Below are 72089 nucleotides of genomic sequence, written 5' to 3'. Positions count from 1 at the left end.
CTATATTAAAAACAAACATATACTATTTATAGTATTCATTAGAGCAAACAATAGAAAATGGTTTCAATCATTTTGCAACAGAAGTGCTGACCTATTGCATCCTCTACAACCACTGTGATTATTATTATCTGACCCTGCTGGTCATCTATGAACATTTGAACATCTTGGCCTTGTTCTGTTATAATCTCCACCCGGCACAGCCAGAAGAGGACAGGCCATCCCTCAGTGCCCGGTTCCTTTCTAGGTTTCTTCCCAGGTTCTGGCCTTTCTAGGGAGTTGTTCCTAGCCATTGTGCTTCTACACCTGCATTGCTTGCTGTTTGGGGTTTTAGGCTGGGTTTCTGTACAGCACTTTGTGACATCAGCTGATGTAAAAAGGGCTTTATAAATACATTTGATAGAAATTTGATTGAAAAGAAAATTAGAGTTTCTTATTGGACGAGTCAATGTAGTCCCTTCCCATTTTAGTCTTATTTCTTCCATTTGGTGCCTGATGAACACGGTCCAGGTCGGATATACAGTAAACTCTAAGCTGGAAGCTCTCTGTGGGACAGAGGCCTGTCTCCTCTCCAATTAAGTCAACACCACACACAACATCCCTAGCTTTTCTTGGCCAGGGCCGAATGTTTACCAGCTTCCCGAAATACCAACACACTCTGTTCGCCTAAACACAGGAGACTACTCAGAGCCAATCACACAGAGGGAGGGAGAGAGAGAAAGGAGAGAGAAAGAGAGAGATAGAGAGAAGGAGAGAGAAATATAGTGAGGCAGAGAGAAAGAGATGGGAGGCAGAGAGAAAGAGATGGGAGGCAGAGAGAAAGGGAGAGAAAGGGAGAGAGAGAGGCGCCCACTAACGGGTGGCAAGTAGGAACAAGGATTGTGTGGTGCAACACAAGTAACCAGGCAGCCAGAGAGACATCAGTAAATCAACATTAAAGAGAGAGCCGGAGGTAATGTCTGCAATAACAGAGAGAGAGAGCGAGAAAGCATGATAATAATGTTGATAATGTTGGTGATAAAAAAATGTAGAATGTTTGTCTGTAGAGCATCATCCCTCACTGTCACACCCAGACCTTAGAGATCCTTTTTGTTCTCTATGTTTGGTTAGGTCAGGGTGTGACTCGGGTGGGAAAGTCTATGTTTTCTATTTCTTTGTTTTTGGCCCTGTGTGGTTCCCAATCAGAGGCAGCTGTCAATCGTTGTCTCTGATTGGGGATCACATATAAGTTGTAATTTTCCTTTTGGGTTTTGTGGAATCTTGTTTTCTGTTTAGTGTTTCTGCCTGACAGAACTGTGCGTGTTCGTTTTCTTGTTTGTTATTTTTGAGTGTTTTTGAAAAAAGTATCATGAACACTTTCCACGCTGAGCTTTGGTCCACTCTTCCTTATACCAACGAGAGCCGTTCCACTCAAATCTGGTCTCTGTGTAATTCAGATTAATTTGAAGAGTCAAGGAGAGAGAAAGCAGCACTGACATTTTCTAGTTAGTATTAGATTAGGACGTAAACTCACAAGAATAGGCTAGTCCACACCAGCCCAACACAGGCTAGTCCACACCAGCCCAACACAGACTAGCCCACACCAGCCCAACACAGGCTAGCCCACACCAGCCCAACACAGGGTAGCCCACACCAGCCCAACACAGGCTAGCCCACACCAGCCCAACACAGGCTAGCCCACACCAGCCGAACACAGGGTAGCCCACACCAGCCCAACACAGGGTAGCCCACACCAGCCCAACACAGGGTATCCCATACCAGTCCAACACAGGGTAGCCCACACCAGCCCAACACAGGGTATCCCATACCAGTCCAACACAGGGTATCCCATACCAGCCCAACACAGGGTAGCCCACACCAGCCCAACACAGGGTAGCCCACACCAGCCCAACACAGGGTAGCCCACACCAGCCCAACACAGGTTATCCCATACCAGCCCAACACAGGGTATCCCATACCAGTCCAACACAGGATATCCCATACCAGCCCAACACAGGCTAGCCCACACCAGCCCAACACAGGGTAGCCCACACCAGCCCAACACAGGGTATCCCATACCAGCCCAACACAGGCTAGCCCATACCAGTCCAACACAGGGTAGCCCTCACCAGCCCAACACAGGGTATCCCATACCAGCCCAACACAGGGTATCCCATACCAGCCCAACACAGGGTATCCCATACCAGCCCAACACAGGCTAGCCCATACCAGCCCAACACAGGGTATCCCATACCAGTCCAACACAGGATATCCCATACCAGCCCAACACAGGCTAGCCCACACCAGCCCAACACAGGGTAGCCCACACCAGCCCAACACAGGGTATCCCATACCAGCCCAACACAGGCTAGCCCATACCAGTCCAAAACAGGGTAGCCCTCACCAGCCCAACACAGGGTATCCCATACCAACCCAACACAGGGTATCCCATACCAGCCCAACACAGGGTATCCTATACCAGCCCAACACAGGCTAGCCCATACCAGCCCAACACAGGGTATCCCATACCAGCCCAACACAGGGTATCCCATACCAGCCCAACACAGGGTATCCCATACCAGTCCAACACAGGGTATCCCATACCAGCCCAACACAGGGTATTCCATACCAGCCCAACACAGGGTATCCCATACCAGCCCAACACAGGGTAGCCCACACCAGCCCAACACAGGGTAGCCCACACCAGCCCAACACAGGGTAGCCCACACCAGCCCAACACAGGTTATCCCATACCAGCCCAACACAGGGTATCCCATACCAGTCCAACACAGGATATCCCATACCAGCCCAACACAGGCTAGCCCACACCAGCCCAACACAGGGTAGCCCACACCAGCCCAACACAGGGTATCCCATACCAGCCCAACACAGGCTAGCCCATACCAGTCCAACACAGGGTAGCCCTCACCAGCCCAACACAGGGTATCCCATACCAGCCCAACACAGGGTATCCCATACCAGCCCAACACAGGGTATCCCATACCAGCCCAACACAGGCTAGCCCATACCAGCCCAACACAGGGTATCCCATACCAGTCCAACACAGGATATCCCATACCAGCCCAACACAGGCTAGCCCACACCAGCCCAACACAGGGTAGCCCACACCAGCCCAACACAGGGTATCCCATACCAGCCCAACACAGGCTAGCCCATACCAGTCCAAAACAGGGTAGCCCTCACCAGCCCAACACAGGGTATCCCATACCAACCCAACACAGGGTATCCCATACCAGCCCAACACAGGGTATCCTATACCAGCCCAACACAGGCTAGCCCATACCAGCCCAACACAGGGTATCCCATACCAGCCCAACACAGGGTATCCCATACCAGCCCAACACAGGGTATCCCATACCAGTCCAACACAGGGTATCCCATACCAGCCCAACACAGGGTATTCCATACCAGCCCAACACAGGGTAGCCCACACCAGCCCAACACAGGGTAGCCCACACCAGCCCAACACAGGCTAGCCCACACCAGCCCAACACAGGTTAGCCCACACCAGCCCAACACAGGGTAGCCCACACCAGCCCAACACAGGGTAGCCCACACCAGCCCAACACAGGGTATCCCATACCAGCCCAACACAGGGTATCCCACACCAGCCCAACACAGGCTAGCCCACACCAGCCCAACACAGGGTAGCCCACACCAGCCCATCACAGGCTAGCCTGCACCAGCCCAACACAGGGTAGCCCACACCAGCCCAACACAGGGTATCCCACACCAGCCCAACACAGGGTATCCCACACCAGTCCAACACAGGGTATCCCACACCAGCCCAACACAGACTAGCCCACACCAGCCCAACACAGGGTATCCCACACCAGCCCAACACAGGGTAGCCCACACCAGCCCAACACAGGGTATCCCAAACCAGCCCAACACAGGGTAGCCCACACCAGCCCAACACAGGGTAGCCCACATCAAGTCCAACACAGGGTATCCCACACCAGCCCAACACAGGGTAGCCCACACCAGTCCAACACAGGCTAGCCCACACCAGTCCAACACAGGCTAGCCCACACCAGTCCAACACAGGGTAGTCCACACCAGCCCAACACAGGGTAGCCCACACCAGTCCAACACAGGCTAGCCCACACCAGTCCAACACAGGGTAGTCCACACCAGCCCAACACAGGGTATCCCACACCAGCCCAACACAGGCCAATTAAGCCATTTATCTTGGAATCATCTTTTTTTCCAGATAGAACCTTATAGTTCCGAGTTCACAAGGTATTTTTGTGAAACCATTACTGAGAGTGTCGTTTCAGTTTAACTGTTCTGTAGTGTGACGTCAACAGAAAACAACATTGTACACTGCCACTGATGAAGTGTGTAAAAAGACTTAGATAAGTGCATGTGACATACTGTATGTCTGGTGAAAATATGTATATGATAGTAGCAACTTTGTCTTTCTGATACAATATAATGTGCAGCTGACCCAAAAGGGTGGGCTGATTTCAGGTGAAGTGAGGGCTGCCCTTGGGACTACGTGCCTTGGGGCCAATGTAGAGCCAATGCGCAAATGTGCATCGGCCCAATGTAGGCACCCTACATGGGTCCAATGTTTTAACCCACATCGTGCCAATTTGGACATGTTTGCTGGGTAGCTTGGTCCCAGATTGTTTTGAGCAGTTGTGACTGGTTCCAGATCTGTTTGTGCTGTATTGCCTGGTCCCAGTAGTGCCTGGTCCCAGATCTGTTTCTGCTGTATTGCCTGGTCCCAGTAGTGCCTGGTCCCAGATCTGTTTGTGCTGTATTGCCTGGTCCCAGTAGTGCCTGGTCCCAGATCTGTTTCTGCTGTATCGCCTGGTCCCAGATCTGTTTCTGCTGTATTGCCTGGTCCTGAATATGTTTGTGCCGTCTTTGTCACCAACCCTACAGTTGGCCAGACAACAAAAAGACAGATCTGGGACCAGCCTACCAAGAGTTATATGCACTTATGCTGTCAGTTGTAGCTTCCATCATACCACCTCTGATGAATTGTATGGATGTAAACAAGATTCCTAAATCCTAAAACTTGTCCTGTCATTAATCTGGTTGCTTTGCAGCAGGTTGGCCTGCAGGTCTGTAATACTTAATGAAGATTTGGCAGTTAAAGCTGTTTACATTTTCTAGTCTGTTTCTTCCAGGGTTCTCCCCTCATCCCATTGTGTGTGTGTGTGTGTGTGTGTGTGTGTGTGTGTGTGTGTGTGTGTGTGTGCGCGTGCGTGTTTGCGCCTGTGTCTGCCTGTCTGTCTGTCTGTCTGTCTGTCTGTCTGTCTGTCTGTCACATCCATATCCACCGTGTCACTATGCAAAATGAAAGCTGAATCTCTTTCTGGTCTCTGTCCTCTGTCTCGCTCGTGAAAAACAATATTATCTGAAGTTCGAGGACTTGAAAAGAGGATAGAGGACAAATCAAGGGCACTATGAACAATAACAGCATTCATATGCTGGCAGAAGAATGACATCGCCTGTGAGGGTGTGTGTGAGTTTCTGCATGCCTGTTTGTGTGTGTGTGTGTGTGTGTGTGTGTGTTTGTGTGTGTGTGTGTGGGGGGGGGGGGGTGTACTGTAAATCTGTGTTTTAGCTTATTCTCTACATATTAGTACCTCCAATAGTGCTGAGTCTAAGCAGAGGAGAGGAACAGTAAGGACATGAGTCATATGTGGACAGCACAGTAGAGTTTATTCTCAGATCTCTCAATAACAGACACCTGTTACTGACCCCAGTGGATTTGGAAGTGGTCAGGTCAGACCGATGGTCACACGGTGCACGCACAACCACACACACACATACGCAAACACACAGGCGAGAGCAAACACAGGTGCTACGGGCACCGAGGGTCAGGTTTTTGTTTGAGACCCACAACACACACACACACACACACACACACACACACACACACACACACACACACACACACACACACACACACACACACACACACACACACACACACACACACACACACCATCTATTTACTTACACCATTCACCTTCCCTCTCTATTGTGGAAGCCACTTTCCCCCTCAAGAACTCTTAAGTGTTAATGAAACTGCTATTTATTCTCACATTAACACGTTCTGGTTGACCACTGAGGCGCAGTCAGTCTGTCTGTTTTCCTGGACTTAGCTTCTGAATCAGACCAATAGCCTGACGGGAAAAATCCCCCTGAAATTCAGCATTATCCGATTCTTAAATATAGCCAGAAACACCCTGAGGCTCATGGGTAATGAGTAATGTGGTCATGTGGTAATAAGGGGAAACAAGCAGGTACACAAACGGGCCGTATAGAGTGGCCGCTGTGTCGGGACTGACCTGGGGGTTTGGTTACACCCGGACGGGGATGGTTGAGTCAGGCTAGCCCCGGTCCTCAGCTCCCTGTCCCTGCAGTCAAGGCTGTCTGGGGCTGTGGATCTTAAAGAGGTTGTTGTTCAGAGGGAGCAGTGGCTGGGTGTTCCTGGGTGTCACCACTGACTGGACCAGGGTCATGGAAAGGTCAGCTGGGCCTGAGGGAAGCAAGATGACCAGCAGAGAGACACTGAGTAATCGCCAGGGTCATGTTCATTAGGGCACACCGTAGCAAAACGTTTTGCAAAGGAAAGCGAAAATGACCATTCAGGTAGTTCCCTGTTTTAGTCAATTTCTTCCATTGAGTGACTAATGAACACAACCCTGGACTGGATGGAGAAGATGAGGGCTCTGTTTAAATGGCTAGTGGAACCTTGTCTGTTATTCGGACAGGTTCCAACCATTCATCATACACCTTGACATGTCTGTATACCTCCTTTTGTCTCTTTTATTGACTCCCTCTCCTCCTCTCTCTTTCTCCCTCCCTCTGTCTTTCTTTTTGTCCATCATCACCCCCTGTGCTCCTCCTCTCCCTTCTTCTTCTCCTCTCCCTTCTTCTTCCTGCTCACTCACAATCAACTGCAGTGTGAGTTCTGAAAAAGGACAGACAATAGAGATAGTTAGAGGACTCATTTAGGAAACAACCCATTTTGGCATGGACATGGCTACTGAGGGCTTTCACCATTTTAAAGTTGTCAACATGGTGGGGATTCTGTGGCTTGGGAGTGCTCAGCCAATGACAGAGCATTGTCTTTTTCTTCAGAATTTTTTTAAACCTTTGTTTAACTCGGCAAGTCAGTTAAGGACAAATTCTTATTTTCAATGATGGCCTAGGAACAGTGGGTTAACTTGTTCAGGGGCAGAACGACAGATTTTTATCTTGTCAGCTTAGGGATTTGATCTTGCAACCTTTTGGTTACTAGTCCAACGCTCTAACCACTTGGCTACCTAGTCCACCTGTAGTGTTGGTAAACGGCTTTAAGATATATCACCGCCATCTAGTGGCCACAATAAATAAACATCATACAAGATTCCAGCACTGCAGGTAAATCACCAATATTAGCTTTACACTTTTTTCTTACACAAAAGATGAAAATGGACGACTTCAATATAGAATGGGAAAGACAGATTATGGGAAAGACAGATTATGGGAAAGACAGATTATGGGAAAGACAGATTATGGGAAAGACAGATTATGGGAAAGACAGATTATGGGAAAGACAGATTTACAGATTCATCCCTCGTACTCACCCTTCATTTCCTCCCATTGCTTCTCATTCTCTCCATGTCCAGAACTCTCCAATGCTAATACATTATCTCTGTCTGCTTGAGTCTGCCTGTAATGAGTTTACATAAAGTTTAAATAGAATATTGAGTTATTTCCTCTTAGATGATCCAAACATGTTACGCCCAGGTACTCTATTTCTACTGGACAAAATAGCTAGGTGGAGAAACATAATGGTTGCCTATAAATGCATACTGTAAATAGGAAACTGTCGGGTCATACGGAGACAAGACTCTGGCCATTTCCTGTCTGTCTGCACCCTCCTACCTGGCTACCTGCTGTTAAGACCAATCATTTGCCCCGCCGAATCCAAATTGGTCGTGTTGGTGTTATTTTTGGGCCTGCCTGCTTTATGTCAATACGGGGGCAGCGAGAGTGGGGGAAACTGTAAGCAGCATTGGACAGTTGCTGGGCAAAAATACACATAAAGCCAGATTTACATGCCTGGGTGTGTGTGTGCCCACACAGCTGGTCTCCCCATGCCCTTTGTATTCCATAGCACTGTGCTGGGGGGTCCTCTCCTCCCTCTGTTTGTCCTCTCCCTCCTCCATCCCTCTCTCTCTCAGCAACTCCCTGGACAGGGTTAATGGGTCACTTTGTGAAACCGGGCCTGAGTTCAGATTGTAGTGCGGCAGCATGTGGAATGATGGGGAGAGTATGTGTTTGATGGTGTGTGTGTGTGTGTGTGTGTGTGTGTGTGTGTGTGTGTGTGTGTGTGTGTGTGTGTGTGTGTGTGTGTGTGCGTGCGTGCGTGCGTGCGTGTGTGTATGTGTGTGTGTGTGACTGATATCTAAGGGAAGTGTTTGTGGGTGGGGGTGGACAAGAGAAGGGTTGTTTGAAATATCCCTATCAGTCACTGGAGACACAGAAAAGTTAAAGGCTCAAACGTAGAACTATGCTGCCCTCTACCGTCACACCTTGGACACACAGCTCAAGCTGCAGTGTTGACAACATCACAACAGTGATGCACTTGTAACTGAGGCTAAAGGCCCCTAGTGTCTATTCTCACTCAAACCTGTGGTGAGTCCTTTTTTAAATCTCTTTGATGCTGTTTTAAAAACTCAGTAGAAAACTCAGAACTGGTAACACTTGTAATGCAGCAAACCTTTTACTGTACATTCATTTAGTCTCCAGACGTCTTTCACCACACAACCATTGATCTAAAATATACATTAGTAGGAAATACCAACACAACATAATGATACTGTATCTTCTCAATTTGGTTGTTTTAATAACCAGTTAATCGAATAGCAAAACTGCCATTTGAATGCAATATGCTATAGAGGCAGGTAGCCTAGTGGTCAGAGTGTTGGATTAGTAACCGAAAGGATTCTAGATTGAATCCCTAAACTGACAAGGTAAAAATCTTTCGTTCTGCCCCTGAACAAGGCAGTTAACCTGCTGTCATTGAAAATAAGAAGGAGTTCTTAACTGACTTGCCTAATTAAATGAAGGTATAAATTGTTTTCACATTAGGCAATACACTTGCACTACCCATCAAAATTGACTGGAAATCTAATTTCCACAGGCATAATAAATATATTGTCCAGATGTAATTACGACATATAGTTGGTGTACTTTAATCAAATTTTAAAAAATGAATGAATAAAAGAAACAATGTTAATCAGGCACTAGTTGGCATCACGCCCATCTTGTGCATTTTGCCATTGCAGTAAATGTCCTCATTGTTCATGTACCTTTTGGCTGCGTGAATCCAATCCTGGCATAGGTCTGGATTAATGACATGCTATCCTTATCCATGGGTTGAAGGAGGATAGCACAGTTATGGGGATGGCAATCATACACCTTCCACCTGTATTGTAATCATGTGATGCATTTTACAGTATTGTAGTGTACAGTTGAAGTCGGAACTGTACATACACTTAGGTTGGAGTCATTAAAACTCATTTTTCAACCACTCCACAAATGTCTTGCTAACAAACTATACTATTTTTCCAACAATTATTTACAGACAGATTATTTCACCTATAATTCACTGTTTCACAATTCCAGTGGGTCAAATGTTTACATAGACTAAATTAACTGTGCCTTTAAACAGCTTGGAAAATTCCAGAAATTGATGGCATGGCTTTAGAAGCTTCTGTCAGGCTAATTGACATCATTTGAGTCAATTGGAGGTGTACCTGTGGATGTTTTTCAAGGCCTACCTTCAAACTCAGTGCCTCTTTGCTTGACATCATGGGAAAATCTAAAGAAATCAGCCAAGATTATATTAAAACCTTCCCCAACCAGAAACAGTAGATTGAGCATCATTCTGGCAAAACTGAAAGCGCAAACCACTGCTTTTAACCAGGGCAAGGCGACCGGAAACATGAACAAATGCAAACAGTGTAGTTATTCCCTCAGCAAGGCAATCAAACAAGCAAAGCATCAGTATAGAGACAAAATAGAATCGCAATTCAACGGCTCAGACACAAGAGGTATGTGGCAGGGTCTACAGTCAAACACGGATTACAAAAAGAAAATCAGCCCCGTCGCGGACACCGACGTCTTGCTCCCAGATAAACTAAACAACTTCATTGCTCGCTTTGAGGACAATACAGTGCCACTGACACAGCCTGCTACCAAAACCTGTGGGCTCTTCTTCACCGCAGCCAACGTGAGTAAAACATGTAAATGTGTTAACCCTCGCAAGGCTGCCGGCCCAGACGGCATCCCCAGCCGCGCCCTCAGAACATGCGCAGACCAGCTGGCTGATATGTATACGGACAATCCCTATCCCAGTCTGCTGTTCCCACATGCTTCAAGATGGCCACCATTGTTCCTGTTCCCAAGAAAGCTAAGGTAACTGAGCTAAACGACTATCGCCCTGAGGCACTCACTTCCGTCATCATGAAGTGCTTTGAGAGACTAGTCAAGGATCCTATCACCTCCACCCTACCTGACACCCTAGACCCACTCCAATTTGCTTACTGCCCCAATAGGGCCACAGACGACGCAATTGCAATCACACTGCACACTGCCCTAACCCATCTGGACAAGAGTAAAACCTATGTAAGAATTCTGTTCATCGATTACAGCTCAGCATTTAACACCATAGTACCCTCCAACCTCGGCATTAAGCTCGAAACCCTGGGTCTTGACCCCACAATGTGCAACTGGGTCTTGACCCCGCCCTGTGCAACTGGGTCCTGGACTTTCTGACGGGCCACCAGATTACGGTTTGCAACTGCACATGGGGACAAAGATCGTACTATTTGGAGAAATGTCCTCTGGTCTGATGAAACAAAAATAGAACTGTTTGGCCATAATGACCATTGTTATGTTTGAAGGAAAAAGGGGAGGCTTGCAAGCCAAAGAACACCATCCCAACCGTGAAGCACGGGGGTGGCAGCATCATTTTGAGGGGGTGTTTTGCTGCAGGAGGGACTGGTGCACTTCACAAAATAAATGGCATCATGAGGAATGAAAATTATGTGGATATATTGAAGCAACATCTCAAGACATCAGTCAGGAAGTTAAAGCTTGGGTCTTCCAAATGAACAATGACCCCAAGCATACTTCCAAAGTTGTGGAAAAATGGTTTAAGGACAACAAAGTCAAGGTATTGGAGTGGCCATCACAAAGCCCTGACCTCGATCCTATAGAACATTTGTGGGCAGAACTGAAAAAGTGTGTGCGAGCAAGGAGGCCTACAAACCTGACTCAGTTACACCAGCTCTGCCAGGAGGAATGTGCCAAAATTCACCCAACTTATCAAATCAAATCAAATCAAATTTTATTTGTCACATACACATGGTTAGCAGATGTTAATGCGAGTGTAGCGAAATGCTTGTGCTTCTAGTTCCGACAATGCAGTAATAACCAACAAGTAATCTAACTTACAATTCCAAAACTACTGTCTTATACACACAAGTGTAAGGGGATAAAGAATATGTACATAAAGATATATGAATGAGTGATGGTACAGAGTGGCATAGGCAAGATACAGTAGATGGTATTGAGTACAGTATATACATATGAGATGAGTATGTAAACAAAGTGGCATAGTTAAAGTGGCTAGTGATACATGTATTACATAAAGATGCAGTAGAAGATATAGAGTACAGTATATACGTATACTACTATTATTCTGACATTTCACTTTAATAATTCTGACATTTCACTTAAAATAAAGTGGTGATCCTAACTGACCTAAAACAGGGAGTTTTCTCTAGGATTAAATGTCAGGAATTGTGAAAACTGAGTTTAAATGTATTTGGCTAAGGTGTATGTAAACTTACGACTTCAACTGTATATACAGTGCCTTGCGAAAGTATTCGGCCTCCTTGAACTTTGCGACCTTTTGCCACATTTCAGGCTTCAAACATAAAGATATAAAACTGAATTTTTTTGTGAAGAATCAACAACAAGTGGGACACAATCATGAAGTGGAATGACATTTATTGGATATTTCAAACTTTTTTAACAAATCAAAAACTGAAAAATTGGGCGTGCAAAATTATTCAGCCCCTTTACTTTCAGTGCAGCAAACTCTCTCCAGAAGTTCCGTGAGGATCTCTGAATGATCCAATGTTGACCTAAATGACTAATGATGATAAATACAATCCACCTGTGTGTAATCAAGCCTCCGTATAAATGCACCTGCACTGTGATAGTCTCAGAGGTCCGTTAAAAGCGCAGAGAGCATCATGAAGAACAAGGAACACACCAGGCAGGTCCGAGATACTGTTGTGAAGAAGTTTAAAGCCCGATTTGGATACAAAAAGATTTCCCAAGCTTTAAACATCCCAAGGAGCACTGTGCAAGCGATAATATTGAAATGGAAGGAGTATCAGACCACTGCAAATCTACCAAGACCTGTCACCAGACTGTCCATGGTGAAATTATTTAAACAAACTCAAGGGGAAGCAAATTTAGATCATGTCATTTTCTGAATATGCTCGCATGTAACCTTTGTGGAGAGAGCAGATTGAAATGTGAAACTACACTGACCCATTGAGAAACCAATATCCCCAAAACTTCCACCAATGCTCTTGAATGGGGAATCATTCAAAAACACCTGTGTTTCTGTATAAAGCCTTCAAAAGGGTTTAAGTCTGTGAAAAGTCAAGTATTTAAATAGACAACTGTGCTTAGGTGTGGTCTCAGAATGAGGAGGTCGATTCATTTTCTATCCACTGTGGTTCCACTTTTATGAAACACATACATGTTTTTAATATTCTCTACGCCCAGTTAATAACGACGTTTAATACTAAAACCACCTCAGTGACTGGACCTTAGATTCTTTAGATAAATTCACACTTTTTATGAACAAATAAACCCAACCAAATAATGTTGAATGCAGTTGTGACAGAGAACTAGCCTAAACTGGTGCTCCCCACACAGTAGGTGCTCCATTATTCCAACATGATTGTAAAAACAGTGTTTTGGTCTACTGTATTTAGCTATGACAGAGTTTAAAGGTGAGGAGGACTGATTAGTACATACATTAGGAGTGACTCTTTACTTGAAACCACTTGTTCCTTTGTTATTATATTTCTTACAGTAGGTACTGTATGTTTGCAACTGTTGTTAAGGGAAATGTTGTCCATGCTCAACATTTCACAAGACTGGAAATAAACACTTTATTGAAAATGTTGATCCCAAAGGTTCTCTTCTTCTTGTTAAGTTATGAAAGTGTGTTATTATATTGTGTTTGTAAAAACTCTGTTCACTTCTACATCCTCATAACTTCATGTCCAGTTTCATGTTTATCTTCTCTTGTATTTCAACATTTGTCTGTGGACTTTATCCTTCTGAATGTTAATACACAACTAACTGCATACTTAAATTTGAGAAAGTGGCCTCCAAAGTTTCTGCACTAATTTCCACATCTGCCCGTCAGAACTTCTTATTACCCGTGTATTTAGAATAGATACACTATTTACAGATACAGTATGATAACTATTTTAATATACTATCTCTAATGGTGCCGGTGTGGTATAATTGTTTTGTATCGTGTCCTTTTTCCCCTACCGAAGTAGAAAACTGCTAAATAACTTCCAGTTTTGGCAACACATTATTATTATGTTTAAAAACACTCAATAAAAGATGCAAGAAAGGTATTTTCTTAAATGATCAGAAAAATACAATTTTGCCCTAAAACCATTTACTGGAAACATGACATTTTTTACATGATCATTTTACAGCCAAGAAATGATGTAGCTGAATAAAGCCAAAGTTATTGTATGACAGGATGTTGTATTAGTTTAAATGAGTTTAAGCACTATTGTTCAATCACAGTAATATACTGAGCAAGGTCATTCTATTTTATAGAGGGGAAATTAGGGTTAACTACCACACTGAGGTGTTTTTTTGTAGCTAGAATAGGAAAACCAGTCAGAACAAGTTAAAGAATAGCCACACCCATCCTGCTGTACTCCTTTACCCAACGCCACATACATTGTTCAGTATGTTTGTTTGCTGTAGAGAGGTGTGTCAGTAGCACAGAATACATTTGTAGAATTTTGCCTTTATGTGGTAAGTATCAGCATATGTTTGTTTAAACTTTCCACACATTTCATGGTAAACTCTCAGTTGATCAGTGTGGGCTCATTTAAAGGAAATACAGAGATTTGCAACTTTATGTGATGTGAGTATAAACCTTTTCTTTAATTTCAAATAAGTGGCAGCATGAATTAGGTTAGCTTGAAATAGTAGCAGAATGACTGAGTGATGTTTTACAGACATTACAAATCTGTTCTGCAATAGAAGCAAACTTTTTTAATGGCCAAATCACCTAAAGTCAAACCAAATATCGAGTTTATTTCAGTGGAGTTCAGTTGATTTGGCCATGAAATATTTGGCCCCAACCCACATCCAGAGTGCAGCGGAAATTTTCCTGGGATTTGCTCATTTCTACCGTCGCTTAATTTGGGGCTACAGCACCCTGGCTTCTCCCCTCTCTGCACTCACTTCTCCCAAGGTGCCATTCACATGGTCCCCAGCTGTTAACAGGGCGTTTTTGGACCTTAAGCATCGGTTTACTACAGCCCCTATCCTCCTCCATCCGGACCCGTCCCTTCAGTTTGTGGTTGAGGTCGACACTTCTGACGTTGGATTGGGGGCTTGAAGGGGCGGAACATGCATTTTTGGTGTGAACCAACCATAAGAATTTACAATATCTCCACACAGCCAAGCGCCTTAACTCTAGGCAGACCCGTTGGGCTCTGTTATTCACCAGATTCAACATTCCCATCTCCTACTGCCCAGGGTCCAAGAATGGGAAGCCTGATGCTCTCTCTCAGCATTCGTCCCTGCATGCATGGTATGTGCTCAGAATAAGACTCCGTGGCAAGCTGGCCTCATTCAACCACTCCCTGTTCCTCATTGCCCCTGGTCCCATATCTCCTTGGACTTTGTCACTGGGCTTCCTCCATCTGATGGCAACACCATCATCCTTACAATGGATAGGTTCTCTAAAGCCGCCCATTTCATCCCCCTCCTCAAGTTACCTTCAGCCATGGAGAAGGCCCAGCTCATGGTCAGCACGTTTTTCGAATCCATAGACACCCTATCGACACAGTCTCCGATCGTGGTCCTCAATTCACATCCTGATTCTGGAAGGCGTTCTGCACCCTCATTGGGTTGTCGGCCAGTCTGTCCTCCGGGTTTCACCCCCAGTCCAATGGCCAGTCAGAGCGTGCCAATCAGGACCTGGAGACAAATCTTCAGTGCCTCGTCTCGACCAACCCCACCGTCTTGTGTGTTGTTCCGTACTCCTGTTTTTTCTAATCCTCCCGGTTCCGACCTTTTCTGCCTGCCCTGACACTGAGCCCGCCTGCCATACCATTCAGCCTGCCCTGACACTGAGCCCGCCTGCCATACCATTCAGCCTGCCCTGACACTGAGCCCGCCTGCCATACCATTCAGCTTGCCCTGACACTGAGCCCGCCTGCCATACCATTCAGCTTGCCCTGACACTGAGCCCGCCTGCCATACCATTCAGCCTGCCCTGACACTGAGCCCGCCTGCCATACCATTCAGCCTGCCCTGACCTCGAGCCTGCCTGCCACTCTGTAGCTTTTGGACTCTGACCTAGTTTACAATCTTCTGCCTGTCCTCAACCTGCCTCTTGCCTGCCCCTTGTATTTTAATAAATATCAGAGACGCGAACCATCTGCCTCCTGTGTCTGCATCTGGGTCTCATCCTGTGTCGTTTTACAACCATAGAGATCCTATTAGATCTTGCAGATTTATACCATCTGCCTATCTGCACTGACTCTATCTTGCATTGACACTACGCACACACACTAGACTTTAAATACACACCATATATACACACTCACGCACACTATATTGTCACTCCATCACAAAACCCACTCACATTCACATACACTACATATGCACACACACACATAACAGACACGCAAACCGACACAACACAAACACACGTTCACACATACACGCACACTCACATACACTTTTACACTCATACTTGGCTGCTGCTGCTCTGCTCTGCTCTTTATTTTTCTATTTATTATTTTACACACAAAGCTTTATTGTAATGAAGTAGGCCTACTTTTGGGACTTGTGTTCTGTTCTTTTCATAAGAAGTATCTCCACCGATTCCACCCAGAGCCTTCATCGGGGTAATATTTGCTGTAGCCAAGAACAACTGCTTTGAAACAATGTCAACCAATTGGTTCTCCAACCAAATAAGGTTGAATTCAGATAGAGAACAAGACTGCCCATCGGGACAAGAATTAAACACACTCAAGGGAAAGTCAATGCAAATTTAGATAATGTCATTTTCTGAATATGTTTGCATGTGACCTTTGTGGAGAGAGAAGAGTGAAATGTGAAACTACACTGACCCATTGAGAAAACAATATCCCCAAAACTTCCACTGGCACTCTGGAATGGGGAATCATTCAAAAACACTTTCTGCAGAAAGCCTTCATCAGGGTTTAAGTCATGGGAGACAGACACGTATTTAAATAAACACCTGTGCTTAGCTGTGGTCTCAGAAAATATAATTTTTTTCCAGGTCTATTCATTAAATGCTTAGCTGTGGTATCAGAATGAAGAGTTTATCCCAGGTCTATTCATTAAATGCTTAGCTGTGATATCAGAATGAAGAGTTTATCCCAGGACTACTCTTTGTAAATCCACCATGATGTATACCCTGATGAAGCCTCTATGCTGAAACACTTTGGAAACAGATAAGTTGATATAGTTAAAGTCATGCCTACTTTGTAAACCATACGTAACCAATAAATCCATCAAGTCCCATCGCTCAGTCTGTTGCTCTTTAAGGAGGTGTGGGTTACATTTGCAAAAGACTTAGCAAATACTGAAAGCATAACCTTAAGTGTAATAACTGTAAATGTGTATGTCTTTCTCATTTAATGTTTTAGCCTAATGTGGTTTCATGGATAACTTTGTCAGAGACAAATTAACTGAATGGAACTTCAGTGAGTATATTGACAGATTCAAAGGTAAGCATATTTCTAAAGTGTTTTTGTACATATATTTTATAGACAGGGATGGAAAGAACTGGCAAATTAATTTAGAAACATGATTCACTTTGAGATTTTATTGGTTCATCACTGAATTGTATAATTCACTTGTGCTGTGAGTTGTCCTGATTCTTTACGACTTCATTTGTATCCTGACATCTAGATGAAGAAATTGACAAAGAGAGTTTCCTGCTCCTAGATGAAAAAGCCTTTGCCAACTTGATTCCAAAACTTGGTCCAAGGTACAAATTTCAAGAGAAACACAAGGTATGTAACAAGCTATTTTATTTGATTCTTATTGATCATTTTCTGTCTTTCACATATTGAACATATCACAAAGCCCTATACTTTAGGCATAGTTTAGGGATAGATCAGCCAAATATATATATTTTTAGCTTTTTGTTAACTATGTCACAAAATTACTGAAATCTTAATACTTTGTCATGTCTTATTTACTCAACTGCTCAACAAAGTGCAGTACTGCATGACTTTGTTGAAAGGATTTCATATTTAAAGTGCATTTCGGAAAGTATTCAGAACCTTTGACTTTTTGGACATTTTGTTACGTTACAGCCTTATTAAAACAAATGTCCCTCGTCAATCTACAGGTTTTTAGACAGTTTTGCAAATGTATTACAAATAAAAAACAGATATATCTTATATATACAGTGGGGCAAAAAAGTATTTAGTCAGCCACCAATTGTGCAAGTTCTCCCACTTAAAAAGATGAGAGGCCTGTAATTTCCATCATAGGTACACTTCAACTATGACAGACAAAATGAGGAAAATATCACATTGTAGGATTTTTAATGAATTTATTTGCAAATTATGGTGGAAAATAAGTATTTGGTCAATAACAAAAGTTTATCTCAATACTTTGTTATATACCCTTTGTTGGCAATGACAGGTCAAACGTTTTCTGTAAGTCTTCACAAGGTTTTCACACACTGTTGCTGGTATTTTGGCCCATTCCTCCATGCAGATCTCCTCTAGAGCAGTGATGTTTTGGGGCTGTTGCTGGGCAACATGGACTTTCAACTCCCTCCAAAGATTTTCTATGGGGTTGAGATCTGGAGACTGGCTAGGCCACTCCAGGACCTTGAAATGCTTCTTACGAAGCCACTCCTTCGTTGCCCGGGCAGTGTGTTTGGGATCATTGTCATGCTGAAAGACCCAGCCACGTTTCATCTTCAATGCCCTTGCTGATGATAGGCTTTGTTACTTTGGTCCCAGCTCTCTGCAGGTCATTCACTAGGTCCCCCCGTGTGGTTCTGGGATTTTTGCTCACCGTTCTTGTGATCATTTTGACCCCACAGGGTAAGATCTTGCGTGGAGCCCCAGATCAAGGGAGATTATCAGTGGTCTTGTATGTCTTCCATTTCCTAATAATTGCTCCCACAGTTGATTTCTTCAAACCAAGCTGCTTACCTATTGCAGATTCAGTCTTCCCAGCCTGGTGCAGGTCTACAATGTTGTTTCTGGTGTCCTTTGACAGCTCTTTGGTCTTGGCCCATAGTGGAGTTTGGAGTGTGACTGTTTGAGGTTGTGGACAGGTGTCTTTTATACTGATAACAAGTTCAAACAGGTGCCATTAATACAGGTAACGAGTGGAGGACAGAGGAGCCTCTTAAAGAAGAAGTTACAGGTCTGTGAGAGCCAGAATTCTTGCTTGGTTGTAGGTGACCAAATACTTATTTTCCACCATAATTTGCATAGAAATTCATAAAAAATCCTACAACGTGATTTTCTGGATTTCTTTTTCTCATTTTGTCTGTCATAGTTGAAGTGTACCTATGATGAAAATTACAGGCCTCTCTCATCTTTTTAAGTGGGAGAACTTGCACAATTGGTGGCTGACTAAATACTTTTTTGCACCACTGTATAAGTGTTCAGACCCTTTGCTATGAGACTCGAAATTGAGCTCAGGTGCATCCTTTTTCCATTGATCATCCTTGAGATATTTCTACAACTTGATTGGAGTCCACCTGTGGTAAATTGAATTGACTGGACATGATTTGGAAAGGCACACACCTGTCGATATAAGGTCCCACAGTTGACAGTGCATGTAAGAGGAAAAACCTAAAGAAAAACCTAGAGAACTCTCAGTCCATGAGAAACAAGATTCTCTTGTCTGATGAAACCAAGATTGAACTCTTTGGCCTGAATGCCAAGTGTCATGTCTGGAGGAAACCTGGCACCATCCCGAAGGTGAGGCATAGTGGTGGCAGCAACATGCTGTGGGGATGTTTTTAGTGGCAATGACCCTAAGCACACTGCCAAGACAACGCGGAGTGGCATCAGGACAAGTCTCTGAATGTCCTTGAGTGGCCCAGCCAGAGCCCGGACTTGCACCTGATCGAATATGGTGCGTTCTGAGCCCTCTCCTGTACTCCCTGTTCACCCACGACTGCGTAGCCACGCACGCCTCCAACTCAATCATCAAGTTTGCGGATGACACAACAGTGGTAGGCTTGATTACCAACAACGACGAGACGGCCTACAGGGAGGAGGTGAGGGCCCTCGGAGTGTGGTGTCAGGAAAATAACCTCACACTCAACGTCAACAAAACTAAGGAGATGATTGTGGACTTCAGGAAACAGCAGAGGGAACACCCCCCTATCCACATCGATGGAACAGTAGTGGAGAGGGTAGCAAGTTTTAAGTTCCTTGGCATACACATCACAGACAAACTGAATTGGTCCACTCACACAGACAGCATTGTGAAGAAGGCGCAGCAGCGCCTCTTCAACCTCAGGAGGCTGAAGAAATTTGGCTTGTCACCAAAAGCACTCACAAACTTCTACAGATGCACAATCGAGAGCATCCTGGCGGGCTGTATCACCGCCTGGTACGGCAACTGCTCCGCCCTCAACCGCAAGGCTCTCCAGAGGGTAGTGAAGTCTGCACAACCCATCACCGGGGGCAAACTACCTGCCCTCCAGGACACCTACACCACCCGATGTTACAGGAAGGCCATAATGATCATCAAGGACATCAACCACCCGAGCCACTGCCTGTTCACCCCGCTATCATCCAGAAGGCGAGGTCAGTACAGGTGCATCAAAGCTGGGACCGAGAGACTGAAAAACAGCTTCTATCTCAAGGCCATCAGACTGTTCAACAGCCACCACTAACATTGAGGGGCTGCTGCCAACACACTGACAATGACACTGTACTCTATATCATCGACTGCATCCTTATGTAATACATGTATCACTAGCCACTTTAACTATGCCACTTTGTTTACATACTCATCTCATATGTATATACTGTACTCGATATCATCTACTATATCTTGCCTATGCTGCTCTGTACCATCACTCATTCATATATCCTTATGTACATATTCTTTATCCCCTTACACTGTGTATAAGACAGTAGTTTTGGAATTGTTAGTTAGATTACTTGTTGGTTATTACTGCATTGTCAGAACTAGAAGCACAAGCATTTCGCTACACTCGCATTAACATCTGCTAACCATGTGTATGTGACAAATAAAATTTGATTTGATTTGATTTGATTTTGATTTATTTAAGTTTAATATGTTTTCTAAATTAGCAAAAATGTCAAAAAAACTGTTTTTGCTTTGTCATTATGGGGTACTGTGTGTAGATTGGTGAGGAAAATAAATAATTTAATCAATTTTAGAATAAGGCTGTAACGTAACAAAATTTGAAAAAAGTCAAGAGTGCTGACTGCTTTCCGAATGAACTGTACAGTTGAAGTCGGAAGTTTACAAACACATTATCCAAACACATTTAAACTCAGTTTTTCACAATTCCTGAAATTTAATCCAAGTAAAAAGTCCCTGCCTTAGTTCTGTTAGGATCACCACTTTATTTTAAGAATGTGAAATCTCAGAATAATAGTTAAGAGAATGATTTATTTCAGCTTTTATTTCTTTCAACACATTCCCTGAGGGGAAGAAGTTTACATACACTCAATTAGTATTTGGTAGCATTGCCTTTAAAGTTTTTAACTTGGGTCAAACATTTTGGGTAGCCTTCCACAAGCTTCCCACAATAAGTTGGGTGAATTTTGTCTCATTCCTTTTGGTGTAACTGAGACAGGTGTGTAGGCCTCCTTGCTCACACACACTTTTTCAGTTCTGCCCACAAATGTCCTATAGGATTGAGAACAGGGCATTGTGATGACTTTGTTGTCCTTAAGCAATTTTGCCACAACTTTGCAAGTATGCTTGGGATCATTGTCCATTTGGAAGACCCATTTGTGACCAAGCTTTAACTTCATGACTGATGTCTTGAGATGTTGCTTCATTCATCCACATCATTTTAATTCCTCATGATGTCATCTATTTTGTGAAGTGCACCAGTCGCTCCTGCAGCAAAGCACCCCCACAACATGCCACCCCCGTGCTTCACGGTTGGGATGGTGTTCTTCGGCTTGCAAGCCTCCCCCTTTTTCCTACAAACATAATAATGGTCATTATGGCCAAACAGTTCTACAGTCTATATCAGACCGTATACAACGTGTAAGACAAACATTTGTTTTTACTGCTCTAATTACATTGGTAACCAGTTTATAACAGCAATAAGGCACATTGTTTTTTGTTGTATATGGCCAATATACCACTGCTTAGGGCTGTATTCAGGCGTTTGTGTTTTATCGTGTGTAAGAACAGTCATTATTTTGGCTATATACCACACCTTCTCGGGCCTTATTGCTTAATTATAAATAGCTCAAAGGGGTTTTAATGCACTTTATACTACTTTATTTATTGATGACAGGCGATACAAAAGGAGTTAGAAAATGATGGGACAGCAACTGACAGCCAAGTTCAAACATCCTCCACAATGGCATGGGCTTCCTTGGACCAGGTATGCATTGGGTTGTGAACCAAGTCTCTCAGCATACCGGGCAGACACTTAAAGACCTTTGCTTTGTAAAGTATAATGCAGTATAAAAGCATAAAGAATGCTTACCCTTAAAACATGTATGTACTCTTAGTGTAAATGAAGGACGATGCTATATGATGGGTTTATTTAAAACAACATGTATGTAGTCTTAGTGTAAATGAAGGATGATGCTATATGATGGGTTTATTTAAAACAACATGTATGTAGTCTTAGTGTAAATGAAGGATGATGCTATATGATGGGTTTATTTAAAACAACATGTATGTAGTCTTAGTGTAAATGAAGGATGATGCTATATGATGGGTTTATTTAAAACAACATGTATGTAGTCTTAGTGTAAATGAAGGATGATGCTATATGATGGGTTTATTTAAAACAACATGTATGTAGTCTTAGTGTAAATGAAGGATGATGCTATATGATGGTTTTATTTAAAACAACATGTATGTAGTCTTAGTGTAAATGAAGGATGATGCTATATGATGGGTTTATTTAAAACAACATGTATTTACTCTTAGTGTAAATGAAGGATGATGCTATATGATGGGTTTATTTAAAACAACATGTATGTAGTCTTAGTGTAAATGAAGGATGATGCTATATGATGGGTTTATTTAAAACAACATGTATGTAGTCTTAGTGTAAATGAAGGATGATGCTATATGATGGGTTTATTTAAAACAACATGTATGTAGTCTTAGTGTAAATGAAGGATGATGCTATATGATGGGTTTATTTAAAACAACATGTATGTAGTCTTAGTGTAAATGAAGGATGATGCTATATGATGGTTTTATTTAAAACAACATGTATGTAGTCTTAGTGTAAATGAAGGATGATGCTATATGATGGTTTTATTTAAAACAACATGTATGTAGTCTTAGTGTAAATGAAGGATGATGCTATATGATGGGTTTATTTAAAACAACATGTATTTAGTCTTAGTGTAAATGAAGGATGATGCTATATGATGGGTTTATTTAAAACAACATGTATGTAGTCTTAGTGTAAATGAAGGATGATGCTATATGATGGGTTTATTTAAAACAACATGTATGTAGTCTTAGTGTAAATGAAGGATGATGCTATATGATGGGTTTATTTAAAACAACATGTATGTAGTCTTAGTGTAAATGAAGGATGATGCTATATGATGGTTTTATTTAAAACAACATGTATGTAGTCTTAGTGTAAATGAAGGATGATGCTATATGATGGGTTTATTTAAAACAACATGTATGTAGTCTTAGTGTAAATGAAGGATGATGCTATATGATGGTTTTATTTAAAACAACATGTATGTAGTCTTAGTGTAAATGAAGGATGATGCTATATGATGGTTTATTTAAAACAACATGTATGTAGTCTTAGTGTAAATGAAGGATGATGCTATATGATGGGTTTATTTAAAACAACATGTATGTAGTCTTAGTGTAAATGAAGGATGATGCTATATGATGGGTTTATTTAAAACAACATGTATGTAGTCTTAGTGTAAATGAAGGATGATGCTATATGATGGGTTTATTTAAAACAACATGTATGTAGTCTTAGTGTAAATGAAGGATGATGCTATATGATGGGTTTATTTAAAACAACATGTATGTAGTCTTAGTGTAAATGAAGGATGATGCTATATGATGGTTTATTTAAAACAACATGTATGTAGTCTTAGTGTAAATGAAGGATGATGCTATATGATGGGTTTATTTAAAACAACATGTATGTAGTCTTAGTGTAAATGAAGGATGATGCTATATGATGGGTTTATTTAAAACAACATGTATGTAGTCTTAGTGTAAATGAAGGATGATGCTATATGATGGGTTTATTTAAAACAACATGTATGTAGTCTTAGTGTAAATGAAGGATGATGCTATATGATGGTTTATTTAAAACAACATGTATGTAGTCTTAGTGTAAATGAAGGATGATGCTATATGATGGGTTTATTTAAAACAACATGTATGTAGTCTTAGTGTAAATGAAGGATGATGCTATATGATGGGTTTATTTAAAACAACATGTATGTAGTCTTAGTGTAAATGAAGGATGATGCTATATGATGGGTTTATTTAAAACAACATGTATGTAGTCTTAGTGTAAATGAAGGATGATGCTATATGATGGGTTTATTTAAAACAACATGTATGTAGTCTTAGTGTAAATGAAGGATGATGCTATATGATGGTTTATTTAAAACAACATGTATGTAGTCTTAGTGTAAATGAAGGATGATGCTATATGATGGGTTTATTTAAAACAACATGTATGTAGTCTTAGTGTAAATGAAGGATGATGCTATATGATGGGTTTATTTAAAACAACATGTATGTAGTCTTAGTGTAAATGAAGGATGATGCTATATGATGGGTTTATTTAAAACAACATGTATGTAGTCTTAGTGTAAATGAAGGATGATGCTATATGATGGGTTTATTTAAAACAACATGTATGTAGTCTTAGTGTAAATGAAGGATGATGCTATATGATGGGTTTATTTAAAACAACATGTATGTAGTCTTAGTGTAAATGAAGGATGATGCTATATGATGGTTTTATTTAAAACAACATGTATGTAGTCTTAGTGTAAATGAAGGATGATGCTATATGATGGTTTATTTAAAACAACATGTATGTAGTCTTAGTGTAAATGAAGGATGATGCTATATGATGGGTTTATTTAAAACAACATGTATGTAGTCTTAGTGTAAATGAAGGATGATGCTATATGATGGGTTTTATTTAAAACAACATGTATGTAGTCTTAGTGTAAATGAAGGATGATGCTATATGATGGGTTTATTTAAAACAACATGTATGTAGTCTTAGTGTAAATGAAGGATGATGCTATATGATGGGTTTATTTAAAACAACATGTATGTAGTCTTAGTGTAAATGAAGGATGATGCTATATGATGGTTTTATTTAAAACAACATGTATGTAGTCTTAGTGTAAATGAAGGATGATGCTATATGATGGTTTTATTTAAAACAACATGTATGTAGTCTTAGTGTAAATGAAGGATGATGCTATATGATGGGTTTATTTAAAACAACATGTATGTAGTCTTAGTGTAAATGAAGGATGATGCTATATGATGGGTTTATTTAAAACAACATGTATGTAGTCTTAGTGTAAATGAAGGATGATGCTATATGATGGGTTTATTTAAAACAACATGTATGTAGTCTTAGTGTAAATGAAGGATGATTGCTAATATGATGGGTTTATTTAAAACAACATGTATGTAGTCTTAGTGTAAATGAAGGATGATGCTATATGATGGGTTTATTTAAAACAACATGTATGTAGTCTTAGTGTAAATGAAGGATGATGCTATATGATGGTTTATTTAAAACAACATGTATGTAGTCTTAGTGTAAATGAAGGATGATGCTATATGATGGGTTTATTTAAAACAACATGTATGTAGTCTTAGTGTAAATGAAGGATGATGCTATATGATGGGTTTATTTAAAACAACATGTATGTAGTCTTAGTGTAAATGAAGGATGATGCTATATGATGGGTTTTATTTAAAACAACATGTATGTAGTCTTAGTGTAAATGAAGGATGATGCTATATGATGGGTTTATTTAAAACAACATGTATGTAGTCTTAGTGTAAATGAAGGATGATGCTATATGATGGTTTTATTTAAAACAACATGTATGTAGTCTTAGTGTAAATGAAGGATGATGCTATATGATGGGTTTATTTAAAACAACATGTATGTAGTCTTAGTGTAAATGAAGGATGATGCTATATGATGGGTTTATTTAAAACAACATGTATGTAGTCTTAGTGTAAATGAAGGATGATGCTATATGATGGGTTTATTTAAAACAACATGTATGTAGTCTTAGTGTAAATGAAGGATGATGCTATATGATGGGTTTATTTAAAACAACATGTATGTAGTCTTAGTGTAAATGAAGGATGATGCTATATGATGGGTTTATTTAAAACAACATGTATGTAGTCTTAGTGTAAATGAAGGATGATGCTATATGATGGGTTTATTTAAAACAACATGTATGTAGTCTTAGTGTAAATGAAGGATGATGCTATATGATGGTTTTATTTAAAACAACATGTATGTAGTCTTAGTGTAAATGAAGGATGATGCTATATGATGGGTTTATTTAAAACAACATGTATGTAGTCTTAGTGTAAATGAAGGATGATGCTATATGATGGGTTTATTTAAAACAACATGTATGTAGTCTTAGTGTAAATGAAGGATGATGCTATATGATGGGTTTATTTAAAACAACATGTATGTAGTCTTAGTGTAAATGAAGGATGATGCTATATGATGGGTTTATTTAAAACAACATGTATGTAGTCTTAGTGTAAATGAAGGATGATGCTATATGATGGGTTTATTTAAAACAACATGTATGTAGTCTTAGTGTAAATGAAGGATGATGCTATATGATGGGTTTATTTAAAACAACATGTATGTAGTCTTAGTGTAAATGAAGGATGATGCTATATGATGGTTTATTTAAAACAACATGTATGTAGTCTTAGTGTAAATGAAGGATGATGCTATATGATGGGTTTATTTAAAACAACATGTATGTAGTCTTAGTGTAAATGAAGGATGATGCTATATGATGGGTTTATTTAAAACAACATGTATGTAGTCTTAGTGTAAATGAAGGATGATGCTATATGATGGTTTTATTTAAAACAACATGTATGTAGTCTTAGTGTAAATGAAGGATGATGCTATATGATGGGTTTATTTAAAACAACATGTATGTAGTCTTAGTGTAAATGAAGGATGATGCTATATGATGGGTTTATTTAAAACAACATGTATGTAGTCTTAGTGTAAATGAAGGATGATGCTATATGATGGGTTTATTTAAAACAACATGTATGTAGTCTTAGTGTAAATGAAGGATGATGCTATATGATGGGTTTATTTAAAACAACATGTATGTAGTCTTAGTGTAAATGAAGGATGATGCTATATGATGGGTTTATTTAAAACAACATGTATGTAGTCTTAGTGTAAATGAAGGATGATGCTATATGATGGGTTTATTTAAAACAACATGTATGTAGTCTTAGTGTAAATGAAGGATGATGCTATATGATGGGTTTATTTAAAACAACATGTATGTAGTCTTAGTGTAAATGAAGGATGATGCTATATGATGGGTTTATTTAAAACAACATGTATGTAGTCTTAGTGTAAATGAAGGATGATGCTATATGATGGGTTTATTTAAAACAACATGTATGTAGTCTTAGTGTAAATGAAGGATGATGCTATATGATGGGTTTATTTAAAACAACATGTATGTAGTCTTAGTGTAAATGAAGGATGATGCTATATGATGGGTTTATTTAAAACAACATGTATGTAGTCTTAGTGTAAATGAAGGATGATGCTATATGATGGTTTTATTTAAAACAACATGTATGTAGTCTTAGTGTAAATGAAGGATGATGCTATATGATGGGTTTATTTAAAACAACATGTATGTAGTCTTAGTGTAAATGAAGGATGATGCTATATGATGGGTTTATTTAAAACAACATGTATGTAGTCTTAGTGTAAATGAAGGATGATGCTATATGATGGGTTTATTTAAAACAACATGTATGTAGTCTTAGTGTAAATGAAGGATGATGCTATATGATGGGTTTATTTAAAACAACATGTATGTAGTCTTAGTGTAAATGAAGGATGATGCTATATGATGGGTTTATTTAAAACAACATGTATGTAGTCTTAGTGTAAATGAAGGATGATGCTATATGATGGGTTTATTTAAAACAACATGTATGTAGTCTTAGTGTAAATGAAGGATGATGCTATATGATGGGTTTATTTAAAACAACATGTATGTAGTCTTAGTGTAAATGAAGGATGATGCTATATGATGGTTTATTTAAAACAACATGTATGTAGTCTTAGTGTAAATGAAGGATGATGCTATATGATGGGTTTATTTAAAACAACATGTATGTAGTCTTAGTGTAAATGAAGGATGATGCTATATGATGGTTTTATTTAAAACAACATGTATGTAGTCTTAGTGTAAATGAAGGATGATGCTATATGATGGTTTTATTTAAAACAACATGTATGTAGTCTTAGTGTAAATGAAGGATGATGCTATATGATGGGTTTATTTAAAACAACATGTATGTAGTCTTAGTGTAAATGAAGGATGATGCTATATGATGGGTTTATTTAAAACAACATGTATGTAGTCTTAGTGTAAATGAAGGATGATGCTATATGATGGGTTTATTTAAAACAACATGTATGTAGTCTTAGTGTAAATGAAGGATGATGCTATATGATGGGTTTATTTAAAACAACATGTATGTAGTCTTAGTGTAAATGAAGGATGATGCTATATGATGGGTTTATTTAAAACAACATGTATGTAGTCTTAGTGTAAATGAAGGATGATGCTATATGATGGGTTTATTTAAAACAACATGTATGTAGTCTTAGTGTAAATGAAGGATGATGCTATATGATGGGTTTATTTAAAACAACATGTATGTAGTCTTAGTGTAAATGAAGGATGATGCTATATGATGGGTTTATTTAAAACAACATGTATGTAGTCTTAGTGTAAATGAAGGATGATGCTATATGATGGGTTTATTTAAAACAACATGTATGTAGTCTTAGTGTAAATGAAGGATGATGCTATATGATGGGTTTATTTAAAACAACATGTATGTACGTCTTAGTGTAAATGAAGGATGATGCTATATGATGGTTTATTTAAAACAACATGTATGTAGTCTTAGTGTAAATGAAGGATGATGCTATATGATGGGTTTATTTAAAACAACATGTATGTAGTCTTAGTGTAAATGAAGGATGATGCTATATGATGGGTTTATTTAAAACAACATGTATGTAGTCTTAGTGTAAATGAAGGATGATGCTATATGATGGTTTTATTTAAAACAACATGTATGTAGTCTTAGTGTAAATGAAGGATGATGCTATATGATGGGTTTATTTAAAACAACATGTATGTAGTCTTAGTGTAAATGAAGGATGATGCTATATGATGGGTTTATTTAAAACAACATGTATGTAGTCTTAGTGTAAATGAAGGATGATGCTATATGATGGGTTTATTTAAAACAACATGTATGTAGTCTTAGTGTAAATGAAGGATGATGCTATATGATGGGTTTATTTAAAACAACATGTATGTAGTCTTAGTGTAAATGAAGGATGATGCTATATGATGGGTTTATTTAAAACAACATGTATGTAGTCTTAGTGTAAATGAAGGATGATGCTATATGATGGGTTTATTTAAAACAACATGTATGTAGTCTTAGTGTAAATGAAGGATGATGCTATATGATGGGTTTATTTAAAACAACATGTATGTAGTCTTAGTGTAAATGAAGGATGATGCTATATGATGGGTTTATTTAAAACAACATGTATGTAGTCTTAGTGTAAATGAAGGATGATGCTATATGATGGTTTTATTTAAAACAACATGTATGTAGTCTTAGTGTAAATGAAGGATGATGCTATATGATGGGTTTATTTAAAACAACATGTATGTAGTCTTAGTGTAAATGAAGGATGATGCTATATGATGGGTTTATTTAAAACAACATGTATGTAGTCTTAGTGTAAATGAAGGATGATGCTATATGATGGGTTTATTTAAAACAACATGTATGTACTCTTAGTGTAAATGAAGGATGATGCTATATGATGGGTTTATTTAAAACAACATGTATGTAGTCTTAGTGTAAATGAAGGATGATGCTATATGATGGGTTTATTTAAAACAACATGTATGTAGTCTTAGTGTAAATGAAGGATGATGCTATATGATGGTTTTATTTAAAACAACATGTATGTAGTCTTAGTGTAAATGAAGGATGATGCTATATGATGGGTTTATTTAAAACAACATGTATGTAGTCTTAGTGTAAATGAAGGATGATGCTATATGATGGTTTTATTTAAAACAACATGTATGTAGTCTTAGTGTAAATGAAGGATGATGCTATATGATGGTTTTATTTAAAACAACATGTATGTAGTCTTAGTGTAAATGAAGGATGATGCTATATGATGGGTTTATTTAAAACAACATGTATGTAGTCTTAGTGTAAATGAAGGATGATGCTATATGATGGGTTTATTTAAAACAACATGTATGTAGTCTTAGTGTAAATGAAGGATGATGCTATATGATGGGTTCATTTAAAACAACATGTATGTAGTCTTAGTGTAAATGAAGGATGATGCTATATGATGGGTTTATTTAAAACAACATGTATGTAGTCTTAGTGTAAATGAAGGATGATGCTATATGATGGTTTTATTTAAAACAACATGTATGTAGTCTTAGTGTAAATGAAGGATGATGCTATATGATGGGTTTATTTAAAACAACATGTATGTAGTCTTAGTGTAAATGAAGGATGATGCTATATGATGGTTTTATTTAAAACAACATGTATGTAGTCTTAGTGTAAATGAAGGATGATGCTATATGATGGTTTATTTAAAACAACATGTATGTAGTCTTAGTGTAAATGAAGGATGATGCTATATGATGGTTTATTTAAAACAACATGTATGTAGTCTTAGTGTAAATGAAGGATGATGCTATATGATGGGTTTATTTAAAACAACATGTATGTAGTCTTAGTGTAAATGAAGGATGATGCAATATGATGGGCTTATTTAAAACAACATGTATGTAGTCTTAGTGTAAATGAAGGATGATGCTATATGATGGGTTTATTTAAAACAACATGTATGTAGTCTTAGTGTAAATGAAGGATGATGCTATATGATGGTTTTATTTAAAACAACATGTATGTACTCTTAGTGTAAATGAAGGATGATGCTATATGATGGGTTTATTTAAAACAACATGTATGTAGTCTTAGTGTAAATGAAGGACGATGCTATATGATTGGTTTATTTAAAACAACATGTATGTAGTCTTAGTGTAAATGAAGGATGATGCTATATGATGGGTTTATTTAAAACAACATGTATGTAGTCTTAGTGTAAATGAAGGATGATGCTATATGATGGGTTTATTTAAAACAACATGTATGTAGTCTTAGTGTAAATGAAGGATGATGCTATATGATGGTTTTATTTAAAACAACATGTATGTAGTCTTAGTGTAAATGAAGGATGATGCTATATGATGGTTTTATTTAAAACAACATGTATGTAGTCTTAGTGTAAATGAAGGATGATGCTATATGATGGGTTTATTTAAAACAACATGTATGTAGTCTTAGTGTAAATGAAGGATGATGCTATATGATGGGTTTATTTAAAACAACATGTATGTAGTCTTAGTGTAAATGAAGGATGATGCTATATGATGGGTTTATTTAAAACAACATGTATGTACTCTTAGTGTAAATGAAGGATGATGCTATATGATGGGTTTATTTAAAACAACATGTATGTAGTCTTAGTGTAAATGAAGGATGAGGCTATATGATGGGTTTATTTAAAACAACATGTATGTACTCTTAGTGTAAATGAAGTATGATGCTATATGATGGTTTTATTTAAAACAACATGTATGTAGTCTTAGTGTAAATGAAGGATGATGCTATATGATGGGTTTATTTAAAACAACATGTATGTAGTCTTAGTGTAAATGAAGGATGATGCTATATGATGGGTTTATTTAAAACAACATGTATGTAGTCTTAGTGTAAATGAAGGATGATGCTATATGATGGTTTTATTTAAAACAACATGTATGTAGTCTTAGTGTAAATGAAGGACGATGCTATATGATGGGTTTATTTAAAACAACATGTATGTAGTCTTAGTGTAAATGAAGGATGATGCTATTTGATGGGTTTATTTAAAACAACATGTATGTAGTCTTAGTGTAAATGAAGGATGATGCTATATGATGGGTTTATTTAAAACAACATGTATGTAGTCTTAGTGTAAATGAAGGATGATGCTATATGATGGGTTTATTTAAAACAACATGTATGTAGTCTTAGTGTAAATGAAGGATGATGCTATATGATGGTTTTATTTAAAACAACATGTATGTAGTCTTAGTGTAAATGAAGGACGATGCTATATGATGGGTTTATTTAAAACAACATGTATGTAGTCTTAGTGTAAATGAAGGATGATGCTATATGATGGGTTTATTTAAAACAACATGTGTGTAGTCTTAGTGTAAATGAAGGATGATGCTATATGATGGTTTTATTTAAAACAACATGTATGTAGTCTTAGTGTAAATGAAGGATGATGCTATATGATGGTTTTATTTAAAACAACATGTATGTAGTCTTAGTGTAAATGAAGGATGATGCTATATGATGGTTTTATTTAAAACAACATGTATGTAGTCTTAGTGTAAATGAAGGATGATGCTATATGATGGGTTTATTTAAAACAACATGTATGTAGTCTTAGTGTAAATGAAGGATGATGCTATATGATGGTTTTATTTAAAACAACATGTATGTAGTCTTAGTGTAAATGAAGGATGATGCTATATGATGGGTTTATTTAAAACAACATGTATGTAGTCTTAGTGTAAATGAAGGATGATGCTATATGATGGGTTTATTTAAAACAACATGTATGTAGTCTTAGTGTAAATGAAGGATGATGCTATATGATGGGTTTATTTAAAACAACATGTATGTAGTCTTAGTGTAAATGAAGGATGATGCTATATGATGGGTTTATTTAAAACAACATGTATGTAGTCTTAGTGTAAATGAAGGATGATGCTATATGATGGGTTTATTTAAAACAACATGTATGTACTCTTAGTGTAAATGAAGGATGATGCTATATGATGGGTTTATTTAAAACAACATGTATGTACTCTTAGTGTAAATGAAGGATGATGCTATATGATGTGTTTATTTAAAACAACATGTATGTACTCTTAGTGTAAATGAAGTATAATGCTATATGATGGTTTTATTTAAAACAACATGTATGTAGTCTTTGTGTAAATGAAGGATGATGCTATATGATGGGTTTATTTAAAACAACATGTATGTAGTCTTAGTGTAAATGAAGGGTGATGCTATATGATGGGTTTATTTAAAACAACATGTATGTAGTCTTAGTGTAAATGAAGGATGATGCTATATGATGGTTTTATTTAAAACAACATGTATGTAGTCTTAGTGTAAATGAAGGACGATGCTATATGATGGGTTTATTTAAAACAACATGTATGTAGTCTTAGTGTAAATGAAGGATGATGCTATTTGATGGGTTTATTTAAAACAACATGTATGTAGTCTTAGTGTAAATGAAGGATGATGCTATATGATGGGTTTATTTAAAACAACATGTATGTAGTCTTAGTGTAAATGAAGGATGATGCTATATGATGGGTTTATTTAAAACAACATGTATGTAGTCTTAGTGTAAATGAAGGATGATGCTATATGATGGGTTTATTTAAAACAACATGTATGTAGTCTTAGTGTAAATGAAGGATGATGCTATATGATGGTTTTATTTAAAACAACATGTATGTAGCCTTAGTGTAAATGAAGGATGATGCTATATGATGGTTTTATTTTAAACAACATGTATGTAGTCTTAGTGTAAATGAAGGATGATGCTATATGATGGTTTTATTTAAAACAACATGTATGTAGTCTTAGTGTAAATGAAGGATGATGCTATATGATGGGTTTATTTAAAACAACATGTATGTAGTCTTAGTGTAAATGAAGGATGATGCTATATGATGGGTTTATTTAAAACAACATGTATGTAGTCTTAGTGTAAATGAAGGATGATGCTATATGATGGGTTTATTTAAAACAACATGTATGTAGTCTTAGTGTAAATGAAGGATGATGCTATATGATGGGTTTATTTAAAACAACATGTATGTACTCTTAGTGTAAATGAAGGATGATGCTATATGATGGGTTTATTTAAAACAACATGTATGTAGTCTTAGTGTAAATGAAGGATGATGCTATATGATGGGTTTATTTAAAACAACATGTATGTAGTCTTAGTGTAAATGAAGGATGATGCTATATGATGGGTTTATTTAAAACAACATGTATGTAGTCTTAGTGTAAATGAAGGATGATGCTATATGATGGGTTTATTTAAAACAACATGTATGTAGTCTTAGTGTAAATGAAGGATGATGCTATATGATGGTTTATTTAAAACAACATGTATTTACTTTCCTTTATCTTGCAACGTTCCATTGTGTAAGGCGGCAGCTCCCAGCATTAGTCCACAAGGTACAGATTATTTTGTTTTGTATATAAAAAAGGCATTATGTACCCTGCTCATTTAATCATTTATGCCAGCACCATTCTTAAAGAATAAACAAGGTTTTGGAGCTTAATTGTATAAAAATAAATATTACAGTAACGATTTATGTTTTTTCTCAGGCAAAAGAAAAAATCCTCCTACCTTCCCTTCAACCAGTACACCACCAAAGCAACCGTGTTTCTCCAAACCTACACAACCAACCTCTAAATTCGGTAAGTACTTCTAAAGTTACTCTTTTATTACAAAACCGGATAGATTGTTTTGCTATAGTTAATCGCCCAAAATATCTAGACATTCATACTAATTCATGTTCATTGTATGTAATAACACAGAGAGACAAGCCATGAAGGCAGCAGAGACGTGTGTGACACAAGTCCTTGAGAAACTAAAAACTCTTCCCAAGAAGGAATTCATTGACTACCTCAAGTAAGCACTCACAAAAATGTAAAATAAAAATGTAAAATATGTGTAATTTGAATAATTGAATAAATGAAAACGCTGCCCTCACGTCATGATAACCGCCTCCATCCCATATAAAATAATGTTTACCGACTGACTCTTGAAAGCACAAGTTGTCTGATTTACTAACTTAATGTGGACATTGCATTACTTAAATATGAACCATAAAATTTAAAAAATCATACAGCTAACCTCTGGCACAATCACAGCCAGGTCACTATTTGCAACTAAAAAACTAAACTCAAAGTGTTTCACATTGTATGTACAATTTCTTGAAAAAATTACATTTGATTATGCTTTGTACTTTTTTACAGGGGTAAAATGACAAAGCTAAGGACAGGTGTTAAAAACAAAGTCTTAGTTGGAGTATTTGGGAAGACAGGAGCTGGTAAGAGCTCTTTGATAAATGCCATCTTGGGTGAGCCGAATTGTCTGCCCAATGGTGCAAACATCAGCGCGTGTACCTCAGTCATGATTCAGGTGGAGGCCAACATGACTAACTACAGCTACGAGGCAGAAATTGAATTCATTTCAAAAAAGGTAGCTTTATCTATTGTAATGTAATCAATGTCTCTAAAACTATGACCATTGATGTTATTCTTAATTGATTCCAAAACCTTTACTTTCAATTGACCCTTCAATTGACCCCCCCCCCCCTTGTGCATTGTTCAATTATTTAAACTATTACTTTTTTAATGAAAATGCTCAGTTTTTTGCCATTACAATAATTGGCTATGCGTTTAAGAGCTTGCTGGAGGCTGGTCAGATTCAAGCTTAGTTAGGAACAGTTGCTATCCACTGGAGCGCTCCAATTGGTTGCTTAACAATTTGGAGAGGAGCTTAGCGAAATATCAATTGAAATAGGGAAGTTTAAGCTGTTTTATGTGATGTCAGTGGCCCTAAGAGCACAAACGAGTACTATCTATGGGGGGGTGCTACGTTTTCCATTAGTAGGCTAACAGGTCATTCTTACCGAATTGCTGTGTGAAAGAGTAATACATAAATTACTAATCAATGGTTAGTAAAAATTTAATATTCTAAATGCAATTCACACATGATAATTTTTGTTTTAGGAATGGGAAGATGATATAAAATCTCATCAGGATGTCATGTCTGATGAAAATGACAACAAAAATGAAGAATTAGTCAGGGTGGCAACTGCAAAAATTCAGGCCTTTTACGGAAAATATGGAGTTGGGAAAAGTTTAAAAGACCTGATGAAAGGGGAGCATTTCCGAGAAATTCCAGAATTTCTATCACCAACAAACACTGTTAAGATGATTTCATGTGGCACGGTAAAAATCTTCTTTTTTTTTAACATATAATTAGGAAATTTGTGCAGATTAATTGGTTAATCAACAACTTTTTAAATTAATTAATTCAATCAGAGTCACATGTTGTCTTTAATTTTGTCAATAATGAAAAGCTTGTTAGTTTACTTTCAATAAAAAATGCAAAACATTATTTACATTTAACAAATATATGGGGAAGTATAAATATTATTCATAGAATGTGACTCTTGAAAAATCTGTGAACAAAACTACATTCCAAGTATATAATTTCCCCCCAAATTAATTGATTAGTTTGTACATAAACTAAAATCCTGGCTGATGTTTTTTCCCCACACATTGAGAATGTTTTTAGTGACACAGGCAATAGCTGAATATAGACTTAAAGGTAAACTCAGCGACGTAGATGCAGAAAATAAAAAGCATAGTGGGTCAATTTCCGCAACAACTGAAAGCGTTGAAACGTGAGGCTCAACTTCTCTGCTGTTTAGGTGCACTGGCTAACATCCTGTGAACAGGGTGAAGCGAACTCTTGCACATGTGCAGATACTGTGTGTGACTGTGAGAACGAAATCTTGCATCTTGTTTCAATATCAGCGGTGCTGCTCATTAAAACGTCATTTTGCTGAGTCTACCTTTAAACATGTCTGGGTCGATCAACAAAATAAATAATGTATAAGTATATTTTGAGAGAGCTATGCTTTTGACACTGACAGGCATCAGAGCTTTCTGGAAAGATTGCCTGTTACACAAGGAGTGATAATAAGATGGAAGTAAAACACTACTGGCCACTTGTGAAGTGTGTGACAATTAAGGTGCCCAACACCAAAGAGCTTCTGGAACACATTGTGCTGTTGGATCTTCCTGGAACTGGGGACTGCAACAAGACCAGAGATAATATGTGGAAATCGGTATTAATTTATTTTCCTCTTATGGTCTCAATCTGCCATTTATAATGACTCGCACTTCTTTTTATCTCCCTGAGCAATGTGATTGGTAAAATTTTACCAGGACCTGCCAATTTTTCGGCCAAGAGATCTACAGCTTAATCCTTAAAACTGAGATCTTTGAAAGGTGAAACAGCACTACTGGTCGCCCACTGGTTGTTTTTGTTTAGTTGACTAAATGGAGGTGAGGAACTTCTTTTTCTCTTTTGTGCCCCTGGTGGACGGTTTTGACGGAGTCCCCCGACATCCTGGGGATCTACTAAACCATCAAATTTCACTTTGAATCTGGAGCGATCTCTCAGAAAAAAAACAGTTTGTTGTTTGCATTAACTTATTTGTGGTTGTAATATCCCAAATTGACATGGCAGTTTCCCCATTAAGGATTCCAGCTTTAATGGTATAACTGCCACTTCTGTGTGCGATATTAAAACAGCAAAGAATATGCTGCAAAAAACAAACGACATTTTTTCCCTCAGACATAATTTCACGCAAGATGGAACAGCAGAATATGTACTGCAACAATGTTTTACTTCGTTGGACGACGCTGCTCACCTCCGCTTCATCAACAAAACAAAAACAATAACAATGGCGCATGACTTTCTCAAGTAATGTCAAGCCAAGGTTATGGGCAACTGTAGGACAGATTGTCCACTTTGATATAATAAGACCTTTCATTTTCTTTTGAGGTGTCGGAAAAGTACATCAACATGCACTTTTGTATTAACACTCTATTTTTAAAGCATTTAAGTCAGTGCTCGTCTGTGTGGATCGTGAATGACATCCAACGGGCCGCCTCTGAAAGAGAGCCATGGATGATTTTGGAAAGCAGCTTCAGTTATCTGATACAAGGCGGAGAATGTGAGAATATCACCTTCATCTGCACCAAGACAGATGACATCAACCCTAAGAACTACCTGGGGTGAGCTGGGGCTTGTATATTTTCCTGCCTGATTTTTAAACCAGTGATCCTTTGTATCCTGAAATCTATAGGGGCTGATTCTGACTTAGGAATTGTACACCTTTCCTACTCACTTCTCATTAGTTGGAATTCAGACTTACCTTATGCAGGTGTGTAGCGGGCTTTGCAGGCGTGGTTCCCTTGACCTCACTGAATACATTTAATTCCACCTCTGAAAATCCTCCCACTTGCCAAGCGATTTTATCGTTGAGTTTTTATTCAATATGGCTTTCAGTATGTTTATCTTAATTAAAAAATTCCTTTAAATACAGTGTACTCTACCTTTAATTGGAGTTTTGTTGACAGACTCAGTCAAATACATCGAGAGAACAGGTTCAGAATATAGGGATCAATGAAAGAACACCCTTTATGCATATTCGTTTCATTTTCAGCATCAACAGGTAGAGTTAAACATACTCTGATCTTGTAGATTACTTAAACACATTTTAGGGTTAGGAAAGTATATATAGAAATCAGTTTGAAGACACATTACGCAATAAATATATTGATAAATAAATACAGTGGTTTAATTCATCCTGAAAGTTGTCATATTCAATTGCTCAATGATGATGATGCTGCACTACAAGTCACAGCAAACACTGCCAAAGTGCTGCATGCTAAATGGCAGTGCATTGCTTCAGACACACCCCTCCTGCCAGACACACACACACACACACACACACACACACACACACACACACACACACACACACACACACACACACACACACACACACACACACACACACACACACACACACACACACACACACACACCAGCCAATGCACTTTGTCATATCATCACTATTGACACAAACTGAATCTTCTAATGAACCGAAAGTTTAAACATGGTCTAGACTAAATGTCCATGTCGTAGGCTAAATATCCAAGTTTTGGTTCGAACGGTTCATTGCTGTAATCTACAGAAAATGCCATCAAGGTTGTCAAAAGGTTATAAGATAAACGATTCACATGACGGTTACTACTAAAGGACAATAGGACAAGCGAGTACAAATGAGTCAACATTTGAATCCTCTACTTTGTGAAATTGCAGTCTGCACTCAGATCGGTGAATTCAAAGTGAATTGTGCTGCTTTCCTGTGTCCCGTTTACAGCGCACAGCGGAGGGAAAGTGTACAGACACGAGCCACAGTCCTAGCTACTGTAGGCTATTAAATATTGCAGGTTTTGGTTATTAACTCTTCAGAATGAATTACCAGAAAACAAAACTTGCACCAAAACACCATGCAAATGAGAAACATGTAAGCCTATTACAGCAACATTTAAGCAGTAGTCTGGCTACTCATCTACAATACATTTTGAGTGCTTCTTATTTTGTTTTAATATGTTAGAATGCTATATAGATGTATTACTCTTTTTCGACTGTGTGCGTGTCTCCATCTCTTTCATTAAAATGCTATATACAGCATCCCGTGGACATTATAAAGGGCCATATTTTTTCAAATCGTATTTGTATGCACAGACATGGCAAAGCAATCGCTGAATTTGACTCAAGCTGGCTGATCTAAATGCATAACTTTGATAGCTGTATGATAAAGAATGTAACCTACGCACCTCCTTAAACCTAACATAAGTAAAGAAGTACATTTGTGTGGAAGTCAAACATTTGTTTTACTTTGGAGGCAGATCCATTGCATATGCTCAGAATGACAAAAGAATGTAGCCCTTTACATAGCCCTTCTCCCCTTGTCTATAGGAGGGACGCAAGCTATTTTAAAAGGCCCAATTGTTGATTTAGATGTTCACAAATTTCACAGATTTTGACTATCACAAATGTTATGATATATTTGGTAAAGTAATAAAGAAAGTTAAATATTTTGGGGGAGATTATAACAGATTATACCAATATATGGACATATTATAAAGTATGAAAAGGCTTATTCATAAACATGCTTATTTCTGCATATCATCATATTTGTATGTTTTATTATAATTGTACTGTTTACTAGATCATATAGGTTGAAAAGTGTTTTATTCTCAGACATAAATAATAGTTCCAGGTGAAAGTAAAAGTTCATAGCTTTCTATTACATTAATAAAATCTTTCCTTCTTGTTAGATAGATGACTAAAGCCATAGCGAATCAGTGCAAACCGGCTGTCAGCTCAACTTTTAAGATGAATGCACTAGCTGTGGGTTGCTCTGGATGGGAGTGTCAGCTGAATGACAAAATTATAATGTAAATGTAGTGATATGTATATTTATGTATTTAATCTGTTTGGTTGTTCCCTGTTTGGACTCCAGGAAGATTAGCCGCAACTAATTGGGGATCCTAATAAAATACTATTAAACGTTTTGTTTGCATTACATTTGTGCACAAACTGAAATTATTAGTGGCTGAACTTTCCCTCACCTCAGAATTCATTTAGATTACGCAGCTATCTTAATTTATTATTTGCAAATACTTAAAATTGTGCATGCCACAAGCAGGTCTGCAATGTACACAATGTATAGTGGAACAATCGAGCAACACAGCTATAATGTATGTGCCCATAGAGAAATTTACATTTCTAACATAAGTATTACAATTATAGATCACCAGTTTTAAAGAACACTGAACTGCACCTCGACCTGGAAAAGGTAATCAACACCTACACCAGCTAAAACTGATGTTAAGATCCTTCAAAACTGTCTAAATGATAATGTTCTATATTTTGCTTTTCAATCAGAAAGGAGCAGCTGAGCGGAAACGAGGCTGCATCCAGCACAGAAATGAACAAGCTAAGATAATGTTGGGAGAGAGGTTCAACGACGAAGTTGTGAAAAAGGTTCGTTTTTATGTACACATCACAAAGCTAGAGTCACATGACTTGGACTCGAGTCTGAAACATTAACTTGAGACTTGACTTGGAATAATCAAGAATAATCATTGTCTGATTACAGGAGCCTCACGACTCAGGACTCGACTTTGACTTGAGACTGATGACTTGACATTATCTGGCCAGGTTTTGTAACGTTTTGTCACTCATTTTGTGGCACAGAGTCTATGTGGATTACTCTCCATGCATCCAGAGACAGTAGGCGTCATCCTTGCAAAAATAACTGTAACAGATTGGCTAGTGAAACGCACACTCTGTACTCTGATTGGACTAGAAAACTGTCAATCAACACAGGTCGGGTGAGCTAGCAAACAGATTGCTGATTTTCTGTACAGCTATAGGATCAGGTGCATGGTTTTCTTTGTTCCTATTTCCCGGTTTATGTCAGAGTTCTGTGTGTCTGTGTCATATGTCTGTCATTTTTGTTGTGAGTAATAGGAGTGCGTGCCTCAATGCCCATAGAAATATACTACGTGACCTGTGCTCCACGCGTTTGAGCCAGAACATTGAATAAGAGAAAATTATTGTTCCACGTATGCATGGTGTTGAAATATCAAGAATAATCATTGTCTGATTAAGATTTATATACCATTGTAACAATGGATGTGGAAATGGCCTTTTACATTGTAGATCCAGTTTATCAGTTGTAATTGCCAATTGGGTAATTGTATGGTCTTGGGGGCCAAGTGCTTATATTTTGTAGGCCTACCTGTTTGAGCTCCTGTTAGACACATGCATTTGGTTTCTCAAGGGGAGGCTGTACAGTTGTGGCCTCTACCTGTGTCTGTTCAGATAGGACAGGTTAAGCCTGATGCAGAGGCTATTTATTTTGGGCTATTACCCATGGACATTTGGTAAATCTACTTGTATATTTTGTATGATATTGCTCTTTCACCATTGGATCACCAAGACCTGTAAATAAATCTACACTCTGAGCACGTCAACCTGCCTTGCCTTCTGCTGATTTCATGCCCTTTAAGACTGCTAATAAAAATGTGTTGTGGACAAAATAATGAAAAGGGTTGTCTGGCAGTGTCAGTAAATAGACACAGATTTGTAGTTGAACAATCATTTTTTACTTTACTCGAGACTTGGCTACGTTTGACTTGACTTACTCATAGAATGTCCGACTTGGACTTGACCAAAATCTTGACCCGTTCTACTTGGGACTCGACTTGAGACTCAGACCTGGTGACTTGAGACTTGCTTGTGACTTGAATAACTGTGACTTGGACTCATGCTCACCAAAACACCCTCAACTGTGTAAACTCTAAGAGAAACATTTGAGTACATTCGTATTGACTAGACACCAAACTACCTCATGGTGTTGTTTACAGCTGCTCCCAATAATATTACTTGGTAAATTGTGCTGCACTAAAGCATTAATACCATCTGGCTTGTGTTATTATTTATTTCTTCATAAGTCTTCATAAAGAATTCATATAGGCTTCATAATCACTGCATAAATGGGTCACAAATAATCTATAATGTATTTTATGCTCTATAAAAAATGAATAATTGTGAACATATAAATTGGTCACACAGTTACGCCACATTATGAATCTTTATAGAGCGTGATATACGGTTGTAGATGATGTGTAGAATCTACATAGTGCTTTATGAAGCGGACCAATTTCTCTTCACGAAAAAACGTCATGTTACATTTAAAATAACACTAAAAACATCACCCATAAGGAGATACATCCAAATCTGATATGATTATACACAAACCAACACAGATTCGTAATACTAATTACATACAATGTTATATATATATATAAAATACATTACAATACTTATACAGTTTGTCACATTCTTCACTCCTCTTCAGTTGCCTTAAATATTTGAGAAGGAATCTGTATTAAGCTATAATCATGTTATTTGTCCATGATTTGTCTGCCCTTGGACTCATTATACAAAAGATACATTTCAATTATAAACTTTAGATCCGATAGGAAAATAGTCATTCTATCCACTTTGCAAAAACTTTTGGCACTCATCTTTTTAAATTTACACCAAGTCTTAAACTTTTTACTTGCTGTTGTTAATAATTAACACTATCGATTAAAATGCAGTTTGTAAAATTGACATTCAAGTAAGACATAAGCTGGGCTACTTGATCCCAAAAGTTTCCCAAGCTTTTACATTAAATAAACATATGCTCTGTATCTTCTGATAATAAACAAAAACCGGTGCAAGACTCCATTTATAAACCGTTGACATATTCGGTAGGTAATTATGACCCTTTTCTTTCTGAAGAGAGTTTCAATGTTTGTTGTCGCCACACTCTACCGAAGTTGATATTTGTTTGATCAGATAACACCCTCTTCCAGTTATTCTGCATAAATTATATATATATATATTTTATTATCAATAGATTGTCCTACAACTATTTCCTGTTTGCACAATATCTAATGAATTGTTGGTGCCACATCCTATTGTAGTATTGCTATCATTGTGCAATAAAATACAACTTTATGGAATGGCATTTCAAATTGTAAGTAATTCAGAAATCCAGTTTCTTGTATCTTGAAGCTTTGTGGTCCCTTATTACTCGCTGCATTAGTGTCAGAAATAAGATACTGTGCCTTACCATGATTGTGGTGTAATCAAAAGTGCAGATGGAGGCGCTAAGGGGGTTGAAAGACTGTAGTGATAGTGTGGCATTAACAACATTGTGTACAGATCTGCTATCTTAATTTGATCACTGTTGTGAGAGAATTATCCTGGAAATGTCGATTTCCTTGTGTATTTAAGGTTTAAAAAGGCTTCCAAAGTTTGTAATTTCCACTTTAAAATATGAGACAAGATTTTCCCAAACAAAACATCTATCAAACACTATAAAAAATGTATATGAATTATAATCCACATTATAGTTCACATTTACTGTTGCTGTATGATTTTGTTGCCATTTGAGAGAAACTGGTCAAATTAACATAGCAGATCTGTATATATGATTCAAAGTCAAGCTTACTTTAAATGTTTTTTTACTGCATTATCCTGACTTTGTAAGTCACCCTGCAGTTCAACCTTCTTCAACTTCTTAGGGACAGCCCCCTTTTTTGAATTTTCACCTAAATTACATACCCAAATCTAACTGCCTGTAGCTCAGGCCCTGAAGCAAGGATATGCATATTCTTGGTACCATTTGAAAGGAAACACTTTGAGGTTTGGAAATGGGAATTGAATGTAGGATAATACACTGCTCAAAAAAATAAAGGGAACACTAAAATAACACATCCTAGATCTGAATGAATGAAATATTCTTATTAAATACCTTTTTCTTTACATAGTTGAATGTGCTGACAACAAAATCACACAAAAATGATCAATGGAAATCAAATGTATCAACCCATGGAGGTCTGGATTTGGAGTCACACTCAAAATTAAAGTGGAAAACCACACTACAGGCTGATCCAACTTTGATGTAATGTCCTTAAAACAAGTCAAAATGAGGTTCAGTAGTGTGTGTGGCCTCCACGTGCCTGTATGACCTCCCTACAACGCCGGGGCATGCTCCTGATGAGGTGGCGGATGGTCTCATGAGGGATCTACTCCCAGACCTGGACTAAAGCGAGACATGATGTCCCAGATGTGCTCAATTGGATTCAGGACTGGGGAACGGGCGGGCCAGTCCATAGCATCAATGCCTTCCTCTTGCAGGAACTGCTGACACACTCCAGCCACATGAGGTCTAGCATTGTCTTGCATTAGGAGGAACCCAGGGCCAACCGCACCAGCATATGGTCTCACAAGGGGATCTGAGGATCTGGTCTGAGGATCTCATCTCGGTACCTAATGGCAGTCAGGCTACCTCTGGCGAGCACATGGAGGGCTGTGCGGCCCCCCAAAGAAATGCCACCCCACACCATGACTGACCCACCGCCAAACCGGTCATGCTGGAGGATGTTGCAGGCAGCAGAACGTTCTCCACGGTGTCTCCAGACACTGTCACGTCTGTCACATGTGCTCAGTGTGAACCTGCTTTCATCTGTGAAGAGCACAGGGTGCCAGTGGCGAATTTGCCAATCTTGGTGTTCTCTGGCAAATGCCAAACGTCCTGCACGGTGTTGGGCTGTAAGCACAACCCCCACCTGTGGACGTCGGGCCCTCATACCACCCTCATGGAATCTGTTTCTGACCGTTTGAGCAGACACATGCACATTTGTGGCCTGCTGGAGGTCATTTTGCAGGGCTCTGGCAGTGCTCCTCCTGCTCCTCCTTGCACAAAGGTGGAGGTAGCGGTCCTGCTGCTGGGTTGTTGCCCTCCTACGGCCTCCTCCATGTCTCCTGATGTACTGGCCTGTCTCCTGGTAGTGCCTCCATACTCTGGACACTACGCTGACAGACACAGCAAACCTTCTTGCCACAGCTCGCATTGATGTGCCATCCTGGATGAGCTGCACTACCTGAGCCACTTGTGTGGGTTGTAGACTCCGTCTCATGCTACCAGAACCACTCCTTTATTGGGAGTGGATATCCTTATCATTTTTGTCCAAAAGGAAAAGGCTAGCAGCTACATTTTACAACATATACATGGTTTCCAGATAGTCAAATAGCTGGGCTTTACGGGACTATCTAGCTAGCTTTGTTTGACCCCGATTGGTGCTAATATGACAAAGATACAGTTGTTCAAGTGATGGCTGCCTGCTTCATTGGCATGCCATGAAGGCGTCGCTCTCTGACCAAATATGGTGTCCTATAGGATATACTACACCCCTAATGAAATAGGGAAGTCTTGTTACCTTCTAGGATTCTCTGAGTAATAGATACAAACGTGATTTGACCTGTTGAAACAACGTTAGGGTGAGATTTTCACAGGTTCCTTTCTTTGCAAATTGAACGAGTGGAAATACAAAATTGATTGTGCATGTTATACAGACCTTTTAACCTCTAGTAACTCCCTATCCCGGGTCCGGGAGCGTAATCATCGACTGACACTAATTAGCATAACGCAACGGACATAAATATTCCTAGAAAATATTCCTATTCATGAAAATCACAAGTGAAATATATTGAGACACAGCTTAGCCTTTTGTTAATCACCCTGTCATCTCAGATTTTCAAAATATGCTTTACAGCCAAAGCTAGACAAGCATTTGTGTAAGTTTATCGATAGCCTAGCATAGCATTTTGTCCAGCTAGCAGCAGGTAACTTGGTCACAGAAATCAGAAAAGCAATCAAATTAAATAGTTTACCTTTGATGAGCTTTGGATGTTTTCACTCACGAGACTCCCAGTTAGATAGCCAATGTAACTTTTTTCCAAAAATATTATTTTTGTAGGCGAAATAGCTCCGTTTGTTCTTCACGTTTGGCTAAGAAATCGCCTGGAAATTGCAGTCACGAAAACGCCAAAAAATATTCAAAATTAGCTCCATAATATCGACAGAAACATGGCAAACGTTGTTTATTATCAATCCTCAAGGTGTTTTTCAAATATCTATTCGATAATATATCCACCGGGACAATTGGTTTTTCAGTAGGACCGATTGGAATAATGGCTACCTCTGTATTTTACGCTAGAATCACTCTGAGAGCCATCAGGTGACCACTTGCGCAATGTAGCCGCTTACGGTTATTCTTCAACATAAATGCGTAAAACTACGTCACAATGCTGTACGGAGAATACGGAGAAAAAGTAATCTGGTTGATAGCCCATTCATTTGCTCAATAGGGACGCATTGGAACGCAGAGCTTTCAAAAGATGAGTCACTTCCGGATTGGATTTTTCTCAGGCTTTCGCCTGCAATATCAGTTCTGTTATACTCACAGACAATATTTTTACAGTTTTGGAAACTTTAGAGTGTTTTCTATCCTATGCTGTCAATTATATGCATATTCTAGCATCTTGTCCTGACAAAATATCCCGTTTACTACGGGAACGTTATTTTTCCAAAAATGAAAATACTGCCCCCTAGTCACAAAAGGCTAAGGATATGAAAAAATATTTTATCTAACAAAACAACACTTCATGTTATCTCTGGGACCCTTTGGATGATAAATCAGAGCAAGATTTCAGCATGTAAGTACACATTTCACCTTCAGAGGTGAATTTATCGAACCTATCATGGTGAAAAAGTGTTTTGTTGTTAGGAGCTCTCCTCAAACAATAGCATGGCATTTTTTTTCGCAGTAATAGCTACTGTAAATTGGACAGTGCAGTTATATTAACAATAATTTATGTTTTCAGCAGATATTTGTTGTTTCTCTAAAATCTGCGATCTTGACATAACGCGCTGCATGAATTACAACTGTTCTGTTGACGGAACACCGATCCTTGCTCTTCCACTCATTCACCAACACCTCAAGGCCTCAGGATCATCAAACTTCTGATACTCATACAGCACATTTGGTGTGATAGGATTTGTGAACCACTATAAAAAAAATGTTTAAGATAATTATTGAGTTTTAAAGGCCTTTCAAATAGAAATGACAAAATACTCAAAAGTAATTGAAAAACTGTTTTTCAACGGCATGTAACAGAAATACAGCCCATCTCTTACTGCATTAGTGTAATGTGTAAATTGTTCTTACCCATCTATTAAATAAACCTCAAGTCAGATCTTTCTAATGTTTTAAATAAGAACATCTACTCCATTCTATCAAATGCCTTGTGTTTTGTGTATAAGCGAGGCTGTGCTGTAGACATGGGTACGAGGCGAATCCGAGCTACTGTATTTCAAAGCCTAATATGGAAAATATAATTTATAATTTATTTATTTTTCTCATACAACTCTTCCAGAAACCTTTCATTCAAATGGAAAAGATCTTCCAAGTGTTTACAGTGAGTGCTGAGGAATTTCAGAATGATGAGAATCCCATTCTGGAACAAGAACAGACAGGTAAGATAAGTGTTGACATGAAAGGCGTTCAGCAAGACAAACACCATTGTTATCAAAAAAAAAGCTAAGAAATTCAATTTATTTTCTGTAACCATGAACATTGGCTAACAGTAGCTAACAGTCTGAGAAGGATGTGAGTAACAACGAACGTAACTGTTTTGGGTCTAAACTGCCACTACAAATAATAATGTGATGATTGAATCTTTTATTACATGTAGTAAGAACAGCAAAATCATTTTCAAGTTGAACATTGTCGCTAAAATTCCACAGTAACCCCTACAAAAATGAGCTATTTGCGACTTCACCGTAATATTTTTGCATGTTCATTCAACCCATTCAACTGAAATTGTTGAACTCACCTATGCTATTGAGCCTTTACAAATTGACAACAATACTGTTTTGAGCTGTGATTAATCTCTCTTGGACAAGTAACATAAATAGTACTAGCACTTGTTGACCGACTGTGGGATGTGATGAATAACAAGGAACTTTGTTCCAGTATGCAGATTTTTCATCACTGATCATATGTACAAATCACAATTTCACAGGAGCTCTCATCTTCTGAATCTGAAACTTGCCTGGAAATGGTGGATAGTTTCCATTTAGGGGGGTTGACACATCACTAGTCTTCATAGTATACCCTTACAGAAAAAACACATGATTTCACATGTGGAAAATCCCATGAAAATGTTATTTCACATGTGAAATTATATGAAACCATCAAATTACAGCGTGCCATGTAAAGGCACGGGGACGAAGACCAAACAAACACGTGTAGAAAATACAGGGTTTGAAACCCAAACAAAAGAGCGAGCAGTACCTTGAATATATACACAAGCGCACAATGATACCACACGGGATGAGATCCATAATCATCTGAGCAATACACGTGGCACGAAAGCCATAACACAGCACAGGTACTCACACGCACCAACGGACATTGGAACAATAATCGACATCCCAATGGTGAAACAAAGGGCACATTTATACAAATACCATCAGTGGGAATGGGGACCAGGTGTGTGTAATGACACAGTTCCGGAGGGATCTGTGACAATCTTTCACATGTGGATATGGGGATTTTCACGTGATCACATAAACTTTCACATGTTGATTCAAAATTTCACATGATGCTCTGCAAATAAAAATGAGCCTGTAGGATGTCCCCAGAAAGTAACAGTATGTACTCTACCTACAACTTTGTTACCTGAGGCTAGGGTTTCAGAGACGGACAAACAGATCTTGAATATCTTATTGTATAACAACTTTTTTCACTAATGTTGCAGAGATACCACAACTCAAACAAGTTCTGGAGGATATGAATGAGAGACACTCAAAGACTGCAGTTAAAGACTATATATCTGGAGTCTATGGGATCCTCTCTTTGATCAAAGCGGCCAACTCCAACGACTCGACGATGGTATGACATGCAAAAATCTATCTAGTGAAAGTAAGTCAAGAATGAATTGTCCTTCTTTGATTTTGTGTCTTAGGTTGAGATGAAATCAAACATGTACCAACTGCTAAAGGATTCACTGGAGGAGCAGCTTTCTACCATCACATCCCTCATGACAAAACATTACAACGACCTTAAAAAACTCCTGTCAGAGGGAGTTGCCAATTCAAAAAAATCATGCTTGCAGATTGCCAAGGAGAAAGTAATCACACCAGAGGCAGTGAGTTTAAGCTAACTGAAAATCATGTTTATATACTCTATGTACAGTAGCTAGTTATCTTATCTCTTGTGATACCTATCAAAGCAATTCGGCATGTCTACACTTTGTCAGAGAGTCCCGGCAGAAGGCTAGACATGCTGAAAGCATCAGAGTTTTATGCATGTTGTTCCATTGAACAATTCAATAATTCATATTTTAATTGCAAGAAGAGTGCATTCGTCCTTCTTGTTTTTGATAGAATATGCTAATATTTTTCCATTGTCAAATTCTTTTTAGAGAAAGGATGGCAGAGGATACCATCGTACATTGTCATCTTTATGCAGGAATAAGGGGTTCTGTAGGTCAACAAATGGAGACATCACAGACCTCAACAAAACGTTGGCTGAATCTATGTACGCTGCCATAAATGAGAAATTTGCTTTAATTTTCCCGTAAGTACTATTCTCACAGAGCCAATTATTCTTTCACATTAGTCAATTCATTATCCCTATTTGAATAAAGGACAACTAATGGTGTGGTTATAATTTATTGTTTCAAAGAAATGCTGGAACAACAGGAGAATCAATCTATAAGAAGATCTGCAACTTCAGCATCATCTCAGACAACATGGCCAAGGAGTGGGAGAACACCCCCATGTCTCTGTATCTGATGTTTCTCACCACCGAGGTATAGTGGTATGATTTGTCATTGGCACTCTGCAAGCATGATATATTTGACTAGATTGTGTAATTTTCCTGAAGGAAATGTTGTGCTTGCTTTAGCTTTCCAAAAGTATTTTTATGGTAGTAGAAAAGCCAATGTGTTTTAGTAGAAGTAGTGACTGTATTTGTAGTAGTCGGGTAGCTTTTAGTGGAATGCAACAGAGGTTGCCAACCTTTGTTGCTTGGAGCGTGTTTATGGCTTTGTAAGCTTCTTACTGTAACTACAATGGTTGTAATGGGTCCTAGGTGTAGCTGGTGTAGAGAGTCAGGCGCAGGACTGCAGATATGAGTAATCAACGTACTTTTACTCAAACTGTCAAATATACAAAGTAACAAATACATGCACACCATGACAGACTGAAAATACAACAAACAATCACTCACAAAAAAACATGGGGGAACAGAGGGTTAAATAATGAACCAGTAATTGTGGGATTGAAATCAGGTGTGTAAAACAAAGACAAAACAAATGGAAAATGTAAAGTGGATCGGCGGTGGCTAGAAGGCCGGTGATGTCGACCACTGAACGCCGCCCAAACAAGGAGAGGGACTGACTTCGGCGGAAGTCCTGACAATGGTGCTCTCACAGTGAAAAGTTTAGCTACTATCATAATGTCAGGCATTATCAAGTCCATTGAATCAGCATGTGTTGTGGGTGTGACTTTTTCACCAAGATGCTACAGCGAGTAAGAGAAATTAGCTGCACCTAGTTAATTGATTACCCTATCCAGTGTGTAGGGAATTTTGGGAATATGCCATGGCCCAGCTGCCCGCTAGCAAACTCACTTTAGTAAATTCAGTGGTAGTTGAAATAGCCTAGTGATTGTAGCGTAGTAGTAGTAGTAGTAGTAGTAGCAGTAGTAGAAGTAGGAGTAGTACTTATTATAATTTATTTAACTGTCATGCTGGTATAAAGGATTTGGAGACAGGCGCAGGAATACATAATCTGAGTTTTTAATACACCCAAAACAAACACGTGTAGAAAACACTGGGATGTACCCAAACAAAAGAGCAAGGGTAAACCTCTTAGAACGACACGGGACGAGACCCGTAATACACACTGTACAAAACACGCAGCACAGAAGCCAAGACAACGCATAGGTACTCACACGACCAACGGACATGGGAACAATAATCGACAGCCCAATGGGGAAACCAAGGGCACATTAATACAAATACAATCAGTGAGGAATTGTAACCAGATGTGCATAATGACACAGTTCAGTGCAGCTTGGAAGGCCGGTGACATCGACCTCCGGAACTGGTGGACAGAATGAGCAGCAGTACTGGGGGATTCATGACATTAACCTTTCTTTAACTAGACAAGTTAGTTGAGAAGAAATTCTTATTTGCAACGACGGCAGAGCCACATCAAAAACACTGAACAAAATTTTGAATGCAAAATCTGGAGTGTTGGTCCCATGTTTCATGAGCTGAAATAAAAGATAACAGAAATGTTCCATATGCCAAAATGTTGTGTATACATTTGTTTAATGAGCATTTCTCCTTTGGCAAGATAATCCATCCACTTGACAGGTGTGGAATATCAAGAAGCTGATTAAACAGCATGATACTTACACAGGTGTGCTTTTTGCTGGGGACAATAAAAGGCCACATTAAAATGTGCAGTTTTGTCACATAACACAATGCCACAGATATGTCAAGTTTTGAGGGAGCGTAGAATTGGCATGCTGACTGCAGGAAGGTCCACCACAGCTGTCGCCAGAGAATTTGATGTTAATTTCTCTACCTTAAGCCAACGTCATTTTTGAGAATTTGGCAGTACGTCCAACCATTCTCACAACTGCAGACCACATGTATGGCGTTGTAATTTCAGAGCAATTTCCTGATGTCAATGTTGTGAACAGAGTGCCCCATGGTGGCGGTGGGGTTATGGTATGGGCAGATATAAGCTACGGACAACAAATACAATTGCATTTTATCAATTGCAATTTGAATGCGCCGAGATACCGTGACGAGATTCTGAGGCCCAATGTCGTGCCATTCATCCGCTACCATCACCTCATGTTTCAGCATGATGATGCACGGCCCCATGTCGCAAGGATCTCTACACAATTCCTGGAAGCTGAAAATGTCCTATTTCTTCACCAGACATGTCACCCATTGAGCATGTCTGGGATGAGCTGAATCAAAGTGTACAACAGCATGTTCCAGTTCCTGCCAATATCCAGCAACTTCGCACAGCCATTGAAGAGGAGTGGGACAACATTCCACAGGTCACAATCAACAGCCTGATCAACACAATGCGAAGGAGATGTGTCGCGTTGCATGACGCAAATGGACATCACACCAAATACTGTGACCAACCGATACATATCTGTATTCCCTGTCATGTGTGAAATCTATAGATTAGGATTTCAATTGACACATTTCCTTATATGAACTGTAACTCAGTAAAATCTCTGAAATTGTTGCATGTTGGGTTTGTTTTCATTCAGTATAGTTGATAGAATTTCAATTAAAAGTCAAAATTACTAACAAATATATTTTCACAATGAGTGAGACATAAGGTAATTGTAACGGCGTTCTTCGTTTGTTGAGAGAGAGTCGGACCGAAATGCAGCGTGGTGGTTACTCATGTCTTTAATAAAGAAAACGGCGATACATGAAATAACTAAATAAATACAAAAAACAACAAACGGAACGTGAAACCTAATTACAGCCTATCTGGTGAAACTACACAGAGACAGGAACAATCACCCACGAAATACAAAGCGAAGCTCAAGCTACCTAAATACGGTTCCCAATCAGAGGCAACGAGAATCACCTGACAGCTGATTGAGAACCGCCTCAGGCAGCCAAGCCTATACAACACCCCTAATCAGCCGCGATCCCAAATACTACAAACCCCAATACGAAATACAACACGTAAACCCCTGTCACACCCTGGCCTGACCAAATATATAACGAAAACACAAAACACTAAGACCAAGGCGTGACAGAACCCCCCCCCCAAGGTGCGGACTCCCGGACGCACCTCAAAACCAAAGGGAGGGTCCGGGTGGGCGTCTGTCATTGGTGGGGGCTCCGGCTCGGGACGTGGACCCCACTTCATTAATGTCCTCGTTCCTCCCCTTCGCGTCCTGGGATAATCCACCCTCGCCGCCGACCATGGCCTAATAGTCCGCACCCAGAACCCCACAGAACTGAGGAGCAGCTCGTGACTGAGGGGCATCTCGGGACTGAGGGGCAGCTCGGGACTGAGGGGCAGCTCGGGACTGAGGGGCAGCTCGGGACTGAGGCAGCTCGGGACTGAGGGGCAGCTCGGGACTGAGGGGCAGCCTGGAACTGAGGGGCAGCCCGGAACTGAGGGGCAGCCCGGAACAGAGGGGAAGCCCAGTACTGAGAGGAAGCCCAGTACTGAGAGGAAGCCCAGTACTGAGAGGAAGCCCAGTACTGAGATGAAGCTCAGGTAGGTAGTAGGCTCCGGTAGATCCTGGCTGGCTGGCGGATCTGGAAGATTCAAGTTGACTAGCAGATCTGGAAGATTCTGGTTGACTAGCAGATCTGGAAGATTCTGGTTGACAGGCTGATCTGGAAGAATCTGGTTGACTGGCAGATCTAGAAGATCATGGCTGACTGGCGGATCTAGTTGCTCTATGCAAACTGACAGCTCTGACTGCTCCATGCAGGCTGACAGCTCCTTGCAGACTGGCAGCTCTTTGCAGACTGACAGCTCTGACTGCTCCATGCAGGCTGACAGCTCCTTGCAGACTGACAGCTCCTTGCAGACTGACAGCTCCTTGCAGACTGACAGCTCCCTGCAGACTGGCAGCTCCTTGCAGACTGGCAGCTCTGACTGCTCCATGCAGGCTGACAGCTCCTTGCAGACTGGCAGCTCCTTGCAGACTGGCAGCTCCTTGCAGACTGGCAGCTCCTTGCAGACTGGCAGCTCTGGCTGCTTCATGCAGACTGACAGCTCTGACTGCTCCATGCAGGCTGACAGCACCCTGCAGACTGGCAGCTCAGGCTGCTTCAAACAGGCAGGAGGCTCCGGCAGCGCTGTAGAGAAGAAAGGCTCTGATAGCGCTAAACAGGCGGGAGACTCCGACAGCGCAGGAGAGGAGGAAAACGCTGGCTGTGCTGAACAGACAGGAGACTCCGGTAGCGCAGGAGAGGAGAAAGGCTCCGACAGCGCTGGAGAGGCGGGAGACTCCGACAGCGCAGGAGGGAAGGAAGGCTCTGGCTGTGCTGAACAGGCGGGAGACTCCGACAGAGCAGGAGAGGCGAGGCGCACTGTAGGCCTGATGCGTGGTGCGGGCACTGGTGATACTGGAGCGAGGACACGCACAGGAAGCCTGGTGCGGGGAGCTGCTACCGGAGGGCTGGAGTGTGGAGGTGGCACAGGATGTGCAAGGCTAGGGATGTGCACAGGAGGCCTGGTGCGTGAGGCTGGCACCAACTTCACCAGCCGACTAACACGCACCTCAGGACGAGTATGGAGCGCTAACTCAGGTGCCATCAAATCCCCGACACGATCCGTCGGACGAATATGATATCTATAGCACCAAGCTAGCAACTCCCTCATTACTCTCCACTCCACTTTCCCCATTAACTCCTTCACAGTCTCATCTTCGCTCACCTCTAACACCGGCTCTGGTTCTGGTCTCCTCCTTGGCTCCTCACGATAAACAAGGAGAGTTGGCTCAGGTCCATCTCCTGACTCAGCCACTCTCCCTCTGAGCCTCCCCCCCCAATACATTTTTTGGGGTGACTCTCGGGTTTCGCTCTGCGCCGCCGTGTCTGTTTCTCCAACTCCATTCGCCTATAGCCTTCTTCGCACTGCTCCAGCGAATCCCATGCGGGCTCCTGCACTCTCTCTGGGTCGGCCGCCCACCTGTCGATTTCTTCCCACGTCGTATACTCCATGCCATTGCTGTCCATAACGTCCTCCCATGTCCATTCCTCCTTTCGCTTTTCCTGCGGTCGCTGCCTGTAACCACGCCGCTCGGTCCGTGTGTGGTGGGTGATTCTGTAACGGCGTTCTTCGTTTGTTGAGAGAGAGTCGGACCGAAATGCAGCGTGGTGGTTACTCATGTCTTTAATAAAGAAAACGGCGATACATGAAATAACTAAATAAATACAAAAAACAACAAACGGAACGTGAAACCTAATTACAGCCTATCTGGTGAAACTACACAGAGACAGGAACAATCACCCACGAAATACAAAGCGAAGCTCAAGCTACCTAAATAGGGTTCCCAATCAGAGGCAACGAGAATCACCTGACAGCTGATTGAGAACCGCCTCAGGCAGCCAAGCCTATACAACACCCCTAATCAGCCGCGATCCCAAATACTAAAAACCCCAATACGAAAATACAATAACATAAACCCATGTCACACCCTGACCTGACCAAAATATATAACGAAAACACAAAACACTAAGACCAAGGCGTGACAGTAATAAAGTAACATTTTACATCAAGTTCTTAAACATGTCATATTTTTGTGATTATAAGTATAGCGACATTGTTGTTACATAGGACTTGTGACTTGTGTGTGTACAGTAGTAACAAAAACATTCAGCTCATTACTATGCAATTAAAATGAAATTACCACAGTACTATGTAACAGCATGCTAATAAAATGTTTGTCCAAAAGTAATTTGTTTTATTACACAGGAACAATAATAGTTTAATGTTAAGTGAGAATGCTATTAGTAACAACATATTGCTGTTAAGTGTCAACTCATGAGGAAATTGCAGGCATTTAAAAAAAACAGTCTGTTTTAGATTTAAATTTGAGGTGGGGTTTTGCCAAGCTTACTTTAAACAGTTGAGCAGTAGTGGGCCAAAGTCAGAAATATGGAAACTTCTAGAGTGGTCTTGCTAAAGCAAGGCACATAAATTATAAGAGAGAAATGTGCCTGAATAAAATATCTTCTCCATCCCAAAGGAAAATTTTTTGAAGGATAAACTAAAACGAGATGTCCTCCTGAGGAAGAAAGTGATTTATGAATCTCTGACTGACGAAGTCCAGATCATAATGTGCCCATGTTATGAGGGTGAGTCACCAGTTTGATTATAATGAACGAAGAATCTTTAGACAGCAAGATTTTAATAAAGGTAATAACGAACCTTCTAATTACGTATTTGATTATTTAAACCTAGCTGTGATTACCTAATTTCAATCTATGTTTTTTATTTTAGATGTCATTATGACTATTGTATTGAAGAGGATAATACATGCACTGAGTGTAGAAGACAGTTCCATGCTCTTTTCATGACATAGAATGACGAGGTGAATGCTATGATCCTTTATTGGTGTCACTTGTTAAATCCACTTCAATCAGTGTAGATGAAGGGGAGGAGACAGGTTAAAGAAGGATTTTTAAGCCTTGAGAAAATTGAGTCATGACTGTTCCATTCAGGGTGAATGGGCAAGACAAAATATTTAAGTGCCTTTGAACAGGGTATGGTAGTAGGTGCAAGGCACACCGGTTTGAGTGTGTATTAAGAATGGTCCACCACTCAAAGGACATCCAGCCAACTTGACACAACTGTAGGAAACATTGGAGTCAACCTTTGTCCAGAATCCCTGTGGAACTTTTTCAACACCTTGTAGAGTCCATGTCCTGATTAATTGAGGCTCTTGTTCCTAATGTTTTGTACACTCAGTGTATGTACCATGTATAATAGATTATCTCATGTTCACAAACAACAATTATTGTGTGTTTTAAGAGGCTTCAAAGATATCTGGAAAGGGAACCTTGAAGAAGACTCAGGAACTCCTGGTCAAGCACATCGACTCATCGAAAAACCCCATGTTTGACAATGCTCAGAAAAAGATGTTGGAAGGTTTTGAGAACCTGAGGGTTAGTTGCTTTTATTGCACCATTAAAATTATAAATAAACTATTATAAATCAATAGCAAAAAGACATGAAATAGTGATCAGACTACATTTGATGTGTTATAGGAATACATTGAGCAGACGCTGAGAACCGAACTACTGGAGTCATTGAAGCGGTCCCTGAAGACACCTAACAGTTTATCTCTCCCAGGTAAATGACAGATTGCTCTATTCTTATGTTAGCCCTGTTGTGTTCTATATCCCCTACCTGACTTCTGACTGAAGGTTATGCTTGTGATTTACTTCAGATGTCAGTGAGCAGTTGGAAAACATGGAGACCTACAAGATGTTGGCTCTAAGAGAGCGCACAAGCCAAATCTGACTGTTGAGAAGAGTCATAAAGCAGAAGTAGTGACATGATGGTAAACCATTCAAAACCCTTGGCTATAAAAATGTATCACATTTTCAGTAGCTTATTTATCAGTAGTTGTTCGTATCAGAAGTTTTGCCGTAGTTATTAATGTTATGTTTGCTGACGTGATGAACGTGGTATAAGCAGGATAAACATTTAGGGTCTATCAGTGCTCTGATAAAAATGCAGCTTTGCTGAAGAAGCACCATGATGCTCAGAGAACTCATAGCTCCTAGGTTTTGATTCCTTACACATTTTATGCTCAATGTGTTGATCCTTTACATATTCTATACTCAATGTGTTTATCCCTGCCATATTCTATACTCAATGTGTTGATCCCTTACATATTCTATACTCAATGTGTTGATCCCTGACATATTCTATACTCAATGTGTTGATCCCTTACATATTCTATACTCAATGTGTTGATCCCTGACATATTCTATACTCAATGTGTTGATCCCTGACATATTCTATACTCAATGTGTTGATCCCTGACATATTCTATACTCAATGTGTTGATCCCTGACATATTCTATACTCATTGTGTTGATCCCTTACATATTCTATACTCAATGTGTTGATCCCTTACATATTCTATACTCAATGTGTTGATCCCTTACATATTCTATACTCAATGTGTTGATCCCTGACATATTCTATACTCAATGTGTTGATCCCTGACATATTCTATACTCATTGTGTTGATCCCTTACATATTCTATACTCAATGTGTTGATCCCTTACATATTCTATACTCAATGTGTTGATCCCTGACATATTCTATACTCAATGTGTTGATCCCTGACATATTCTATACTCAATGTGTTGATCCCTGACATATTCTATACTCAATGTGTTGATCCCTGACATATTCTATACTCATTGTGTTGATCCCTTACATATTCTATACTCAATGTGTTGATCCCTTACATATTCTATACTCAATGTGTTGATCCCTTACATATTCTATACTCAATGTGTTGATCCCTGACATATTCTATACTCAATGTGTTTATCCCTGACATATTCTATACTCAATGTGTTTATCCCTGACATATTCTATACTCAATGTGTTGATCCCTGACATATTCTATACTCAATGTGTTGATCCCTGACATATTCTATACTCAATGTGTTGATCCCTGACATATTCTATACTCAATGTGTTGATCCCTGACATATTTTATACTCAATGTGTTGATCCCTGACATATTCTATACTCAATGTGTTGATCCCTGACATATTCTATACTCAATGTGTTGATCCCTGACATATTCTATACTCAATGTGTTGATCCCTGACATATTCTATACTCAATGTAAACAAATAAATTGGTATTATTTTGTTGGGTAACTGATCGGCACTCAGAACTCATTAAGAGGTGGCTTCTATCTTCAATATAATCATTCATTCAGAAGGTTAAACACAAAATGGTGCAGTTTGAGGCCATGTGGTGGAGAGTGATGTGGGCGCTGGAGATGGGGGTGTGAGCAGATGGGTCTGGGCACATGTTATGTAGTTGTCGTTTGTATGTGTATGTTTGGTATTGTTTATAAAGATAAAATAAAATGACAAGCTTGCAACGCGCATCTGTTTATTCATTATGAATAGGATTTATTTGATTTATTTTGTTTAGAATCTTCCTTGTAACCACAATGTCACGAATAATTGAACACACACAACACTTGGTCAAAACATTTCTTTATTGAAGACGATTATAAATAATGTTGGTACTAATTTATTTTGATCCAAAGCCACAAATGAGTGAGTCACTCAGCTTTATGCCAACAAATATAGCTTTATGCTGTGAAATAACCTACTAAATAGGCCAAGCCTAAACGAATATATTAAGTTGCCTAAATAAACTAGTGCATTACATAAATACGTGAAGTAGCTTAATAAGTGAAGTAGAAGGACCCCTTGTTTCAGAAAATCACTTTATAGAGAGGCAATCACACTTTCACACTGTAGTAAATAAAGCCAGTTCGTTATTTAGAATGATTTCTTTCTGTTTTTAGAGACAAATGTTGCAGTCAATTAAACTCATTTTTCAACCACTCCTCAAATGTATTGTTAACAAACTATAGTTTTGGCAAATCTGTTATAACACCTACTTTGTGCATGACACAAGTCATTTTTCCAACAATTGTTTACAGACAAATTATTTTACTTATAATTTACTGCATCACAAATCCAGTAGGTCATAAGTTGACATACACTAAGTTGACTGCTTTTAAACAGCTTGTACAAATCCAGAAAATTCTGTCATGGCTTTAGAAGCTTCTGATAGGCTTGACATCATTTGAATCAATTGGAGGTGTATTTGTGGATGTATTTCAAAGCCTACATTCAAACTCAGTGCCTCTTTGCTTGACATCATTGGGAAATCAAAAGAAATCAGCCAAGACCTCAGAAAAAAAATTGGAGACCTCCACAAGACTGGTTCATCCTTGGGAGCAATTTCCAAACGCCTGAAGGTACCACGTTCATCTGTACAAACAATGTACCCAAGTTTAAACACCATGGGACCCCGCAGCCATCATACCACTTAGGAAGGAGACGCGTTCTGTCTCCTAGAGATTAACGTAATTTGGTGAGAAAAGTGCAAATCAATCCCAGAACAACACCAAAGGACCTTGTGAAGATGCTGGAGTTAACAGGTACAAAAGTATCTATATCCACAGTAAAACGAGTCCTATATCGAAGGCCGCTTAGCAAGGAAGAACCCACTGCTCCTAAACCGCCATAAAAAAGCCAGACTACGGTTTGCAACTGCACATGGTGAAAAATATTGTACTTTTTGGAGAAATGTCCTCTGGTCTGATGAAACAACAATTGAACTGTTTGGCCATAATGACCATTGTTATGTTTGGAGGAAAAAGGGGGAGGCTTGCAAGCCGATGAACATTCCAACCGTAAAGCACGGGTGTGGCAGCATCAAGTTGTAGGGGTGCATTGCTGCAGGAGGGACTGGTGCACTTCACAAAATAGATGGCATCATGAGGCGAGAAAATTATGTGTATATATTGAAGCAACATCTCAAGACCTCAGTCAGGAAGTTAAAGTTTGGTCACAAATGGGTCTTCCAAATGGACAATGACCCCAAGCATACTTCCAAAGTTGTGGCAAAATGGCTTAAGGACAATAAAGTCAAGGTATTGGAGTGGCCATCACAAAGCCTTGACCTCAATCCTATAGAAAATGTGTGGGCAGAACTGAAAAATCTTGTGCGAGCAAGGAGGCCTACAAACCTGACTCAGTTACACCAGCTCTGCCAGGAGGAATGGGCCAAAATTCACCCAACTTATTGTGGGAAGCTTGTGGAAGGCTACCCGGAACGTTTGACCCAAGTTAAACAATTTAAATGCAATGCTACCAAATACTAATTGAGTGTATGTAAACTTCTGACCCACTGGGAATGTGATGAAAGAAATAATAGAAGAAAATAAATCATTCTCTCTACTATTGATTCAGGCATTTCACATTCTTAAAATATAGTGATTTCTTTCTGTTTTTAGAGACAAATGTTGCAGTCAATTAAACTCATTTTTCAACCACTCCTCAAATTTATTGTTAACAAACTATAGTTTTGGCAAGTTTTGACCTAAAACAGGGAATATTTACTAGGATTAAATGTCAGGAATTGTGAAAAACTGAGTTTAAATGTATTTGGCTAAGGTGTATGTAAACTTCAGACTTCAACTGTAGCTAGCTAGCAGCAATTATGCAGTAATTATCTTAGCAAAAGACTGCACAGCAGTGTTCAAACCTGAGGAATATATCAACTGTTCATAATAGTATAAAGATCTATGGAATTATACAGTATAACATACTGTATTTAACAATCCATTGGGTGGTATGTGCCCTGGACAGAGAGAATTGGACAGCACCATCAGAGGGAGATTAGAGGGGGGCTGAACATAGGCTGATAGAAACATCAGGGGTAATGGAGTGAGGAACCTGTTATCCAAGGGAGTTCTGCTTCTTCAGGATGTCTACTTTATTTATTTAACCTTTATTACCTATGCAAGTCAGTTAAGAACAAATTCTAATTTTCAATGACAGCCTAGGAACAGTGGGTTACCTGCCTTGTTCAGGAGCAGATCGACAGATTTGTACCATGGCAGCTCAGGGATTGGAACTTGCAACCTTTCAGTTATTAGCCCAACGCTCTATCCACTAGGCTACCCTGCTACCCCTAAGCACCTCACTCTGTCCTCAGGGGTCTTTCTGTACCAAAGTGTGAAAAATAAATGTGAAAAATTGTAGACAGTAAGAGATGTGAAGTATAAGAGACCGTAAGAGATGTGAAGTATAAGAGACAGTAAGAGATGTGAAGTATAAAACACAGTAGTTGATGTGAATTATAGAAGATAGTAAGAGATGTGAATTATAGAAGATAGTAAGAGATGTGAAGTATAGGAGATGGTACGAGATGTGAAGTATAGGAGATAGTAAGAGATGTGAAGTGTCATGACGTTGCCCTCTTTGGGTGTGGCGAGCCCCATCCCCCCCTCCCTGCCTCCCCCTTTCCTCCTTCAACTAGGCTGCTGTGGTCAGAGAGACGTCGTAAATTCCTGAGGTTCTCCTCATGGACACACAGTATAGAGAGAGTAAATGTTCATAGAGAACAGGAGAATTTCTTCCACCTCACAGAACTCGAGGTCCGAACAAATTTCATGTTCCCGGAGAAAGTATAGAAGATCGGTGAAGAATCCAGCTACGAACTGGTCCATTTCTTACAACTTGGGGAAGCTAATGGGAGACGGTGTGGCCACATTACCATAACGCTGTTTATATAATAGTCTCAGATATGAGGTTTACATCTAATTGTTGTATAAGATTAATGAGTGAGTATGATACTGTTAACACAATTTTACAATGTGATTTTGGACTCAAAAAGGGAATTGGAGTTAACTAAATCAAAGGACCGCCCCTGAGCCCAGGGTCAGGCGTCCTGGGACAGCCCCTTTTCTGCAATTCCGAATAAAACCCGACTTTGAGAAATTATCACCAGACCATGTTTTTCTCCATTAGGAGAGGACAAGGGTTTTAGACCATTGCTGAATCTTTTCAACCATACCACGTGGTTACACTCTTAGACTATCGATACCGACAGAAGAAGAACAAGTGTTTGATATTAATTACTAGTCTGCAGCTAGGAATTCGGTATCATTGAACGACAACCCCCGAAACATCCATTCTATAATAAATTAATGAATGTCACTTTGAACTATCCCCTCTAACCAAGACACAGAGAGAGAGAGAGAGAGAGAGAGAGAGAGAGAGAGAGAGAGAGAGAGAGAGAGGACGAAACTCTCCAAAATAAACAAACTTTTCACCAGCGATCAAGACGACACACTGAGCGTAAATATAAAAATTGATTGCAATTGTTCCCGAATGAGTGAGCGTTCATGTGCAAAGGATTAGCATTTCAATTGTTATAATTATCACTCTGTAGTGACTTCTTCGTCAACCCCCATTTCCCCTTTTGTCTAACAAGCCACGATGACGGTTTAGCCCACTAGGGCACATTCCCCTGTCATTTCTTGTAACCTCATTTACCTTGTTTGTCTATGCATTTCTGTGAATTACTTAGTTAGTAATAAATAAATGATTTAAGACAATTGATGTATGGATGACTCATAGTGAAGACTGGGTTCGTGCAGATAACCAACAATTTACGATGTTTGGAATGAGACTAACGTGAGGTAAAGTAAATCATTCATTAATTCGAAGACTAATTGATCAAATAAAATATCTGAAAAGTTTGTAATCTGAATATTTTTTCTTAGTGCCCCGACTTCCTAGTTAATTACAGTTACACGATTAATCAGTTGATCGCGTAATACTAATTACAGAGAATCTTTGATAAAAACTTTAAGTCTTCAATTTAATGATAGTAAAGACACGACACCACACGACCTGCTAAGTAAGATATGTGAAGTATAGGAGACTGTAAGAGATGTGAAGTATAAAACACAGTAGTTGATGTGAATTATAGAAGATAGTAAGAGATGTGAAGTATAGGAAACAGTCAGAGATGTGAAGTATAGGAAACAGTCAGAGATGTGAAGTATAGGAAACAGTCAAGCTGTGAAGTATAGGAGCCAGTCAGAGATGTGACATAAAGGAGACAGTCAGAGATGTGAAGTACAGGAGCCAGTCAGAGATGTGAAGTACAGGAGCCAGTCAGAGATGTGACATAAAGGAGACAGTCAGAGATGTGAAGTACAGGAGCAAGTCAGGGATGTGAAATAAAGGAGACAGTCAGAGATGTGAAGTACGGGAGCCAGTCAGAGATTTGACGTAAAGGAGGCAGTAAGAGATGTGAAGTACAGGAGCAAGTCAGGGATGTGACGTAAAGGAGGCAGTAAGAGATGTGAAGTATAGGAGACAGTAAGATATTTGAAGTATAAAAGACAGTACAATATGTGAAGTATAGGAGAGAGCTGGTGATGTGAATTATAGGTGACAGTAAGATATGTGAAGAAAGGAGACAGTAGGTGATATGAATTACAGGAGACAGTAAGAGATGTGAAGTATAGAAGACAGTAAGAGATGTGAAGTATAGGAGACAGTACAATATGTGAAGTATAGGAGAGAGCTGGTGATGTGAAGTATAGGAGACAGTAAGAGATGTGAAGTATAGGAGACAGTAAGAGATGTGAAGTATAGGAGACAGTAAGAGATGTGAAGTACAGGAACCAGTAGGTTATGTGAACTATAGGAGACAGTAAGCGATGTGAACTATAGAAGACATATTGTCAGCCAATTGTGTCAACAGTTCGGTCTGTATTTTATTGAATAATTTGCACATGAAAAAGACAATACAATATGAAGATGAGAATTAAAGGACAAAAGAAATGTACAAGTGCAGGAGAGGTAGAAAACTAAAACAGTAATATTTCCCAATGCTTCAACCCAATGACATCTACCTAGGTGGTTTGTGTGTGTTAGTGAGAGGTTGCCTGGGTAGCTGTGTTTTGCACTGGGTGAAAGTTGATTGCATTTGTTTTGGAACTGGGCTGCCTCCCGGGAGTGAGTCAGGTTCACAGTTCAAAGCCCATGGTGAAGTCGGCTCAAAACAAAAGTGACGTAATTAAGCATGTGGAGTGACGCGTATGATTCTGTGTATTCACATGCAAAGGAAATTGCTTTTGATTAAAAAAATGCTTTATCTGCATTCCCAATGAAAACTAGTTTAAAATGTAAACATATGTTATGGAAGAGATGTATATTTCTGTACAATGCACAATGCTGCCTTGTTGACGACATGAACGAGCGGCACAGATTACTGTTCGATTTGAGGAGGCTTTTGTCCAGTCACGTGCCCCACGGCTCGCCCATGATAAGTGCGAAACTCAGAGGCTAAATGCTGTGTGTGATTATGATTACGTACAGTCAGATGCATATACCTAGTGAAAGTCTACACACTTTTGAACAGTCTTCACATTTTGATGCCTTAAAATTCAATCGAAAATATCAGAAAATGTAGAACATTTCTCAAATGAATTACAAATAAAAATATGAATATGCATAATGTCTTCACACCCCAGAGTAAATGCTGTGGGATTATTTAAAATAAAATGGTCAATTGCCCCCATTACTAAATAGCAGAATAAAAATACATTTTCCAGAATGCATTAGATCAAACACTTCTGAATGACAGAACTTTAAAACCAAATCCCTCTTTGCATTGTACAGTCCCTCCAGGATTCTGCGATCGCATAATTCAATGCAAAATCAACCAATCAGCGCATATTATGCGAGAGAACACAATTTTTACCAATCCCAGCACTTTTAGCGCATAAAAGGGTCCAATCAAAAGCGGGTTCGTAATTTTGACCAATTACTGCACTGTTACCGTGGAAAAAGGCCTAATCTAACTACACGTTTAAAAATATATATTTTTAAAAAATATATATATATATATTTTAATCCAACTACACATCAACAAAGTTTTTTCACCCTGTCCTGTCAGCGTATTCAGATGTCAAGATGATTGTGCTAGAACACAATAGAAAGTCGACAATCAACAGTCACTTCAAATCAGGAAACCATATGAGAATGTCAGAACAGTTCCCATAGCAGCGGCAGATCACCATGACTGAAGTGGTAGAAGGGAAGACCGTGGGAAGGTTAGTGGCGTTTTACTCAAACTTTTACTCCGCTAACCTTAGTAGGGTAGGTGGCACTCTGCTCTCCCAGTCTGTCTATGGAGAGCGCTGCTCAGAGCACTGAGTGCAATTTGTCAGCTTTATCATTTTAAACTCTCTGTAAAACTTCATACGGATCACGAAAGCACCATCTGTCTGGATTATTTTTTAGAAATGGTAATACTGTTTTAAAAGCACATATCAACCACAATACTCTATTTTTACGTTTTCTGTTCTTTATATCCCTTTACAACCCTTTCAGAAAAAAATCACAATCTCAAGTATTTTGAAGACAATTTATGCGAAAGGAATATTGATCCTCAAATTGAAATCGATTGATCAGCTTTGAATCTATTAGTTTTTTTTGGAGAGAGAGAGAGTGGGAATGGGAGGTGCATCTCGTGTTGATAGCAAGCCCCATGCCTGATGGAGAGATGTGTGAGAGTGAATGTGTGAGTGGATTATGACACACGGATATATTTTATCTAATGAATTGGGGCAATTGTTATTTTTCAGATTTGTGAAGATTGGGTACGCACTTGCACAGCAGTCAACATGCCCTGTTTCAGAAGTGATCACCCCTCAACGAGGCAGTTTCTGAAGGAGAAAGTCAACAATGGAAGTGCCATCCCTGGATATCACCAGTTACAGGAAAACTTGGGAGATATCTACTTGAAGGTGAAGGAAGAACTCAAGCAACATCTTGCAGGGAAGCCAGTGACAATCATCTTTGATGAAACTCCAGATGTTGAAGTAAGATGTCCACTAAACATCCTTATCGCACCACTTGAAAAGGATACCTCTGGGAGAATTCTTGCCTACCTTGCAGAGACAGTGTTTCTGGAGCAGTGCAACCATTCAACAGTTTCCATGGCGGTTTGTCAAGTGTCTACAAGACTACAATATCTCCAATGATGACGAATTCATTGTCTTTGACACAGACAATGCTGCGTACATGAAAGCCTACAAAGCTGCACTTCAGTCATTGTTCCCCAACTCTCTGCACATGACATGCATGGCTCACATCATGAATCTGATAGGGAGTGCTTTCCGCTAACCTTTTGATCAGCTGAACGCATTCATGCTAAGTTTTTCGCAGATGTTTTACTAGGCAGGGGCACGCAAGATAAGATACCTTACCTTCCTCACCACCAAACTGGCAGGACGGAAGAGAGCAACTATGGATCCCAATTCATGTGCAAGATGCTGGAACTCATGGTTCTCAGCAGTGCAGTACCACTCGTACACACTTTTTCAGTTCTGCCCCCAAATTTTCTATTGGATTGAGGTCAGGGCTTTGTGATGGCCACTCCAATACCTTAACTTTGTTGTCCTTAAGCCATTTTGCAACAACTTTTGGAAGTATGCTTGAGGTCACCATTTTTTTCTGAGGTCTTGGCTGATTTCTTTTGATTTTCCCATAATGTCAAGCAAAGAGGCACTGAGTTTGAAGGTAGGCCTTGAAATACATCGACAGGTACACCTCCAATTGACTCAAATTATGCCAATTAGCCTATCAGAAGCTTCTAAAGCCATGACATCATTTTCTGGAATTTTCCAAGCTGAAAGGCACAGTCAACTTAGTGAATGTAAACTTATGACTGACTGGAATTGTGATAAAGTGAATTATAAGTGAAATAATCTGTCTGTAAACAATTGTTGGAAAAAATTACTTGTGTCATGCACAAAGGAGATGTCCTAACCGACTTGCCAAAACTATAGTTTGTTAACAATACATTTGTGGAGTGGTTGAAAAACAAGTTTTAATGACTTCAACCTAAGTGTATGTAAACATCCGACTTCAACTGTACGTCTTACAATTGCTTAAGTCATTGTCATTTATATCATTGTAATTATGCAGAAAGACGTGATGTAATTTCACAGTGAATATAAGTAATATTTCCTATGTTCCTCTTTTTTATTCCTTGTCACTCACAGGTGTGTGGCCAAAGTGCACCACAGTCTGTAGAGAATCTCCATGAGAGTCAAAGAGCAGGTTCTGCCGCTGTAGATTCAGCTGAACATCATGACAGACAAGTGCAAAGTCATCCTGCAGCTTCTCGACATCTTCTAGAGCAGACGCCCCGTGACAACAAAGATCTTTCAGTATTTAGAGGACTTGCAGATGAACATTGCAGCCAACAAAGAACTACAGTATGAAGCTTGTTCACACTGCTTTGACACAGTTGATGACTTGCCCTTTGCTGTGAAAACCAAACTCTTGATTCATACAGCAATGCAGAGGAAAAACTTCCAAAGTACATGTCAGATGGTCAGCCTGCCATGGAGTTCCTCCAAGAAGTTAGGGTGTTTGATCCACGTCACATTGCGTGTCCAGCTTCACGGCTATTCCAGGCTTCAGTAAGGTACCGAGAGATGAACCCGATGCATACTTCACCAATGTAGGACCAGCACCACTGAGAGCCACAGTGAGTGGGGTGGTGGATTTGGATATCTTCTGGGATGGACTTCAAGAGAGACTTCCTGTGCTGAACATTCTGACCAAACACTACAAAGATGCCATCTCAAACTCTGCTGATGCTGAGCGAAGCAACAGTATCTACAAGCTTGTGTTGTCCAGCTGTAGGCGATAAACCTCTAACAACAACTTACGAGCCTTGGTCTTCATGTACCACTACCAACGACTCCGCAGTGGAGGAATTGATAAGGAGGAGGATAGGGAGGATGAAATGGATAATTACATTGAGATATAGGCCTAGATGAGCTAGGCCCTTGGTCACCCCCCACCTCTTGTTATGTTCAGAAAAATAACTGTGCTTGTTCAAAAAAAGAAACAGCACAAAAGAGCACTTTGTCTCTAATTGTTTTCATGGAAGATGAACTAGAGATATAATGTGTCTTAATTGCAGATTGGACCCCAGGTGTTTCTTTTGTCCTAGTTTAATCTTTTTGAAAACGGAGGAATGCCTGTTGTTGGAACTCTGAGGTAGCTTCCAGACATTTTTTTTGTTTTGTTCAGGAAAAGAACTGTTTGTTCTGGACAATTAACAAAATTGAGCACTTTAAATGTTAATTGTTTTTGTATGATGTATTCTGCTTAAAATAGTCCTAAAACTGAGCACATATGAATTTTTATTGCTTTATACGAAATTAATGTGAAAGATAATTGCAAAATGTTTAGTAGAATTTCAGAAAAGCTGCCACAAAATGAAGCATTTTTGGCAGAATAAATCACTTTTTTTCCCGCTAAATCCTGGAGGGACTGATTGTATAACAAACTGAGATAGAATCTGCTTGTTGGCTGCTGATCAGACTTAAGCAAGCACTTCTGTGCTGTTGATATTGATGTAACTTGTTATGTAGCTTTGTAATTGATCATACTCTTTTTGTTTTTAATTGCATTGAGTATGATGGGTCAATCTTGCCAACTTGCCATCTCACAGTCTAAGAGGACCACAATGGAAAGAAGCGTTCAGGGTTTATTGTGTTTTTATCCTCGATAATGTTTCATGAATGTAATGTTGTCTGGACACCGGTGCCCCCGCACTTTGACACATTAACTCTGTACCATTACCCACTGTATATAGCCCCACTATTGTTATTTACTGCTGCTCTATAATGTTAGTGCTTGCAGGAAAAGTTATTGCATTATCCCCCAGCCCTTGTTTCTGGGAAGGATACAAGTGTATTCTCCATAACAATTGATCCTACACTTTTGATTTAGCAGAATCGAGAGTGAGAGTAAAAGGTGGCCAAAACGTGGTCTGTGTGTGTGATTGTGTAGGGGATCAGTGGTATGTCAGACGACTGGACAGGTTTCTAATGTTTCAGAGGCTACTGATGCACAACTATCATACTGGCACACAACAAATACTACTGAGATACATCTGGGTCTAAGGAGATGACCATGTAGTGTTTGACATGATGTATTAGTTTATGACCTGTACACGACGCAATGTATGTGCTATACTTTTAGCTGTACTGGTTTCTCTGCTCAGAATCAGCTCACAAATGAAGATTCTCACACTGCTGTACAGTTGGCAATACTTTACTTACATGGTTATACATCCTTTACAATGTATTTTCATCCAGAAGAACCAAGTAAATACTACTTATCATAGTGTGGAATTACTGGGTGTACTCCTCAGTTGGTTAACTAGGAGAACAAGCAGATGGCAGATCAAGTTGAACCAGACAACAGGGTTTTATTGCCCTCTTAATACAGGCTAAAGAAGGTTAGCAGGGCAGATCAAAACAATAAACACTATGGCTCACTATAGCTAGCTAACTTGGTAGAACGTGTTAAGAGTGGAGGCTCTCCCTTTCAGTCCAGTTTATATTCTTCCCATCACTCTCTTCCCGCTCAAATCCCATTCATCAGTGGCCTGAGCTGGGGGGACTCCTTCACCTATGATTTCACCATTAGCCATAAGAAAACAGTTATGGAAAAGTACATTGACAGGATAAATATGATCCAAAGGTGAAAGTACAATAGTACAATTGAGCTGTTGCTGCAATAAAAAGGACAGGTGTGTTCTCCCCTGGATCCTAAAGTACTTTGATTTAAAAGTCTTAAAAGTCATAGAGGTGTGTTGTATGAATGTAATTCCAACATTTAGTTATTAAAATATATATATATATTGCAAAAGAAAAAGACAAAACCATATGATGAGAATTGAAAGACAAATGAAAAGTGCATGTGCAGGAGAGAAAAAAAACGAGTACAACTAAAAGTTGCATGTAATGAGGTTGGGCACTGATGTTGGGCAATTAGGCCTGGCTCTCAGTCGGCGTTCCAATTCCTCCCAAAGGTGTTCGATGGGGTTAAGGTCAGAGCTCTGTGCAGGCCAGTCAAGTTCTTCCACAATGATCTCGACAAACCATTTCTGAACCTCGCTTTGTGCACAGGGGCATTGTCATGCTGAAACAGGAAAGGGCCTTCCCAAAACATTTGCCACAAAGTTGGAAATACAGAATCGTCTAGAATGTCATTGTATGCTGCAACATTAAGATTACCCTTCACTGCAACAAAGGGGCCTAGCCCGAAACATGAAAAACAGCCCCAGACCTTTATTCCTCCTCCACCAAACTTTACAGTTGGCACTATGCATTGGGGCAGGTAGAGTTCTCCTGGCATCCTGTTACGGTTTTCTAGGTGTGAAGGAGAGTCGGACCAAACTGCAGCTTGTAGATTGCGATCCATGTTTAATGAACAACGTACAACACGAATAAACACAAACACTACAAAACAAAGAACGTAACGAAAACCGAAACAGCCTAATCTGGTGTAAACTAACATAGAGGACACTAAGGACAATCACCCACACCAAACTCAAAAAATATGGCTGCCTAAATATGGTTCCCAATCAGAGACAACGATAAACACCTGCCTCTGATTGAGAACCACTTCAGACAGCCATAGACTTATCTAGAACACCCCACTAGCTACAATCCCCCATATATACACACCACATACAAAAACCCATGCCACACCCTGGCCTGACCAAATAAATAAAGATAAACACAAAATACTTCGACCAGGGCGTGACACATCCACCAAACCCAGATTTGTCCGTCGGACTGCCAAATGGTGAAGCATGATTTTCCTGCAAGCACTAACATTAGGAGGCTGAAGAAATTCAGCTTGTCACCAAAAGCACTCACAAACTTCTACAGATGCACAATCGAGAGCATCCTGGCGGGCTGTATCACCGCCTGGTACGGCAACTGCTCCGCCCTCAACCGTAAGGCTCTCCAGAGGGTAGTGAGGTCTGCACAACGCATCACCGGGGGCAAACTACCTGCCCTCCAGGACACCTACACCACCCGATGTTACAGGAAGGCCATAAAGATCATCAAGGACATCAAGGAGCCACTGCCTGTTCAACCCGCTATCATCCAGAAGGCAAGGTCAGTACAGGTGCATCAAAGCTGGGACCGAGAGACTGAAAAACAGCTTCTATCTCAAGGCCATCAGACTGTTAAACAGCCACCACTAACATTGAGTGGCTGCTGCCAACACACTGACACTGACACTGACTCAACTCCAGCCACACTAATAATGGGAATTGATGGGAAATGATGTAAATATATCACTAGCCACTTTAAACAATGATACCTTATATAATGTTACTTACCCTACATTATTCATCTCATATGCATACGTATATACTGTACTCTATATCATCTACTGCATCCTTATGTAATACATGTATCACTAGCCACTTTAACTATGCCACTTTGTTTACATACTCATCTCATATGTATATACTGTACTCAATACCATCTACTGTATCTTGCCTATGCTGCTCTGTACCATCACTCATTCATATATCCTTATGTACATATTCTTTATCCCCTTACACTGTGTATAAGACAGTAGTTTTGGAATTGTTAGTTAGATTACTTGTTGGTTATTACTGCATTGTCGGAACTAGAAGCACAAGCATTTCACTACACTCGCATTAACATCTGCTAACCATGTGTATGTGACAAATAATTTTTTTATTTTATTTGATCACCCCAGAGAGTGTGTTTTCACTGCTCCAGAGTCTAATGACGGTGAGCTTTACAAATCACATCAAAGTTTATTAGCCACATGCGCCAGATACAACAGGTGTAGACCTTTATTTTTTTATTTTTTTTATTTCACCTTTATTTAACGAGGTAGGCTAGTTGAGAACACCTTTATTTAACCAGGTAGGCTAGTTGAGAACACCTTTATTTAACCAGGTAGGCTAGTTGAGAAC

The 72089-nt window shown here is 39.4% G+C and overlaps 1 protein-coding gene and 1 long non-coding RNA gene across 9 annotated transcripts; both read left to right on the top strand.

Annotated features, from left to right (window-relative positions):
• The first annotated feature begins 14003 nt into the window (after positions 1-14003).
• LOC109877351 (nuclear GTPase SLIP-GC-like) lies at positions 14004-58807 on the top strand. 8 transcript variants are annotated; one of them, XM_031814139.1, is made up of 22 exons: positions 14004-14109; positions 16989-17069; positions 17254-17357; positions 21839-21928; positions 34218-34245; positions 34399-34491; positions 34612-34705; positions 35053-35278; positions 35812-36033; positions 36744-36938; positions 37715-37893; positions 40487-40532; positions 40622-40720; positions 47516-47615; positions 48902-49035; positions 49109-49291; positions 49568-49722; positions 49831-49957; positions 55911-56019; positions 56696-56829; positions 56932-57016; positions 57114-58807. In XM_031814139.1, the coding sequence occupies exons 2-22, from the start codon at positions 17003-17005 to the stop codon at positions 57185-57187; spliced, it is 2544 nt and encodes an 847-aa protein (XP_031669999.1). In that variant the 5' UTR covers positions 14004-14109; positions 16989-17002; the 3' UTR covers positions 57188-58807. The 8 variants fall into 8 exon arrangements, with proteins under 8 accessions (XP_031669999.1, XP_031670000.1, XP_031670005.1 ...); XM_031814140.1 differs by lacking the exon at positions 14004-14109 and adding an exon at positions 14197-14221; XM_031814138.1 differs by lacking the exon at positions 14004-14109 and having other exon boundaries at positions 16087-17069.
• A 4284-nt stretch (positions 58808-63091) lies between these two features.
• Positions 63092-69635, top strand: LOC109877476 (uncharacterized). The gene is made up of 3 exons (XR_002253215.2): positions 63092-65361; positions 65896-66832; positions 67318-69635. It is a non-coding gene; the product is annotated as an uncharacterized LOC109877476 (long non-coding RNA).
• The last annotated feature ends 2454 nt before the right edge of the window (positions 69636-72089 follow it).

The sequence above is a fragment of the Oncorhynchus kisutch genome, unplaced genomic scaffold, assembly GCF_002021735.2.
Source record: "Oncorhynchus kisutch isolate 150728-3 unplaced genomic scaffold, Okis_V2 Okis06b-Okis10b_hom, whole genome shotgun sequence".
Classification (NCBI taxonomy): Eukaryota; Metazoa; Chordata; class Actinopteri; order Salmoniformes; family Salmonidae; genus Oncorhynchus; species Oncorhynchus kisutch.
Note: the sequence above shows the minus strand (reverse complement) of the source record. Positions and strands in the feature narration are given on the sequence as shown.

Excerpts from the sequence above, each read along its gene's own strand:
- LOC109877351 (XM_031814139.1), top strand. The coding sequence starts at position 17,003 with ATGGATAACTTTGTCAGAGACAAATTAACTGAATGGAACTTCAGTGAG. Across the intron at positions 36,034-36,743 it reads AGATGATTTCATGTGGCACG|GCATCAGAGCTTTCTGGAAA; the intron begins GTAAAAATCTTC and ends TGACACTGACAG. Across the intron at positions 40,721-47,515 it reads ACGACGAAGTTGTGAAAAAG|AAACCTTTCATTCAAATGGA; the intron begins GTTCGTTTTTAT and ends CAACTCTTCCAG.